Source organism: Miscanthus floridulus, unplaced genomic scaffold, assembly GCF_019320115.1.
Source record: "Miscanthus floridulus cultivar M001 unplaced genomic scaffold, ASM1932011v1 os_1996_1_2, whole genome shotgun sequence".
Lineage (NCBI taxonomy): Eukaryota > Viridiplantae > Streptophyta > Magnoliopsida > Poales > Poaceae > Miscanthus > Miscanthus floridulus.
The window spans coordinates 1-60,000 of NW_027098031.1; the positions used below are offsets into that span (position 1 = coordinate 1).

Below are 60,000 nucleotides of genomic sequence, written 5' to 3' on the forward strand. Positions count from 1 at the left end.
TCATTTTCTTGCGAGGTAGGTTGCCTTGATCCATGCCAGGATTCATGAAGAAACAAGGACATATGGCGAAATGAAACAAGTTCATTTAGAACTTACCCAATGAACGGCTGCACCTCAACAAGGGTGGTCAACACATATAGCATGATACCGCGCCACTCTTTATTTTTCAATTGCTTAGTGGTTGATGCACTTGCACTTCCGAGTTGCCCTTGGAAAAGGCTGAGGTTCGATTTATTTTCGCCAGCATTGTAATAAAGGGGTGGATTATAAATGCTAGGAAGGTTCTTAGTGTAGTATTTCTCTATGAAGTTCGACACCTCCTCTAGAATGTATGCCTCTGCAATGGAAGCCTCAATTTTGGCTTTATTTCTACATTTTTTGTGAAGAGTCTTCAGACATCTCTCGATTGGATAGCACCAATGGTCCTACATGGGCCCCCCATCCGTGCCTCATACGGGAGGTGCACAATCAAATGCTACATCGGCAAGAAGCAGCCGGGTGGAAAGATCTTCTCCAACTTACAGAGCAACACGGGTGCCGCTTTTTCCAAGTCATCAATGATGGTCCGAGAGAGCTCCTTGGCACAAAGTTGGCGGAATAAGTAGCTCAACTCTACCAGCACTTGCCAGACATGCGCCGGGACATAGCCTCGAACCATCGCTGGAAGAAGCCGCTCAATCCATATGTGGTAGTCATGACTCTTCATCCCGCTGACTCGTAGAGTGCCTAAGTTCACTCCCCTCTTTAGATTCACTGCATACCCATCAGGGAACATTAGCATCTGGATCTATTCAAGTACTTTTCTCCTTTGGTCATTTTTCAAGACAAAATCGGCCTTAGGCCTTCTTCAGGTCTTGCCATGACTAGGAGGCTGCATCTCTTGATTTGGTCTATCGCACAACTTTGCCAGGTCCACTCTAGCCTTAGGGTTGTCCTTAGACTTTTCAGTGTCCATGAGTGTTGCCCAAAGTGCCTTGACGACATTCTTTTCAGTGTGCATTACATCAATGTTATGTGGCAGAAGAAGGTCATCGAAATAGGGGAGCCTCATCATGCCTGAGATATGAGTCCACATATGTTGCTCACCATATCCCACAAAACCACCTTCTTCATTGGGCACGAGAGCATCTATCTAAGCATGAACCTTGGCACCAGTCATCATCCACGGTGCAGGGTTTGTCACTTTGACATCTTTCGTAAAGTTCTTAATGTCTTGTCTAAATGGATGGTCAAGAGGTAGGAATTAACGATGTCTGTCGAACGATGAATACTTGCCACCCTTCTGCAACCAAATAAACCTCACACCTTCCTTGCATATTGGGCATGGGAACTTTCCGTGAACACACTAGGCGCAGAATATCCCATACGCCGGGAAGTCATGCAGGGAGTAGTGGTACCAAACATGCATTTTGAAGGTTGTCTTTGTAGCTTGATCATATGTCCATACCCCTTCGTCCCAAGCATGGACCAATTCATCAAACACGGGCTCCATGAACACACCCATATTACTCCCGGGGTGTCCAGGAATTATCAACGACAAGAATACGCTATGTCGTTGAAAGGAGACACCGGGGGGGAGATTAAGGGGGATAACGAAGACGGGCCAACATGTGTATGGGGCAGACATCATTCCAAAAGGATTGAACCCATCTGTTGCTAGCGCGACACGTACATTACGAGCCTCATCTGCTTTGTCATGATGTTTGTCATTAAAGTGGGTTCAAGCTTCACCATCGGATGTATGTACCATCTTGTTAGGATTGTACCGTTTGCCATTTTTGTGCCATGTCATCTGTTTTGTGGATTCCTCAGTCATGTATAGCCATTGGATCCTCGGTAGGAACGGAAGGTACCGTAGGATTTTCATGGGGATCGTAAGTTGCCTCTTCTGGCCATCATCAGAGTCTACCTCCAGGTACCTAGAGGATTTACACTTTGGATAGAACTTTGCATGCTCGTGTTCTTTCCTAAATAGGACGCACCCCTTCGGACAAGCATGTATCTGCTCATACGGCATCTTAAGTGCACGAAGGAGTTTCTGTGACTCATACATGCTCTTTGGTAGAATGTGGCCCTCCGGAAGCAAGGTGCCAATCACGGCCAACATCTTATTGAAGCCTTCTCGACTCAAGTTTAACTCGGACTTCAACCCCATTAAGCGTCTAATGGCATCCAGTTGAGACACCATTGACCAATCGTGAAGGGGTTTCTGTGCCGAGTCCATCATGTCGTAGAACGCCTGTGCGACTGCCTCCATCTCCTCCTTCTCACGTCCCTCATCAAACTGTCCTTGGTGAAAGTCATCTAATATGTCTGCTACCCTGGCATCAGCATCAAAAGCCTCCACCCGTGGTCTCACCACCCCCTCTCTCATACGATGGGCTTCACCATGGTGGACCCACCGGGTGTAGTCCAGTGTAAATCCATTCTTCACAAGATGTTTACCCATTTCCACCTTGTTTACCCTCCTCCTATTTCCACATTTGTTGCAAGGACACAAAACTAGGCAATGTCCTTTAGCAGCCTTGCCAAATACACTGTTCAAGAAAGCATCGGTCTTGTTCATCCATTCTGTGGTGTAATCACTCTGACTTCTCCAGCCCGTGTACATCCACTGATGGTCATCCATCCTCTAACATATGTATCAGCGAGTAATGTAACCATCAATTACATCTACATGGTGTTCCTACTGTCTAATAGGTTAGGATAGGTCCTAATCCCACCCGCGAATGCGTAGATGAGGTTAGTTTTCATGCTCTACTCTTATCCGAGACAGTATTTCGGTAGCACCTCCCCACCGTTCTCCAGATACACGTCCTGCCAAAGAAGAGTGCGTATCCGGAGAACAACAGGGAGGTGATGTTGAAACTCTATCTCGGACCGGAGCAGACTATGGAAACTAACCCATCTACGCATTTGTGGGCCGTCCAAAAAACGTAGACAATCTGAAACAGATACGGTCATAGATATGCAAAGATCTGTATACCTCCAACCGTATCTCTTTTGAACGGGAGACGCCTAACTGGGTTACGCGATCTACGACCATGATACGGAAAGAGGGGTTATACCTAGGGTGGCGGCAGAGTCAGGCTAGCGGGGCCATGGCGGGTCGGTGCAGTGGCGAGGCGACGCGGTGCAGGCAGACCGGCACGGCGATGGGAACTCCGACTCGGCTTCGACGGGCTCTTCTCTACAAAAATGGAACAAACTAATGTCATTTAAAAAAATTCGGCAGAACCTCCCCTGCACGGTGAGGTTTTCAAAACCTGCAAAAAACAACGGCATGATGGCCAACAAGCACATATGTCTCAAGAGAAGCCATATAGTTTGGATATCAATCCATGCAGAAGAATATATCCAAGTAGTACCACTACTTCTACTACTACTTCCACTATTGCTACTACTACTACCACTAGTTCTACTACTACTACTACCACTATTGCTACTACTACTACCACTAGTTCTTCTACTACTACTACCACTAGTTCTACTACTACTACCACTAGTTCTACTACTACTACCACTACTTCTAATACTACTACTACCACTAGCACTACTACTACAACTAATACTACTACAACTATCACTACCAGGACAACAACAAGAGAGAAGGCATACCTGATGGGCGTTGGGGGTAGGGGTGGGCGGCGTCGGGGTCGGGGTCGGGGTCGTCGGAGTCGGGAACAGGGTCGGGCACGGGCGACGTCGGGGCGGGCGGTCCATGGGGTGCGGCCGGGGGCAGGGCCGGCTCCTACTCCTCCTCCTCCCCTCCTCGCCCCTCCTCCTCCTCCTCGCCTCCTCCCCCTCCTCCTCCTCTTCCCCTCCTCCACCCGCTGGCGTTGGTGGGTCGGCGTGGGCGAGCTGGCCACGCTCGGCCACACGCGGGCGCGGGGGCGGGGGCTGGCAGGGGTGGGGGTAGGCGTCGGCACGCGGTGCGGGGAGGGGCTGTGGCGCGCGGCGCGTGGCGTCGGCGGCGGCCCGGTGGCTAGCGGGCATGGGGGCAGCTGCGGGCGCGGCGCACGAGGAGGGTAGGGCGGCGCGCGGCATGGGGGCGGGCCGACGTTGGCGGGCGGCGGCGCGGGGCGGCGTTGGCCGGGAGCGGCGTGCGCGGGGGCTGTCTGTCTGTGTGGCTTGGACTGCCCGGCCGAATTCGCCTAAGTGCCCCCACCCGCCCTTTTGCCGAGCACCGGATCAGAGAGACTCGGCAAAGGAGGCAACTTTGTAGAAATGTCCTGGTTTGTAAGCATCGTACGTGACAACGTACACAGAATCTTCTAAAATTTTTATCATAGCCTCCACATACGATATCACGACATCTCAACAAGTTTCATGATTTTCGGACTTCGTTTGCTTTTTATAGAATTTAAAAACACTTCGCACGCAAGTTCGCGGTCATGTTTCGTGAACAAGATGTCCGAAATTTCGGGTCCGTTCCTGGATATGGCCTCACACTACACTCAGTAACATGACTATCATTTTTTGAATCATTAAATTCCATTATTCGTACCACATGCAGTTCAAATTTATATTTTTCAAAAAAATTCAAGTAAACGAAATAAAGTAACTAAATATATTAAAAAACCACAAAAAATCCCTAAATTCTAACGAGGAGTTCCTGGTACTTTAAAAGGGTTGTACAAAAAATTTGGAGGCAAAAAAAAACTTTGCCGAGCGCCGAGGCATGGCACTCGATAAAGGGGGTCTTTACCGAGTGCGAAGAATAAGGCGCTCGACAAAGAAGATTTTTGAATTTTTTTTAGAAATTTCCTCTTTGGCGAGTGCCTTCACAGGGACCTTCGGCAAAGGTATTTCAAAAAATATATAATTTTTTTAATTTCTCCCTTTGCCGAGTGCCGAAGCTGTTAGGCACTCGGCAAAGGCATTTCAAAAAAAATATTGAATCTTTGCCGAGCATCATGTCAGGGGCACTCGGTAAAGTATTTTCAAAAAAAAAAAATCTTTGCCGGGTGCCTAACAGCAGGCACTCGGCAAAGGACGTGGCCGAACACCGTTACGCGGGGCAGCCTATGCCGAGTGCCGTGCTTTTGCCGAGTGTCTTTTTTGTCGAATGCAATTCTTTACTGAGTGTCCGATTTTTAACACTCGGTAAAGCAGTTTCCGGCAGTGGTTGTTAGGCCTGTTACATCGACGCTATGGCCAACATCTACTTTCCTGCTGGTCAACACGTGCCCATCGCTAGAAGTCCAGAAGATAGAGCCATCCCAAACACTACTGTATATGGATCACCATCGCATGTACAGTAATTCTTCCTTATATTAACTAGATTTCTAATTACAGCTCTCCTACTACTTGTAACTTTAATTTTTTTTATGTCTATCTATGGATTGCTTTATTATGCTTATCACTCAGAAGCCCAACCAGACGATTCCTCCAATAAAATATGCCAAATTCATGAACACAATCTCTCTTTGCGTACATGACGCTCATGTCAAACTGAACACATTCATAAAAAAGAATCTCTACAATCTCCTAGCACATCAACATATCTATTCTTCACCTTTGTTTATGAGAAATCAATTCTTCAATTCCTGCAGTAACACGTGAGAAACCAATCCTTCAGTCCCGTGGCAACGTGCGGGGTTTACTAATCTAGTGATTAAAATAAAAGCACCCGAATTGAAAGAGAGAAAAAAAAAAACAGGAGCAACGTGGACGAACGCGGGCCACCCTTGGCACCTACCTCTCTCTGCCCTGTCCTCATGTTCCAGCTCCTGTGCATGTTCCGTGGCACCAATCCCCGATCCACAACAGGCCAACACCAACAGATGGATGCTCCCGTGCATGCTTCAGCTCCTCTCCTCTGTATCCGTCGCCTGCTCTGCCCTGCTTCCACGTCTACGCAGAGGTTGGTCTCTTTCTCGTGCCGACAAAAGGATTGGATTCGATTACTTGGCGTCTTTGTTGCGTGATAGCTTCTGCTGTTCCACTCTCCATCGACCGTCGATTCTTGGCCTGGGCAGGGTAGGTACCATATGCGGCCCGATTGCATTCCGCGACCCAGCCAGTGGCGGAACCAGCAAAACGAGTATTCGTATATATAATCGTAGTGTTTGCTGTGACAACACATAAAAGTGATCTTTCAGAAAAGAGGACAAAAGAAACTTACTTTTTTTCATTTGAGCCTCACTTTACGCGTCTTCGTAGCATAGAAATCATCTATAATGGCATCCGTTGTGAGTTGTACTTAAAGTTCTTTCTTCTCGATATAGATTACCAAACAGTCTCTCAAAAACACATCTTCCATTTTATTTCGAAGCCTTGTCTTGAAAAGCTTCATTGCAGAAATTTTGCCCGTTCTGATGTTGTAGTTGAAACCGGAAGAGCAAGGAAAAGTCAAATTAACCTAGAAAATAAAAGGAAAGGGAGAATGCATCTTGTTATTTCTACAGTAACAAAATGATAATTTTTTAAGTAACTAAGTCTAAGTGGAAATAATATATATAGTAGGCAATAGACAAATAGTATACCTGTCAATCAAATAGTAGTCCTCCCTTCTTCTTTTTTTGTTTGTTTCTGCAAGTGGACAACAAAGATGGCCTACACTTGTTAAATTCTGAAACTTTGGATTGGTAAGCACATGCATCAAGCTCATAATGTTGTAGTTGACATCTCAATAATTCTTTATTGCTCTGAATAGTCAGCAGGATTGGTAGGCACATCAAGCTCATAATGTTGTAATTGACACCTCAATTCAATTCTTTCCTGCTCTGAAAATTCAGCAGGATAAAACTTTGAAGCTAAAGAACAAACGTCATCAATCTTGAATGAACTGAATGAATCTTTAGCATCCAAACTAGTATACAAAATGAGAAGCTCAGTTGCTTGTTCACTGGACCTAGAATTTATCTCTTGCACTTGCTGATCAATTGCAACTATGAAAACACCATATCTGTAGTGATGCTCAACTGTTGTCTCACTACTAGAATGAGACCGAATAAAATGAGCATAGTACCAATTCATATCTTTCTGCAAAAAAGATCTGTGATTTCCATCAACTCTTTCATCAGATGTAAAATAAATACAAAGTCAAATGACATCATCAATCTAACAGCACAAGCAGCCTTCCCTCATTATATTTGGCATTCAGTGGAGCATTATCTAGCACAACTGCATTGACCCCTTCGTTATATGAAGCTAGAAGTTTCACCATTTCACGAAAATTACTTTGGTTCTTTGAAGTAGCTGATTCATCATGTCCTCGAAAAGGGCAAGCTTGAAATGCTGACAATCGAACTGCATCAATAGATGCCCCAAGACGCAACCTATTCTTCTTGATATCTTCATTTGTTTGTTTCTGCACCACGTGCTCAATATGGCCTGATGTATTCTTCAATTTATCATAACACTTCATATTGTAATTATGAGCAGATTTACTATCACTTCCCATGTGAACCAAGAATGAACAATTTTTTTGGATGGAAGCCATGCGGCGCACTTTATTGATTATCAAACATGATTACATCGTTTACCATAGTTTCAAGGATAGAGCTAGGAGGTTCATCGACCCAAATACAATTATCTTTCAAAGATAAACCTATTCTAGCTAATTCGTGCGCCACCTTATTTGCTTCCCGATCACAGTGTTCACAGGAGACAGCTTCAAAATTTTGCCAGAGAAGGAAACACTCATCATAAATTGGTGCGCCAGCTGTAGACGAGATCCCCAGACTCATGGTTTCAACAACTTCCATGCAGTCTGAATGTATGATGAAACCATTGCAGCCGATACGTTGTGCTAACAGAAATCCCTCCTTTAGCGCCATAACTTCTGCTGTTGGAGTGTCCATCACGTGTTCCATATAATTACATGAACCTGCAATGAACTGTCCGTTTGAATCCCTGATGATCACACCTGTACCTCCATTGCCATCTTCCTCTCTGAAGCTTGCGTCAACATTTATTAGGAGCTTTCCATCCGGCGGTTTCTTCCACCCCTCCCTCTTCTTGACGAACTTCTTCATAGCACTTTTGTGGTTTGTCGTCAAAGTAGCAATTGAGAGCACCGACTGCCTAGGCTGCTGGATGGATTCACCATGGACAAGCTTCCTTCGTTGCCACCAGATATACCACTCGCCCGTCAGAATTAATTCAGCGAGACCAACATGATTCAGTTTCGCCACAGGTTTGGAAATGTTGATGAGATTGGCCACTAAGACCGACCCTGATCTGTCAGTCCCCAGAACTCTCTCAACCAAGAATGAACAATTAGCACCGTCATTCACTTTTTTTTTCCCATTTTTTAAATCCTTTCACTATAAATGTATCTGACCCTACCTTTCTAGATGGCTTCTTAGAAAATAGAAAGCAAGGAAAACACAAGACTCATCTTTTGAGGGTGAATATTCTAACCAGGGAAAAGCATTGAACCAGTGAGATCAAATCCTGCTTGGATGATTTGTTGGACCAGAGGCATGATTTGTGTCCATGTGAAATTAAGATGGACCATGCATAATCCTGCATGGATGATTTGCTGTACTAGAAGCAGGATATATTTGCTGGACCAGAATCCTTCACGAACTTGGTCTCTTTTATTAGCAGGATACTCCCAAATTTGCCGACGTAAGCCCGGATCTCGTTCAACTATCAAAACGCTGGCATCAGCAGCTGTCTTATTGCTTCTTTGGGGTTGGGGGCTTCCTCTTTAGACCACACCAACTTCATCTAATTCTAGAATGAATCAGACAACAAACATCTCAGAGAACACCAAAATTATTGGGAAAAATCATTGGGTGCTTCATCAGCGACGCCTAGTCATCTAGGATTCCAATTCCTAATCCAGTCAATTCTAGCGCACTGTGTAGTACAACATTTGGCCTAACTTAAGCACTATGCATGCCTATATAAGAACATATACATAAAACCAAATACAGATTAGCTGCACTGTACAAGGCTATATACAGATTAATAAATGCAACCAAACGCAACCTAAGTGCTCTGCCTATATTGGTCTTTCCCTTTCCCATTTTGCATTCAAAATCTTATATTCCCTATTAAAAGAAAAAATATAAATCATAAAGACTAGCATTGTGAAACGAATAAATCCAAGGCCATGAATGTACATTACGAAATGGAGGGAGTATATCAAATAAAAAGTCACAATCATGCTTGATGCCACTCGTCTGTCACTTGGACACCAAAGATTCATGTTCACATAAAACAGTAGTTTCAGCAATCTAATAGCCCCCAGTTTCCTTCTAAAACTTACATTTCCAGAACATTGATGAGTGAGAGTCATCCACAGCGTAGCGCAAACCATCATTGTCATGGTCCAGATGGCCACACCTCCGAATTTCCTCTCTCAGCAACGCCAACAAATCCTTGTAACGTGATTGCTTCTTCTGAAGCACTCGAAGGTATGCTGATAGGCCGAGCCACATGGTTTCTTTTCGCCTAAGCTTCAGAACTGGGCGCACATTGTATTGCAGCTCCACATCGTGGATCCGCCTGGCGATAAGGTTATGCATATACCTGCTTCACCAAAAAATTGAAATCACGAGGAAAGACAGTAGCAACTTCCAATACATTTGATACTGAATCTTTGTTAATTAATACAGTCAATAAATAATAAAATCTAGCACCATTTGCACATTACTATAAAAAATTTGAAGATAATTTGGTACCTGAAAGTTCTCTTAATTATATGCAGTAGCTCCAGTTTCCTAATGCTGGCATCAGGCATGCTCTGGAAATAACAATGAAACTTCATTGCGCATAAGAGGAAAGCTTGATATATATTCAGTCTTACTGTGCTTGGTGAGTTGATCGTGGAATCAAAGAAAATGGGATGACACTTCGGACGCATGTAATGACATAGCTTGCTCTCAAGGTACTTTGCTGAGGAATGCGTCTTAACAGTGATGGTGGAGGATATGTCCAGATACCTGTTTTAAAATGGACTCCATTACTTCTTCAACACAGTTTGGTAGACAAAATTAGGTTCTGAAACTTTGTCAAAGAGAACGAAATGACCAGGAACAAAATTAGGAAGTAGTAAGAAATATAATTATGATTTAATGGGAAGAAACAAGTTTCTGTTACAAAGGCAAAAGGTTAAGAAAAATGACCAGGATTCCTTTACCAAAGGGGGCGGGGATGGGAAGAAAACATCCCCCGTGAGTTTTATCGGGAACGGGGATGGGGAATTTTTTGCCTCGTGGGGACGGGGATGGGGAGGCAATACCAGACAGGGAATTCCCCATTGCCATCTCTAACCAGGCTAGATCTTCTGTTAACACTGCCCTAATTCAGATATATATGATGTTTTATGATTTGAGCAGCCAAATTTCCTGAACATTGACTGCTATCTATTGACTAATATGTTAAAATAGTGTTCAAGAAATTTTTCTTGTGTGCAAGTTCCAAAATATAATATATGCAAGTTCAGCAATATAATAGTTTTGTATCTTTATTTTTTTTACCAACACAATACTATGAAAATTAGTTGTCAAAGACACTTGTTTGATACTGTGTTGTCCAAAGATATTATGGATAGACTTTTTGTTCACAAACTGGAAAAAAGGAACAGTCAAATCTGATTTAACCATGAACTAGTCACTGAAAGTTAAGAGGACTATGAAATATTTAGGGGGGTAATCTGTTCAGTGTCGAAAGTTAAGGGGCTTATGTTGGCATTTGAATTCAAGGGTCTTTTTTTAATTCATGGAGGCAAATCAGACTTTACTAAAAAAAATCACGTCAAGGAATGCCAAGATTTCAACAGAAAATATGGCAAAAACCAAACTGTTTTAAGTTGATATTGATTAGAGGAAACAGCCAGTAGTCCACAACTACTCAGTGAGTATCTTGACACAAACTAGATGGACTAGTAAAGTTCATCTCCATATCTTATTATTAATGTATTGAATTCACCAATTAAACCTGACACCGATAGGCATACCTTGTATAATCAGCTTGAATTTCCAAAGTTTCACAATTAATAAGCAAACCACTCCATGGTATGAAAGAGAATCCATCATCAGCCCTGTAGATCCTATTACAACAATGCTCACTATTTGCAACCTCGAAGTTGAAACCATATTTTTTGTCATTCATGTAGCAATTGTAGTCGGAAAACCCTCTTCTTATCCTATTGAAAAAATCTAGAGCATGCTCCTTGGAGAAAGATATGAATATGAAATCATCAATGAACCTCATTAATAAACTTTTAGGTGTTGAAACGTCCTTTTCTGAATCAATCTTGCTATCATGAAGAAATTTCGATAGCTCAGAATTTTCAAGGTGACCAAAGTACAGGGAACAAAGCTTGGGAGATAACTTGTTTCCTTGAATGATGCCTACTTGTTGTGAGTAGAAGTTTTGCCCAATCTTCAAAACATTGCACTCCACTTGCTTGGAAAGGAAACACTGAATCTCTTTCTTCTGTATCTTGCCAAATTTTCCCTGATTTTCGATAGAGAAAAGGTTATTTGCTGATTGACAGTTGATTATACAACTCAAACTATTGTTAGTGAACAAATTGCCAAGCAAAGACACAACTATAGCATGAAAGGTGTCACAGGATCACTATATAGTCAACTTACAGGTAGAGTCATCCTAGCACCATTTTACTGAGAAGCATAGGAAAAGTCTCCTTAGCACTTTGTTAGTGGTTTTATTAGGATTATTGGAGGTCAGTCGAAAAGGAAGTAAAGCTGTAAAATCCTTTTTCAGTCTTTTTGCCATAGCTGCTGCACATTCCTAGAATCCTGATTTGCACAATAGTTCTGTAGTTGTGCCCAAGCCTAGCAATGTTAAAACCATTTAGAAATAAAAGAAAAAGTCTATTAATTTGCACATAGATTGCATGTTTACATGACATGGCTTATCAAAGTTAAGAATCTATGTTGGTTTGCAAACCATGTCATCTGAGGCCACGTATTTACTTACCGAACCTTCTATTCTGTAGATTGTCAGGATGTAACAGACTAACAGGAAGAGGCCTGTTTTACATGGACAAAATTAATTGATGCAAACAAACATGTTTTACATGAAGGCCTTCCTTCCGTAATTTTTAGGAACTTGTTTGCAACCAGCCAATCATCACTAAGCTAACCTAGGGCCCAAAAAGTATCCTGTTTTCCCCTCACTTCTAATACTTTGTGCTTCTTGGGTGATGGTGACCTCCATTATTTCTGGAATTCTACTCAGATAAGAATGAACAGAAACAGTAAGGGCATGAATATTATAATTCCATTTCAGTAGCTGCATGAATATTATAATTCCATTTCAGTAGTTATAAGAATGAATGAACAAAAACAGCAAGGTCACGAATATTATAATTCCATTTCAGTAGTTTCCGATGAAAAGTTTGCATAAAGATTTGTTAGCTATATGTAGCACAGTATGTTCCATAGTCAAACCGTGCACAGAAATTTGAAATGGGTTATGATATAGTACCTGGTCAACAAAAATGCCACCCCTTGATGATAACTGAATCGAGAAATCACATATATCATCACCGTTGCTGATAGAAACATTTGAATCAAAACGGTAGAGGGCATTCTTAGACCAGTTGCAAACTACTTTTTTGCATTTCCTCAGAACATAGTCATCACAATTCAACGCATCATCCACAACTTTCAGTAACATCTCATGCTTAATGCAATTGAATGCCTTTGATACATCGGCAACAACAATATATATCTTGAATTTTTCCTTCAGGTGACTTCTTACTGAAGAAATAAAATGCCAGAGATTTTGATGCACATTATTGTAATCAAAAACAGAAGAACCAAACTTGTCTGGATTCTCATCCCTTACTTTTTTTATAATCAGGTGACAATTATTGAGGAGGACATCTTTTGATTGACCTCTGAGATTTACTAATGGTCTCATATCTTTTGCTTTTGGAACGAACCTCACTCTTGAAGAACAGCATGACTGCCTTGCTTCTTTCCTGGATGTACCACGCAAAATCCTGAAGTTTTGTCTGTTTAGGGAAGAAATAGCAGTACTAGTTAAGTCTCTCCAAACTGTCTTTGGATAATAGAAAACATCATATCGCCTTGATTCCCTTTCTGTAACATAAAAGTATGCCTTGACTAATGGTATCATAATATCAGAAAACATCCAACTAATCCAACAATGTAGAAGATTCTGAAGTTTCTCCTCGTAAGATCCATTTGATAACCAAATTTCTTTCTCCATTAGAGCAGAGCAAAAGCAATCAGATAATCCAATATTTGATATCCAAGAATAATGTGATACTTTCAGCTCACCAATACAATCGCTCAAGCAAAATTTTTCAAACCTGCGCAACTTTATAAACTTCCACATGTTTATCCTTAAAGATCTCTTGCCGCAAGAGTTTCCTAGCAACGGCTCAGGTACAATTCGTCTCAACACTGCCCAGATGAAGGAAACTACTTGTTGATGTGTACTGTAAGCCTCCAACTGAACATAAGCTTGATCATAGTATGCCGATTTTCCTCCAATTAAAAATTGCGCCTTGCCATTATGATTCTTGGCAACATCAGCTGCACGCTGTTAAGAATATTACTTCAATCATTTAGTTTGTCATTATACATGTTTATTATCAATTTTGACCAACATATATGCATGTGTCAAATACTATAGCAACTCAAGGCAGAACACTGCACACTAGGTTGAACAATTTGCTTTGGTTTGTTAAGCAACATAACAGTTGAGAACTAATTTCCGATGCAACAACAACCAACATGCCCTTTCATATTTGTATTGGATAGCCATGATTTTTCTAAGAGTCAGAAATTTAAGAAAACCTACAATTTAGTCTGACACATTCTTTCGCGATCTGTAATCCTATATATAAAGTTCAGATGACATAACAGATTTTTGATAAGGCAAAGAACTTTAGGATGGTAAGTGTTGCAACGAAAACAAATCTTATGGGCAAGGGAAATAATAGATTGATTATTGAGGGTGATGGATTACACATATATAGGCAAGGAAGACCTAGGATTTGGCTTATGGAAACAGAACCAATCGACAGTAATCGTTGCCTATAATATCTCAATGATATATATCCTAATCATGTGCAAGCGCAGGGCCCAAGGAAGGCTGGGAAGTGCAGCCCAATGGGCCTGCACACCCTGCTGTCTAACAAGTGCTTCTTACATAGTTGTAAACAGTTCAATATGTTCATCTGTTCATATGTACCTTGGAATTGACAGAACAATGCTTCAGAAGTAGTTTCTTATACTGGCAGCGCTTAGAATTTCTGATGAGCTTATTCATTAGTTTAGGCAGCGAAAGGCACCTGACAACAAAAACCTTAGAAATTTACATTGATAAAGTCAATAAGAATAAACAATAGACAGAGTGATGAGTAAACATGGATGTGTAGCCTGTAAACATATGATCCTTAATTGGGAGAGAGAAGGATGAGTAAACATGGATGTATAGCCTGTAAACACCAGTAAAATATGTGGGTCCCTCGCTGCCCTGCACAGGTAAGCAGTAAGCTTACCAGTGCACACACTCACTCACTATGGCTAGAGGTAAAAGAAGGGGTGAGCACAGCACATACACACATAGCACAAGCACCAGCGTTGGCTAGGCTCTGCCCTTTGGTTTGTGGCAACTGAACTACCTTTTATCATTGCATAGTGGTAGAGTATATACAACTCATGTACCAACTATAAGGTACACATGAGCATGGCTGAGTACAACCCCAACTACTCCTAGTACTAGCAGTACAATTCCTACCTCAGCCCACTACCAAGACATGGCTGATGTATTAGCTACCAACTAATATACCAGTGATGGCCTATTGCCCTACTGCTACATCAACTAGGGCAGCAGAGAATGACCTATTGCCAAATCTGTTGTACAGCAAACAAAGAGAGAGAGATCAGTGGCAGATTATGTCTTATATGTCTTACAATTCTTCCCCTAATCCTGCTGCTAACTCAAAGCCTTGACCTCATCCATGCCAATCATCTTCCTTAGCTCCATGAACCGCAGGCGCCCGAGCGACTTGGTGAGGATGTCAGCGAGCTGTCTAACGGTCTCGACAAACTCGATGACGATCTGCCCTCCATCGACACAGTCCCGAAGGAAGTGGAACTTGATGTCGATGTGCTTGCTCCGGTCGTGGAGGACAGGATTCTTGGCGAGGGCGATGGCGGGCTGGTTGTCAACCATCAGAGCTGGCGGGTGAGCTTCCTCGCCGGTCAGCTCGCCCAGCAGCCGGCGCAACCAGACAGCCTGGCACGCCGCCGTGGCCGCTACGACGTACTCCGCCTCACACGTCGACAGCGCCACAATCTTCTGCTTCAGCGATTGCCAGGTGATGGGGGCTGCTCCAAGGAAGACAAGCACACCAGAGGCGCTCGCCCGTCAATGTCGCCTGACATGTCTGCGTCGCTGAAAACAGTGAGCTCCAGCTCACCTTCCTTTGCCTTGGGGGGTGCCTCACTGAAGACCGTGAGTCGCAGCCCACCCTTGCCGCCACTCTTGGGGAAGACGATCGCTTGATCAAGGGTCCCCTTGACGTAGCGCACAACCTTTTCACCGTCGTCCAGTGATCCTCACGTGGTTCCTTCATGAACCGACTAACATGCCCGACCGCGAACGCGATGTCCGGCCGAGTATGCGTGAGGTAGCGTAGCCCGCTGACGATGCTCCGGTAGCGCGTCGCGTCCACCTTCGTCGTCGTGCTGTGCTTGGACAGCTTTAGCCGCTCCTCAATTGGAGTTGCGCACGGCTTGCACTCCGCTATGCCGCTGCGCTCCAGCAGCTTCTCCGCATAGGTGCGCTGGCCCGGGAGATGCTCTCCTTCCCTTGCCTCACCTCATTGACGAGGTAGTAGGAGAGCGCGCCGAGACTGCTCATCTTGAACTGAGCCGCCATCTGGCGCTTGAATGCTTCAATGTCTTCCACTCGCGCTCCCGTGACGATCAGATCGTCCACATACACGCCGACGACAAGCTCCTCCTTCCCCCGTCGCCGTGTGTCGAGCGCGTGCTCTGTGGCGCAGTGAGTGAACTCAAGCTCGCCCAAACTGGCGTCGAGCTTGGCATTCCACGCCCTTGGAGCTTGCCGAAGCCCGTAGAGCGCCTTGCGCAGCTTGAGCACCTTGTGCTCAGCGCCGTTGACGACGAAGCCCGAAGCTTGCTTGACGAAGACCGTCTCCGCGAGCTCGCCGTTTAGGAACGCAGACTTGACGTCGAGGTGGTGGACATGCCAATCCTTCGCTGCTGCCATGGCCAACAACAAGCGAACGGACTCCATGCGCGCCACTGGAGTGAAGACTTCCTCGAAGTCGATGCCCTCGCGCTAGACGAAGCCGCGGGCGACGAGCCGAGCCTTGTACTTGACAATGGTGCCGCGCTCGTCCCGCTTCACCTTGTAGACCCACTTCAACCCGATCAGCCTACAGCCCATGTCCCATTGTCCTCGATCGCTCTCATCTCCTCCAACATCGCCCGGCGCCAATTGACGTCACGTTCAGCCACTGTGAACGCCGACGGCTCCTCTGCACTGACAAGGAGTAGCTCTAGGTCATCCAGAAGCCAGCTAGCCAGCCCAGGAGCTCCCCCTTCGCTGACAATGTTGTCCACCTACCTGAACCGAACCTCCTCGCCGTCATGGAAAGCATCCATGAACTCATCGATGTCGGTGGGTGGTGATGCGAACTCCAGTGGGGGGGTCCCTGTGCTGCCGTCGCAGGGGACTGTGGTGGAGGTGAATGAGCCACTGCTGATGGAGACTGCTCTCCAGTAGCAGCCTGCTCTCGAGCGCCATCATCTCCTCCTCCTTAGATCACCAAGTGCTCGACAGCAAATGTGCTGCTGAAACTAGCAGCTTCCCCGGCGCCTTGATCCTCCCAATCCTAAGCAGCCATCTTGTCGAACACTACATCCCTAGAGACCACCACCTTGCCTCCCTTGGGATCATATGGCCGATAGGCCTTGCTGCCCTCCTCATAGCCCAACAACACCATGGACGTGCTTCTGTCCTCCAGCTTGCCGAGGTGGGGCTTTGTGTTCTTGACATGGCCAACGCAGCCAAATGTCCTGAGGAAGGACACATTCGGCTTGCGTCCATGCCAAGCCTCGAACGGCGTCTAGCCCTTCAGGGCCTTGGTGGGCGCACGGTTGAGGATGAACACCGTCGTGGTCACCGCCTCTCCCCAGAACTCCGTCGGCATCTTCTTAGCCTTCATCATCGACCTCGCCATGCCGACCACCGTCTGGTTGAGCCTCTCCACCACGCCATTCTGCTGCGGCGTGTACGGCGTGGTGTGGTGGCGCACCACACCTTGATCCACATAGTACGCTGCAAACTCTACAGAGGTGAATTCGCCGCCGCGATCAGTCCGCAGCACGCGCAACTTCTTGCCGCTCTCCGCCTCCGCGCGCGTCTTGAACTTCTTGACCACCTCCGTTGCCTCGGTCTTGCTGGTCAGAAGCTGCAGCCACATGAAACGGCTGCAGTCATCCACCAGCAAGATGAAGTACTTGCGGCTTCCATACGTCGCCGGCGTGATCGGCCCACAGAGATCACCATGGACCAACTCGAGGGCCCTCGCCGCGCGATACTTCGCCGACTTCGGGAACAACAACCTCCTTTGCTTCCCAGCCAAGCAGCTGTCACACAGCTCGCCGGCGTGCTAGATGTGAGGCAGCCCAGTCACCATCTTCTCCAGTCGACCAAGAGCGTCGAAGCTGAGATGGCCATACCAGGCGTGCCAAAGCCACGGCTACTCCGTGCGCCGTGCAACCAAGCAGATGGGCTACTCCACCTTCAAGTTGAGCAGGTACAGCCGATTCTGAGATGTCTTCACCTTGGCGAGAAGGCGCTGCTCCCGATCCCTGATCCTGAGGATGCCATCCTTGATCAACACCTCACTGCCACGCTCGTCCAGATGCCCGATGCTGATGATACTCAAGCGCAGCTGGGGATGTAGTAGACGTCCGTCAGCGCGCGGCGCTCGCCGTTCTGGCACCGAAAAATGGTGCCGCGCCCTCGGATCGCCACCCTTGAGCCGTCACTAAACCTCACTATCCCGGTCACGTTGCCGTCGAGCTCGGAGAAGGCCGCCTTGGAACCCGTCATGTGGTTGCTGGCGCCGAAGTCCAGATACCACCGTTGCTCCTGCTCGCCGCCCACACATCCGAAGTGGACTTGGGCGCGTGGCTCGTCGAGGTTGAGCCTTCCCGTGCTCCTGTACCGCCATCACCTCTCCCTTCTCCTTGGCCTCAACGTCGTGCAGTGCACAGAACGTCGCCATCAGGAGAGTGGCCTCATCATCATCATCAGCCTGCGCCAAATGAGCCTCGGCCTTCTTCTCCTGCTTGCGATTTGGGCACTCCTTTGCCCAATGGCCTGTCTTCCCGCAGCGCCGGCGGGCGTTGGGGTCGATCTTCTTCTCCGAAGAAGCCTTGCCGCGGCGCTTGCCGTCGCCACCGCGGCTGGAGGAGGCTTCCCCGGACTTCTTCTCCTTCATCCGGGCAGCCCACTCCTCTGTCAGCAGCAATTTGCCGCTGTCCGTCGTTGCTGTGGCCTGCTTCATGCGCTCATCCACCGCCCGCAGACCGCCGGTCACATCCTCAATGGTGAGGGTGAAGGGGTCTAGCATCGTCTCTATGGAGAGCGATCTGGATGTATTTCACCGGCACGGAGTGGTGGTACTTGGAGACCGTCTCTTCTTCGTCGATGGTGACGCCGTGGCTCCCCAGCTTGCTGATGAGCGACTGCAGGCGGAGGGAGAAGTCCTCCACTGACTCACCATCTTGAACTTGAGGTTGACGTACTCCTGCTTCAGTAGCTGAGCCGTCGCCTTCTTTGCGCGATCGAAGCCGACGCACATCGCTGCAATGGCCTCCCACGCCTCCTTATCAGTCTTCTTCGCCCCCAACGGCTCCCGGTACTCCGCAGGAACAGCAGCGAGGATGGCCTCCAGCGCTGACATGTCATCTTCTTCCACGTCGGTGCCCTTGTCGATGGCGTTCCAGAGCCGTCAGGCTCTGAGCGTGACCTTCATGGTCACCGCCCACTTGCCATGGTGCGAGTCAGCTGTGGCCAAGTAGTGCCGCCGACCTCCCGCACCGTGCGCACGACGATCTCCTGTCGTGGCTAGGCCGCCCCAGCAGCATCGCCGCCTCCCGCTGCTCCGCTGCTGTTGCCCATCTCCGAGCCAAGTGCCATCACCGGCGGTTAGTCTGACGACGCAGCTGTACGGCTCCGATACCACTTGTGGGTCCCTCGCTGCCCTGCACAGGTAAGCAGTAAGCTTACCAGTGCACACACGCACTCACTATGGCTAGAGGTAGAAGAAGGGGTGAGCACAGCACAAGCACCAGCGTTGGCCAGGTTCTACCCTTTGGTTTATGGCAATTGAACTACCTTTTTTCATTGCATAGTGGTAGAGTATATACAACTCATGTACCAACTATAAGGTACACATGAGGATGGCTGAGTACAGCCCCAACTACTCCTACTACTAGCAGTACAATTTCTACCTCAGCCCACTACTAAGACATAGCTGATGTATTAGCTACCAACTAATATACCAGTGGTGGCCTATTGCCCTACTGCTACAGCAACTAGGACAGCAGAGAATGACCTATTGCCAAATCTACTGTGCTGCAAACAAAGAGAGAGAGATCAGCAGCAGATTATGTCTTACAGCTTCTAGAGTTCTAGTAGGTATGTGAACATGTGTTATTAGAAAAAAGTTGAAGCTTGAAAACATAAGTGGAAAAAACTATTGATTTATGCATTCCACCAATGGCTGTATCAACATCTAGAATGTGATGTTTTAATCACCTGGCAGTAATTACACATATATACATTTGGATCTGAAGGTTCAGTAAAAAAATTTACTGCCTTCAAAGGATATTATAAGTTATATCTGCTTTTGATAGAAAAAGACTATAGCAATCAAAATGATGAAACAAACGTTACCCTGCAGTCATCATCTGTTTTCATGATCTGGATCAGTACTCAACCTACATTACATGTCCATAGAGCGGCATATGGTGATGAGTGTAATCCATTATGGACCTTGTACTGGACCCACCTTTGCCAATCACATGGAAATGTTCCATTGAATGGATTTTTGCTTAAAGATGAAATATCCAAGTTTAGTCTAAAGCTTGTTTATGTTAAATTTTAGGAAGCTTCTTCACTCAATAAACCTTACTAACAATATACTCGGTTACATATTTGACTCACGAGGAATTCGAATTTGTTGTAGTAGACAAATGGCAGTCGCATTTCAATAACTTTGCGCAGCATCCCTTGATTCCAAATATATGTATTATAAGAGATAATGCATCTGGTCTTTTCCTTTTGTTTAATATGTCTAACAGCATTAAGGAAAACTAACATAAAATACTCTATGAAAAATCATAAAAGCAGCTATTGCCAGAAAGTTAATTGGTGGAAGTAAAAAAAATTATTATTGTAACATGATTAGTGCTTCTATACTCCTAGAGGTATTGCACAAATCCTAAATCTACATTGCAAGAATCAGCGAATTGGGCAGAAGAAAATCATATACCGAACAAACACAAACAAAAATTCATATACCCCTCACAAGCTTTAAGATAAAACCTCAATCCTTGGCAGAACCATCCCCAGAGCATTGCCACTAAGAGTGCAGAAAGGTGCCGAATGCCAGAAACCCACAACATGATCCCATATAACTCTGAAAGCATTTACAGGGTGACCTGGCCGGCTGGCACCACAACTGGGTGTCCAACAACTGCATTACTCGTGTTCTATCTTTACACGCTTTAAGATTGAGTAAGGAAACTACACTTATCACAAAACTGTACTCCCTCCGTACTAAAAAATGAAGTCATTTTGGACAAGGTTTGGGTCAAACATTGGGAATATAAATCATGAATAACTTTTAAGTTGTTGAGTTTGGAAATGTGAAAACCATACGAATAGATTTGTCTTGAAAAATACTTTCATAAAAATATACATATATCACTTTTCGATAAATATTTTTTATAAAAATAAGAAGTCAAAGTTATACTTTGGAGACCGTGTCGCTGTCCAAAACGACTTTATTTTTTAGTATGGAGGGAGCACTTTTTTTAACCCATATCACAATGCTACAAATGTTCCATTATCATAACTCATAAGAGTACACTTTTGTTAGAAGTCCTACTTTAGTTTGGACATTAGCTAGGAATTCAGGTCATATGTAAGATACAGGAGCTTCTCACCATTATGATGCGATCACATACCTTAGCTCTTGAGTTTGCCTAACATTTCTGCCCAAGTTGTTATAAGTTACAACACCTTGTTTCCTGAAATTGAATCACTGGTGTCGCTTCGTATTTAACTCTATGTGTTGCTAAAACCTATCTAAACTAATACTACCTGCAAGGCTGCAACTAATGTGCACATGAGCCAGGTATTTTTTTATCCTTGACCAAATTTATTTTGCAGCAAGAGTGCTTGTGTGCTTACAGTGTCACTTTATTTTTTTCGATCCATGCACTGTTTTGTTTATCTAGCAATTGAAGGGACAAGGAGTGTTTTGCGCTTGCTCAAACTAGAAATATGGGCTCTGGTTATTAAGCTTGCATTCAAGCAAATGTGATAATTAAAAAACTTCTGCTGATATGCATCAAGTTTTTGTAATTCTGTGAAACCGTTAAAACTTCGGCCATATGAAATTTGACCATATGTGTAGTTACAAAAAAATTGCTCTTTCAATCCATTACCTGGATTAACTTCTTTTCAGTACGAAAGGCATTATAGATATTAAATAGAAAAGGAATTCGCAGCTACACTGTTTATTGAGTTGTCTTTCACTCTGAATGTCAGACTTCACACAACTATGTGGTCAAAGTTGTAGTTATGTGGTCACAAAAATCTAGTTTGCGAATGTCTCATCTATGTACAAAGCAAAGCAATAGCTCTAATGAATGTGTAACTATGTTTGGAGCTATAAGGATTATAATCCAAGGTGGTACTAAACCACCAGACACCAATACAAGTATACAACCTGGGCCATGTGGGCCAACAACACCAATGCTAACAGGGATATTACAGAATGCAACCTAAAAAGTAGTGGAACCATATCACAGATTCTCCTTGCATCGTGCTCCAACATCCCATCCGTTTTGTATGAGTAACTTGGCTTTTTTTTCATTTTAAAGCTATTCAAATGATTACCAGCAAAGAGACCCTATCAACATACGCTACATGTGTAAGCCAGCGCATAAAGTAGATAAGGATACGGTTGCCATGGAAGATGTTATAGGAAGTCCTTCTGCTGTAGAAGATAGCATGTCTTGATATAAGCAAATCTACTGATACACATTTGGAAGAATTCAACATTAAGCAATTGAAGCAGATGGGACCATTCTGTAAGTCAAAGATATAACACAAACATTAGTTGTTTTATTGATTCATGATATCATGAATAAGACATTAAATTGCTCAGTTCTCTTAATTTTCAAGAATACTCAAAGCAAAGATGCAACACTGAAAAAACTGATATGGACAAGCAATATATGCAAAAAGAATTAGTTGCAGAAATACTGTACGCATTCACCAAAAGATTGAATGGTGATTTGTATGCTGCAAGCTACCAACCAAAGAACCAAAACATGTATGTGTTAGAATGTGGCCAACCAAACTGTATTACAAGGCCCAAAGGGCTAGATGTACAGGTGTATACACATGTATAAAACCCCTCCAAGTAGAGGGAAAATACAATACATATACATCTAACAGTATGAACGTTAACAGTTATTCATTTGTGGATTCTAAGAAAACATAGCAACCACCATGTGCTGAGGAAGGTGGCTACAGAAAAACAGGAAACAGATACATAGTGCTCCCTAGAATATGATTCCATATCCTCAGGTAAAGTAAAAGGTACAAGTAAAACCAGGAAACAAGTATGTACTGCTTCGTAGAATATGTTGCCGTATCCTCAGGTTAGTGTAAAAGGTACAAATAAACGGATCCAATCATCCAAATAGGAAAAATTAACATAAGTAATCCCCAATTTGTGGATGAGTAACTCAAACACTCAAGCAAGATATGTTTTTGGGACACGGTTTAAACGTGCTAGTCACAAGGCATGGGCCTGTTTCTTGCATACTCTTGTAGTCTTGTTCACTCCCACATGACAACCAAGTATGCATCAAGCTAATACTTCTAATAAAAAACATAGTCATTTGTACATAAACAAACTAGGTTGTAGAAATAATTGTCAAAGAGCTAATTGTTGAATGAAATAATAATTTATGACGAGATTGGGAAATTACTGACATTGAGATGCATGAAATTGGGAAGTCCAACTTGCGGGAATGTAGATTGAATTCTTGATTTACTGTTACACTGGGAAGGTCCAATATCAAACACAGAACTTGGTGACTTTTCATAGGACAATACACCATATGGCTCTTTAGTATGTGAATGAGTCACATCACTGCTCATTGCTAAAGAATCATTATATACCGTTGGTTCCAAAAACTGCGCTTTATCATTCACTGTAGCACACAAGTTCTCCAATAAAACATCATGGACACCAAATCGACTGATGTTTATTTTACTCCACCCAGTTGACAACCTGTCCTCAGAACAAATCTGCTTCTGTTTGTTGTGGCGTTGCCAACTGTACAGCCTTTTTCTTTTCCTAGGATTCTGATTATCTAAACTAGAACACTTCATTGATCCATTAGTCAAAGGAAGTTCTGAGTGATTGCATCCTTCAATTAAACAATTGGGTTCTCTAAATTTTGCAGAACCATAACTTCCAGAGCTTTTTGGATTATCAAATTTCCATGTACTGGTATCTGGAGAAGAGAATGCAACTTTTGAATTATTGACACGGCCTCCAGATATGTTTTGTGACATCTTTGGGTTATGGCACAGATAGCACTGAGGTCAGAAAGACAAGGAATCAGCTAAAACAACAATAACAGTCCAAGGACTTTACAAGAGAAACATAGGATTTCCTACAACAAAGTCAGAGCTACTGAGGCATAAATTCATTAATTTATTTTGGAAGTGTTACAAAAGATTTGAATGGGCTCTTTAGAACAGCTCAACATAATTTCTTACCAAGTATTTTCCTTTCGTCGATTGGGGTTGTTGATTTTTTGACATACTCGCAAACATAGGCTTTTGATTGAGTGGGAGGCCAGTTACTTGAAAAAAACCGTTCTTCTTAACAGGCAAAAATATTGATGAATGCCTTAGAATATAGCACATGAGTAAATCCCCAATCTGAAAACAATAATTGATGTCAAGAAAATGCAACGCAGACATCATTCATCATAAAAAACTTCCTTTATACTGAGTTACTGACCCTATGCAAGAGAATGTCCCAAGATGAAGAAGAAACAAGCTCACTAACACACGTAGTTTGGCCACCCTGGTATAAATAAGGATTTCAAGTAAATAAAAGGAGCAACAGATAGCAATACAGACATATCAAAGAGTCAGGTTAAGCGATAACAGTTAACTGAAGTAGAAAGAACTGATTTATGTTTATCTAAAACATTACCATGTGCACATGAACAATCTAATGAAGCATTGTTTTAGACAATGGAAGAATGTCTCTCGACATCTGCATCATGGCATTAACAAATAACTAATGAAACATAAATTTTGCCCTTCAAATATTCACGACCAGCTTGGATAAGCTTAAATAAAAGCCTGGTATCCAACTTTTATCTTGTTCTCATCTAACAACACTGAGCTGCCTTAGCATTTAGTGGTTTGTCAGGATTTACGGCCTGTCTTTAGCGCACCCTTTAAAGATGTCAGCGATATTCGGTAATGCAGACAGGTTTGGTTGCCTGGCTCATGCTTATTTTAGTAGGCAAAATAAAAAGGAAAAGTTATGTAGTATTGCTACTCAGATGTATGTGTATGGATAAACATATGGAGAAGGCAATGGAAGACATAGATATTAATAGAACTGCGAGAGTCATTCTGTAGGATTTAGAAGCCATCAATACCGCACGGCAACCGCTGGAGAGGACGTTCGTTGTCGTCCACGCCCGGCCCGCCATCATCGACTTGATCATCTCCCGAACGAGCTAAACGTCGAGCAACATGCAGGCAGACAACCGGCAATCTCAAATACGGAGTAGGCAATAAGAACAATCGAGATCTATGCACGGTAGGCACAAAACAAGAAAGGCAAGAAAAAAGACGAGACGTGGAGAAGCGCAATCGCACGGAACCTTGGCCTGTGAGTGCCCGGCATTCCCCGGCGTGTACCGCGGCGGCGCGGGTGCGGACCCGGCCGGCGCGAAGGCGCAGACAGCGCGGGTGATGAGGTTGCGGTACGCGACCGGGTCCCCATCGCGGAGGAGGTACCCCCAGCGGCGGCACGCGAGGCAACCGTCGCCTCCGCGCCCCCGGCAGGCGGCGGAGCAGGGTGTGTCCGCCGGCGGCGGCGGCGGCGGGAGGAGCGAAAGGACGGCGTGGCCGAGAGTGCGCGCGAGTGCGCCGTAGGCCTGCTGGAGCTCCCGGGGCACCCTCCCCCGAGCGCCACCGTGGCGGCGGCGGCGCGTCATCTTGGAACCTGAAAGGCGAGCGTCGCGGCGGAGAAAGCGAGTAGGTGCGGGAGGGAAAATGAAAGAGAGTTTTAAATGTGTACGATTAAGGCCCGGCCAAAAATTTTCACCCCCAACTATCGTACCGAATCTTACGGCACATATATGAAATATTAAATATAGAAAAAAAAACTAATTGTACAGTTTGATTGAAAATCGTGAGACGAATGTTTTAAGACTAATTAGTCCATGATTAGCCATAAGTGCTACAGTAACTACATGCGCTAACGATGGATTAATTACGCTTAATAAATTCGTCTCGCGGTTTCCAGGCTAGCTATGTAATTAGTTTTTTTATTAGTATCCGAAAACCCCTCCCGACATTCCCGAAACATCTGATGTGACATCCAAAGATTTTCATTTCGTGAACTAAACACACCCTAAAAAAGATGATCCAATCTTACGGACCACTAAAAAGTTTGGACACATCTAGGTGCTATAACACTTACTTTTTTTTCTCCAAAACTATACTGTTCATGTTCTGTCTGACATGTAGGCCTGGCCGATGATGATGTCCAAAATATCCTTGTCTCAACCATGTCCTTTCATCTCTTTTTCTTTGCCCAGTGAGGCCAAGGTGTTAGTGACCCGGACACCTTCTTCCTCAATCTGTCACCCGAGCTGGATGCTGCCCGCACGTAGCTCGGAGACAAGGATGACGGCGTCGCTGTGGAGAAAGAGGGTGAAATGGCTGGTGAGGTTGAAAGGCCCCGTGAGCCACTTCCCCACGGGCACGTACAGCAACGAGGTGGAGCGTTCGCATCGCCATTGCTGCTCTGTTGTGCACCTCTACAGGGGCAGGGCTAGAGACGAGGAGCCACACGTGGCCGGAGCCCACTGCCCCTGGGCGCCGCACCGCCACTAGATGCGCGCTCCCTGCCGGCCGCACACCCTGCCGCCGGTCGCGTGGCCCGCCGCCATGTTTTCCTTTTTTTTACCTGACGCATGGTGCCGCTGAACACTGCAGCTCCCTTGCTTGCTTGTTTGCATAGAAAGAGTTGCGGCTCGACCTTGCTGGCTTGCAGCCGCTGCCGCTGAGATAAGTGCGTGTCGCTGCCTGAACTGGGGCAAATAGACGAGTCCGGCTGCCGCGCACGGCCTCAGAGATGCGCGTGCCGCCGCCCGAGTTAGAGCAGAGCAGCAACAGTCATTGCACCCGACTACCCGAGCTACATCAGATGTCGCTGCTGCAGCAGCTGCCCACATGCTGCCGGCCGTGCGCCCCCCTAAGGCCGCGCACCGTCTGGACCACCGCACCGCCGTGCGGAACCTCGCGCACGCGCTGTCCACCCACCTCTGCAGCCCCTCCAGCCCCGGCCCGAACCTCGAGAGCTTCCTCAGCCGCGCTTTCCATGCCGACTTTGAGCTGGACACCGACGCCAAGATGAGGTCTTGCTCGAGCCGCTATTGCAGGCCTTCTTCCTTGCCGCCAAGGCCGTGTGGGGCGTCCGCCTCCTGGCGCGCTCCGTGCACCCGCCGCTCCCTGTTGTGCGCGCGGAGCGAGGCGCGCACTTCGACCCACGGTTCATGGAGGATGCCGCAACCAGCCGGGCGGTGAGGCTGGAGGCGGCCAGCGTGGAGCTCGTGCGTGGCGGGGGCGGCGCTCGCTTGCACCCGCGGCGGTTGGAGGATATGGGGGCGGAGGCGCCCGAGCACGCGCAGTTGGGGAATCGCGGGGATGGAGCTCGTACCGGCGTCTCCCCGACGGCCGGACATGGAGCTCGCGTCTACACTTCGGCACAACACCGCGTTCAGACCCGAGGGCATCTGGGACTTTTTCCCGCATAGATTGACACCGTTACTAATCAAAGTGGACGGAATGGCTTAAAAGACAAAAAGGTAAAGTGTCATGGCATATAAACATATTCGAATTTTTTAGTTGCACGTAGGAAAACGTCATCTATTTTTAATGGTACAGGTAAAACTCTCGAAATCAAAGCCGCGCCCGACTCGGCGACTCCCGAGGGGGAATCCGGGGCGATGGGCGGGATTTTGAATGAAGCGGCGCCCGAATGGGAGGGAAAAATTGTTTGCAGCGGCGCCGCACGCAGCTACCGCGTAGACCGACGACGCGTGTCCTGCTGGCCCACCAGGCGAGATGGCTACTTGGCTAGCAGCGCCGGGTGACCGAGCCGAGAGTCTGTAGCTTGTTGGCCCGCCATCAGCAGCGTGCAGGTTCAGCCGAGGCGTCATCCTTTGGAGCCAGTTCCGTGGAAGTTCTGCACCAGGGATTCCAGCTCCTCGTCGACGCCACCTTCACAATTCACAAGCTCGCCTCCTCGCGTTGCTCGGCCCCGCCGCTCCGGTGGACAGTGGTGGTGCCCGGACGATGGGGCAATTCCCTAACTTCCATGGAGCCGACTCGTACTGGAGCGGACCGCACGGCTCGGTCTGAACACGCGAGCCGCCACGGAACACCGAACGCGCAACAACTGGTGGGCCCAGCGGGACACGTGTCGCATAATATCGCCATGTCGCACGCGCTCCTTCGTGCAACGCCGCTGCGTATAATTTTCCCGCTGGGGAGTGGTAAATTTTTCTTAACAATTTGCTCTGAGCCTCTCCAGCAGTTTCAAATAAAACTATTCGTCCCCATAAAACTATCAAATAATTTGAAGAGATAGAGTTAATTTGTTACTCAACATTTCTCAATAGACTGTTTTTTTTCTACCAAAATAGCTTCTCTTCTCCCCTCAAATAGAGGAGTTGCATCTCTTCCAATAAGTTATTGTCCCAACTGTCACGGTCCTCCTCCCTCCTGCCTCTCTCTGCCTCCATTGCAGCCATGGCTTCGAACATGCTCAGGAGGTGGGCATCGACTAGCGCGTCTGTTCACTTGGCTTATAAGCCGTACTTTTTCAGCCAACAAACAATATTTTTCTCTCACAACAAATCAGCCAACAGTATTTTTAGCCATAACTTATTAGCGAAGCGAACAGGGCATAGGCCCATGCGGCGCTGCGCCTTGGCCTGCCACGCTAGAGCCGGCCGAGCCCTGCACTCCTCGTCGTGCTCGACACCAGGGCGGCAGGGTCAGAGGTTGAGGCTAGGGACAATCGCCATGTTCGCTTGAACTTATCAGCACGACTTATCACTTTATCAGTCATGTTACAATGTTTTCTCTCACAACAAAACAACATCAACCGGCTAATCAGCTGCAAAAACCATTAGTCGGACAGCTTCAATGACGATAGGATGTCCTCTTGCTAGGTCGTGGCGACGGCCGAAGGATGTGTTCGCAAAGTTGTGGCGCAGGAGAAGATGAATCGAGGGGAGAGAAAAGAAAAGGGGAAAAAGAAAATAAATGTAATTAACATGTAGGTCCCACATATTAGCGGAGATTTTTGGTGATCTATTGTAGTATCTCTCCTAATAATTAAAAAATAATTTCAACGACCTCAATACTATTTTATTGGGGGAGTTGTACGAAGGAAATGCTCTTATTAGGAGTAAATACAACCAAGGAAACAATTTGTGACGTACTCCCTCCTATATGAATAAATCAAATCCTAAATTGTCCTAAGTCAAACTTTTTAGATTAATTCATTAACTAATTATATATAAAAGAATATTAACATCTATGCCAAAAAAAGTATATCATAAAAATATATTTTATATTGCACTCCATTCTTTTCTAAACTATAAGTTGTTTTGGCTTTTTAAAATTCATACGTTTCACTACATTTAGACATAGTCTATATCTAGATAAATATAAAAGCTATGCACCTAGAAAAAGTCAAAATGACTTGCGATTTGGAACATACGGAGTATCTAACTATATTAATTTTGTGTCATGAATATTGACCTTATTTTTTTATAAAATTCGGTCATTTAAAAAAGTTTGACTTAAAACAATTTTAGAAGTTGATTTGTTCATAAATAGAGAGAGTAGTGTCAGTATCCTGTATATGAGGCCGAGCGCTAGCTCGGGCGTCTTCGCAGTGGGAGAACGGCCGAACGCAGGTTCGATCCTGGGATTGACCATGCAGTGTTTCCTCACCGGGGTTTTCTCCGTGATAAAATTTCAGTGCAACCTCTCAACACGTGGGGCCACAGAGGTACTGTGACGCGTCTGTTGTCTACCTAGCCTTGTTGTCTCTGGTGATCTCTTCAAGGACGCGTCTTTGTATCTATGTATAATTGATTAATTGTAGGTCCGATTGTGTATAAGGTGTGTGAGTGTGGTGTGCGTGTGCATGGTGTAGGTGTGTGTCTATATACGAACAGATGATGTATTTGTATCCAGATGAGAGGTGTCAAAAAAAAAAAAACTATTTTGTATATGATAAAGGAACCCTCTATAGTCACTATAATGGTATATCAAAAGTTAAATATTTATCCAGTAGTATGTAAGGAATCATTTCTTCTTTAGGCCTAGGTGAAAGCAGATTCTTGCCTCATTTCAGATATTGTATATTGGTGTAATGTACCGGTAATTGTTCTATAACAATATATATGACAAAATGCATTGGCCGCTATCTCAGACGAGCCCGAGGCCTAATCATCGGCCAAATTGGGCGCAGCCTGCAAACTCGACGTCCCAGTCACCTCCTCGCGTGACCTCTAGCTGCCGCTTCGGCCCGGTTCGCTTGAAGTAATTTTGGAAAAATTTGAAGGAATCTAAATAAATTTGAAGGAATCTATGAGAGAAAAGCACTGTTCTAAATAAAAAAAAATAAACGAATCAAGCCGAGTTTAAGGACACGCGAACGGGCCGAAGGCTGCCACAATTATTTGGGCTGTTCCGACTGAACCCATTGCTGCACTGCACGGGCTCCTAGCAGTTGTCGTTCCTCCTGTGGCTCTCATCTGTTGCTCTTGAACACTCAGAAAGAGAGACGAGGGAGACTTTTGTGGGGAGGCATGCCTTGGCGTGGCAGTGGCGGATGCTCGATGGTATTCGCCGCCTCGCACAAGTTTTTCTTTGGAGCTCGGTTTTTAGCGAGTTTGGATGCTTTCCCTGTCCAGTCCGGCCCGCATCCGGGATGCAGGCCTTGGCTAGCTGGTTAGGCTGCGGGCATGCAGGGATGCTAAAAAAAAAAATGGTTGTGGGCATGCAAGTAGTCAGTGTTTTGATGACTGCATCCTGGTAACATTTAGTATTTGTATGTTTAATCTTCATTGCATAGGCATTGCAATTGGATTAGTTTAAGGGTTGGTTTTAGAAGATGGTCCTTTTATTTTGTCATTCGGTTGGGCTGGAAGCTATATAATACTCTCTCTGCCCCTGAATAAATAGATTTCTGGAGTTTTTTTAAGTCAAACTTTTTAAACTTTTGATCCATTTGTAGAAAAAATCAAAATTTATGATATTAAACTAGTATCATTAGATGTACCATATAATATATTTTCATAATTTACTAATTTTATATCATAGATGTTGTTACTCTTTTCTATAAAGTTAGTTAAACTTAAAAAAGTTTGACCAGCACAGATTATCGGAATTAATTTATTTGGGGACAGAGGAAGTATGTCAATGCTTATGACATTATTTTATCCTTGTTAAAGATTTTGTAGGCTTAGATGTCTAATTTGATGAGGAGATTCCGCTGAAATTTTCAATAATCTCGAAACTTAGCAGAAAATAGATGTTCACTACGTAAAAAAATGTTTTTTAGCAATAGGACGAATTTTTTGTACAAATGGTTGCGAAATGAGCCGTCCTTACAAATGAATTTGTAGGGGCGGCCGGTGTTATCAGCCGCCCCTACAAATTGATTTGTAGGGGCGGCTCAATATTGAAGTGCCTCTACAAATGGACGCCGAATATTAAAAAATAAGCACTAAAATTTAAATTTTGTAAACGACCTCGGATGAAGAAACCACCAAAATAAAAGTTGTAGATCTCGAAAAGTTATGAAACTTTATAGTTGACAACTTTTTCAGTTGAAATCATTTACTACTTAAAAATACTGTTATACATTATTGTTTCCGTTTTGTCCTCTAATTCGGAGCCAATTCTTAAAACTAGTCTAGTTTTCGCATACGAACTCCGATTTCGACGTTCCATATATCAAAATCGATTAGAAAAAAATTTCGGATCCGTCCATCCCCTGCTTTGCTGGGGTCGGAGAATTTTAAATTGGTCAAAAACTGGTCACGAGATCATCTTTTTGTGGTCACAAGCTTTTTGTCGATTTTGAGCACGTCTTCTAAAATTTCCACAGGTCACGTCTTTCACTTGTTTGAGCTCATATTTTCTGTGGTTACTTCTTTTGTGCTCCTAAGTGAAGAAAAAATATCAAAAAAATAAAAAGAAAAAGCCAAAATTTTCCAAAAAAACAACGACGGTCCAAAAAATAGAAAAAAAGAGAGGGGCAAAAGAGGAACAATATCTAGAGGAGCACATAGAGAAGGCCAAAAGTTATTTTGGAACACTAATTGATTTCAGATGAAAAAATCATGAACATAGAAGTTGCAGAACTTATCAAGATCTACAAGTTTTATTTTGGTCATTTCTTCATCCGATAAAGTGGTAATAACATTGTTCACAAAATTTATATATCTCTCTTATAGTTTCATAAACAATAAGAGGGATATGTAACATTTGTGAACAATGTTACTACCACTATGTCGGATGAATAAATGATCAAAATAGAAGTTGTAGATCTCGGAAAGTTATGAAACTCTATAGTTGACAACTTTTAAATTTGAAATCATCTTGTGAAGGAAAATTACGTTTGAATTTGTAAAATTTGAAATTTAAATTTTATAAACGACCTCGGATGGAGAAACAACCAAAATAAAAGTTGTAGATCTCGAAAAGTTATAAAACTTTGTAGTTGACAACTTTTTTATTTGAAATCATCTTGTCAAGAAAAACTACGTTTGAATTTCCAAAAATTTGACATTTGAATTTTTTAAACGACCTCGGATGGACAAATAGTAAAAATAAAAGTTCTAGATCTTGAAAAGTTATGAAACTTTGTAGTTGATAACTTTCTCATTTGAAACCACCTTGTCATGGAAAACTACGTTCGCATTTCTCAAATTTAAAATTCAAATTTTATAAGTGACCTCGGGTGGAGAAACTACCAAAATAAAAGTTGTAGATCTCGAAAAGTTATAAAACTTTATAGTTGACAACTTTTTTATTTGAATTAATTTAGGGCCTCAAACAATCAATTTATGCTCAGTTTTGTATAATACATGGGGAATCAAAATGAATTATGGACACAAGTGAATATGAGGTGTAGTGGTAGAGGAGATGGAGCGCGAGGGAGAGGTCGCCGGTTCGAATCCCGGCCAGCACAAAGTGTGCAAAAATCGCGAAAAAATGCTGCAACCATAGAGTGAGGGTGTGTGTGGCTGACAGTGGGGACCTTTTTTCGTGGTTTCTGGAAATTGTTTTGTAAGAGCGGCTCAATATCCAGCCGCCCCTACAAATCGATTTGTAGGGGCAGCCTGAGAACCGCCCCTACAAATCAGTGATTTTTAACCACCCTTTCATAGGGGCGGCTGGCAAAACAGCCCCTACAGAGAGTTACCAGCCGCCCCTAAAAACCTTTTTCTACGTAGTGTGTTGTCTTGTAGCCTCCGGTTAGGTGTGTATAGCCGTCCTGTTACAAGTGCCATCAATTTTTAGTTTTTATGCTTACCACTTTTGTTGCGTCTTTCGCGTAGTAGGATACATTGAACAAATGCAAAAAAAAACTAAGGAGAAAAGTGGTCTCTCAAAAACATTCATAAATTTGAAACTTTATTGATTAACTGCTTTGAGTTAGGAGTGCCGTTTCGTTGAATGCATACATGGAACATACATCATTTTTTTGGCAACATGGAATATACATCATTAACTCACACAGAAGTAATTCGCGAGTAGTACTTCATTTTTACAGTATAAGTGTTGCAGACACATCTTGTATAGAACTCGAAATAGTTAGTGTAGTTGATAGATGTTGCCCTTCATTTTGAATCAACCTTTGACTTGTGCTTTAAACGTTGTTGATGCTGCATTTCTTATTCTTTCCAGGGATTCGGCAAAATCATCCAGGAGGTCGTGAGAATCTAGAAACTGTGCGTCATCCACAGCAAGTATAATCTTTATAGTATCCATGTAACTTTGCCAATGTATAGTCAGCGCCTGCATACATAGTAAAAATGCTATTATTATGCATTATATTACTACAATTTTCTGATTTATTAACGAAGGGTTTTGCAGGACAGAGACAATATTCACGTCTCTTGATCTCTAGTAAATCGTGCCTAATAATTTCTTGTCATATATATAGGTCCACATATATATTCAGAAAGACTTTTTACCGATGGATGCCCAAAGTTGCTTGGTGCAATGTAGGTAACTGGGTTCCCGTAGAACTCAATTCGTTCGGCAGGACCAATCAAGTTGGAGAACAGCACGGTGGTACTAGATATCATACGGTGGAAGAGACCAGTTGATACCTACAATTAATTGAATGCTCAAACGAATATAAAATATGCATGAGAAAAGTATATTGAATAACTGGTAATTAAAGTCTATCATAGTAGAAATATAGAATATATAACAATGCTAAGAAAGTACCACATGGGTATTGTTACATAATATGAGTAAAGTGAAGGAAGGAAAGATAAATAATTTTGACTAGTCATATTCATAAATTTACACATAAATTTTCAACACTTTTCCCAGCAATTAATTTCATTAAACTCTGGTCCATGCATCAGGACGATGTATGCATGGGCCAGAGTTTAATTAATGAATTTACTGGGGGAAGATAATGTATATATGTAACCTGTGGCTACTATATTATTGTAACCCAAGCAACACCTAAGAAAGATAATGTATAGAATTGGATTGGACGACAGGTAGGTGTAGGTTACTACCTCGATGCCGAAAAGTTTGGCGACAGTTTCAGCAATCATGTGAGTGGCGATCGCTTCGAACGAATGTTTCTTCCTATCCACAGTCTTCTTTGCGTTGCGGACGTAGTCGAGAGGGTCATCGTGCCTCACAATCTCGAACGGGAGCACGATGTAGCCAAGCCTGTTTCCCCATTTCAAGTCATTGTGCTTACCAGACTCCATCATCTTAGCCAGTTCCTGCATGCATGCATGTGCAATTAATATATATACATACAGAAAGAAATTTAATTAATATTAATAACAATGACTAATACGTACAGCAGTACATATATAGGTACTTACTTGTATTCCGGATGTTGGCCTTAGATTGACAAAAAGGACCGATCTAAAGCATGTGCTTCTGCTTGTGTTTTGCTCAGCACCTAGCTTCCGGAAGTGATACCGTGACAGAGCAGCAGACGTCACCCCCACTAGCACGTCATTTACCGTCTGTGCAGTGCGTCGATGTCAAGGGCAGGCAGGCAGGCAGGCATGGAAACAAACAGATCAAGTCAAAACAACATGCATGCATGCACGTCGTGTCTATACAGCTAGCAGTACTTAGGTCTCGTTTGGTAGGGCTTTACTTTATTAGTGAAGCTATTTTTTTTTACTTTAGCTCCACAAACAGTTCCACCGGTGGAGCTGAAGCGGTTTTGGTAAACCGTTTGACAAAATAGCTTCCCTGTGAGAGCATGTTTTTAGGGGCCTGGAAGAGTAGCCGCGAGAAGCCACTTTTTTTTTTTGCTCCATCCTATCCAAAATCACTATGAGAGCATGTTTTTAGAGGCTTCACAAGTGAAGCTATTTTACTTTACCCCGTTTGGTAAAAAACGGCTCCAAACAGCTTCTGAAGTCGGTAGAGAAGCCCTACCAAACGAGACGTAGAACGGTACAAGAATAAAAATGCGCATGCATGGTGTGTTACGACGACTACTCACACAGCCGAGAGCCTGCTTGACGAGCTTGACGTCGTCGAGGCTGAGGGTGCGCATGACGAACCGCTTGCGCCTGAACTCGACGCCCTCGACGCCCGCAAACACGGTGGACGGGTCGCGCACCAGCTGCAGCGCCATGGCGACGAAGCGCGCCACGTCCACCACGGTGTTCCACGCGAGCACGGCGCACGCCAGGACCCACGCGGCGAGGGCCAGGGCGCCCGCCGACCACGCGGGCCGCGGCGGGGCGCCGTAGACGCGCCGGCCCTGCTTGCGCCACGCACTGGGCGGAGGCGGCGGCTGCGCGGATGGCATGGCCGGCAGGGCCCTGGGGTCGGCAGCGCTCCGCGTGCACGCCAGGAGGAGCGACACCAGCGACGTGCCGTCGCCGAGCGCGTGGTGGATGCGGAGCGCCACGGCGCACGCCGCCTCGGAGGTCGGGAAGTCCAGCACGTGGACCTCCCACAGCGGCCGCGACTGGTCCATGGGGAGCGTCGACAGCGACGCCACGTAGTCCTCCAGCGCCTTGTCGGGGTCGGCCGTGATGGCGGCGCGGTCCAGGTCCGGGACGATGATGTGGTCGTCCAGGTTCACCGTCGTGCGGACCCACCGCGGCTCTGCCCCGTCCATCACCTGCATGCTCCAACGTGCATGCAAAGTTCTAATTCTAAAGTAACACCAACTTGTATATTGCAAAAGAAAAAAAGGAAGAAAAACGTATATACTCGGATGCTGCAGAAGCGGGGGTGGCGCGCGAGGGTGGCCCCGACGCCGGCGCGGGCAGGTTCCAAGTCGATGGGCTTGCCGAGGCCGAGGACAGCGACGATGTAGAAATCGTGGAACATGCGTGCTGTAGGGCTCAGAGGCTCCTCCGCCGCCTCGCCGCTTGCCGCAGCTCCGCACAAAGTGTCTATCGAAAGCGGCGGCGGCGGCGGCGGAGCCATGAGGGCCGGCGGCCGGCCGGCTATTGCACCAAACGCAATAAGCTAGCTGTATGTTAGTGTACTCGGGTGTGCGTGCAGTGTGTGTGCGTGGAGAGCAGCTGAGATCGGCGATCTTGTTTATATAGAGCAGTTGCAACATACTACGTACACGGTTACACGCATTGGATTAATTGGGGTCAAGAAGGAAGCATGCATCGGCGCGAGCTCAGGGACTCGGTGTAGTACGTTAGTTTGCTAGCTTGGTCTGCATGCACAGAGCTTTTCCGTCGAAGGGGGATCGCCAATTCGCTACACGTTCCGGCCCCAGGGAGACTAATTAGCGAAAGTTCATTAGAATCGAATCAGGCGAACAAAATTCCGACACGCTGCTACTTCTTTTTTTGGAAAAAAAATTTCCACCCCTTCCACATATTTGGTTGGTGATAGCGCGTGTGGACACACTGGTCTCAACCACGGAACAATATGATTCTCTTTTGGCTGTAGTGACACCTGACGTAACTAAGAAACAGTGAGACACTTATTTAAAATTGCTATAACTTCTGAACGGTGTATCTATTTTTAATTTTATCTACACCGGTGTGTTCTACATGACGAGACGAATAAAACTAGACCCCACTTGCATATGTTTTGAAGAATTTTATTATAGTGACAATTTATATGTACTAACTTAATCATAAAATATGAAGCACAACTTATGTAAAAAAATTATTAAACACAAAAGAACGAATTAACTTATAACTTATGCCAACAACTTGGAAACACAAAAAGTTATTAAACACAAAGGAATGCATTAACTTATAACTTATGCTAAAACTTGAAAACAAAAAAGTTATGAAAACACAACTTATGTACAAAAGTTATTAAACACAACTTATACTCATAAGTTATTCTACAATTTATATACATAAGTTATTCTATATAACTTGCCAATGTCGCCCAACAAAAGTTCTGATAAAAAAACTCATGTTAATAAGTTCTGCTCTGCAAAATATTATATTGTAAAAGTTGTGATATATAAGTTGTGGTAATAATTGATGCATAAAAGTTATGTGTATAACTTAGTAATTTCCAAAAAAAGAAAAGTTATGTGTATAACTTGCTTGTATAACTTAGATATATAACTTGATGAATGACTTATATGTAAAATTGGACGTATAAGTTATATTCAAGAACTTAGACGTATAAATTAATATTATAATATATTAGCAGAAATATCAAACTGTGTATAAAATAACTTGTATAAAAAAATAAATAGGTAAAAGAAAAAATAGAAAATAAAAAAAAGATTGATGCACCTGCAGTTAGTAGTTGTCCGAGACATGCGTACATGCATGCATGGTGGTTACAGTTTCTTTTGTTTATGGCCAATTCACGCCATGCAATGCAGCCACAGTAGCACGGCGTACGGTGAAGACATGGGGCTGGTTCGGTTAGATCATTCGCTGGAACAGAAACTAGTGAATGACCGTGGAATGGAACTGGGTTCCTGTCCCTCTCAGGCGTCTGGATCTAAGCCGTCGCCGCCGCTCACCCCCGCTGGTCCCCTCCTTTTTCCTATGGCGCCTCGCTGGAGGCCGACGGAGTGGGAATCTATCGTTTTTTTAAGTTTTTCTAGTGGATAAGTTTTTAGGATTATGGTTTCTCTATGTTAAATTTGTTGGTATTGAAGATTTATCTCCTCCTCCTCTTCGGCGACGGTGAAGGGGAAGGATGAAATTGTATTCTCCATGGCGGCTCTGCTAAACACGAGGACGACAACTCCAGCGTCAGCAACTTCACCGGCTTGACGACATGGAGACCTTTCTTTCCGGACGGCGACATCAAGGTGGAGATGATGTCGTCGTCGTAGAATAATTTTCTCCGGTCTCTCCTTCGTTTTGTCGTGGTTAGATCTAGCCACGATGAAGGACTAGGGAGAATAATTTTTAGATCAATCTTCCTCATTCTTCGGTGGTAGAAAAAAGAAGAAGGAAGACACCAGAAAGAAGAAGTTTCTCAACTCCGCCTATATAAAAGTTGGCCGTCGTTCGTTGGACATTTGTTCTCATGTCTTTTGCCGAGTGTTTGCCTGTGCGGTCATCCATACAGCAAAGCGTCGTACATGTTTGGTTTTGAGATATGGAGCTATTCACAGTGTGGGTACAATATAGATGAAAAATCAGTTTATGGATATTTATATAATCTAGAGTGCTTGTAACATGTTGATGTACCCTGCTATTATCTAATATAATTCTTCTTTCGTCGAAAAAAGAAGAAGAAGAAGGAAGCATGCATCAGGTAGAGTAGTTGGCAAGCTGCACAACAATAATATCAACGGCATTTGATGCATGCGTGTTTGCTATCTCGCCCCAGAAACCACGCCATGCATCCTTTGAAATCAAAAAGAAAACGAAAAGAAACCACGCCACCAATGCAAACAAAAAGGTCCAAGTCCTTGTCATTAACTCATTCATGATCATGTTTGCTGTAGCTTCGATCAATCATAACACGAGGGCCCGTTTGGATGCGTACTCTATATCTGGCAGTCTGGCTTCAAGAGTTCCAGTAGCTAGCAAGGGAACTTGCAAGAGAAACTGGGGTTTAGCTCAACTTTTTGCAAGGGAACAGAGGACTAAATAAAATCTGTCATTCATTCATTTTGGTGGTTATTAGGTTGCTTGCATGGTTACAGGCTGTATGAGTGGAATTGCTACAGGAGGTGCCTTCAATTTTACATGCTTGCATCCCATGTGCACATCTGTCTATTTGTCATGCCAAGGCTGGGACAGCTACAGACTTCTCTACCATTTCCTGATTTCCCCCAGTTAATCATCTACATACAATTATTATGTGTGTGATACGTCCTGTCTCTGCAGTACCCCACTCCACCTCACTCCATTTTATTTCTAATTTTGAACAGAGCATAGTGGTCAGAGAATTGAAATCTGCCATGTCAAACCACCCAGTATGTGGCCCTACTGCAACGGCTATATACACACAGCATTGGCCATATCAGAAACTATATATTAAGGAAACTGAAATTCACTGACATAGAGGAATGTAGGGTGGTATAAACAATTATTGTATACAATGCATCTACTTCTCAACCATATGACATGGCTTCTAAAATCAGTCGCCTCTGTTCATTAAGCTATATCTCTCAGCCAAAGTACAGACAGCAGCATGCATGTCTAAAAGATTTTGTAAGCCAGTTCATTCAGAATTCAATGTGGCATTTCTTATGACAGCTGATGTTACATCATTGATCTAAACATATAGGAACTTTTGAAGAAAGGAAAGCCGGAAATACCCAATATATTGTTCCAACAGGATATTGGGTATTTCTTTGTTTATTCTGAATTCAATTAATGACAAGATTTAGTATCCTTTCGTGTAGTTTCATAACTCGTGAAATGCCGAGTAGGCACAAATTCCCCCAATTTGCGACCTACCATACGATGGATTTGTTATGTAAATAGGTATATGTTCTTTTCCATTATAAATCGCGATTGTATGGCCAACCATTACGGCTACAATGCTAGATGCCTGGGACCACGTTACTATTATTTCTTTCTCCTTCATATTGACTTTTTCGATTTTATGCGTGAAATCCGTTCGATCTTTCCTATATATGCATATAAATGCTTATCTAAGTTCATCCGATATAAATGTGTCATAATCTTTTCTAATCGTTTTAACTACTCTACTGAAAAATTTGCAACCTAGTACTACATTCAAAACCTACCATGATAATTCTAAGAAAAGCTATTCCAGTAATGCATTATATATATGATTGTAGAATGTAATGGGTAGTAGGCAGAAACCCTAGATTCTGACACAACTCCAAGGTATAGTAAAGGCGACACTCTACCCTAGTTCTCATTGGGCTGTACGTTTTTTCAAAGAGCCAACAACAAGAGCATGCCCATATATATTAATAGAGAAGAAGCGTTTTACAATAATAATAATAAAAAAAACAACATTCTATGAAAGAGACGACAACAAAACTACCACCGCAAGAAACACAACAACAACGAACTTTAGAAGCAACGGCCAACAAACGTCACCCTGCATGCTACAAAGGACAAGCAATGTAAACTAGGAAGGACAAGTAGTATTTTTTTATTGTGACGCCTCTAAGGAGGGAAACGACATCCACAAATATTGTCAACACCAACTAGAAAACTAAGGATCTTCAATAGACTCCTAGAGAATATAAAGGAGCTTCACAACAATGTCTCCAACGAGGGACGTGCCGCCAAATGTGTCACCATTGCGGGCCATAGCCAAAGGCCTGGCATGGCTTTCGCTCGACAACCCACACGGCAAAGCCCAAATTAGCCCCACTATGTATTGGCATACCACAACAAACCGTCGCTAGCAGGAAATCGTTGTGGCACCGACAAGGTCACAGGCAAGCGTGACCAGTCACCACCACGCTAGCCAACAAGGGCCACCTCCGTCTTACATGGCACCAACCACCGCGGGAAGCCACATCTCTTGTTCCTACACCATACAAAGAGTGCCACTGACACTATTGCACATCATCATCCCTCAAGCTTCTAGTAAAATGGACACAATCATCCCCGCGGAAGCAGCCACCCGATGGTTGTGGACATGGCCAGTTGCAACCACACGGGTGAACACAAATTGTAGCCAACCCAATAGATGGTAGTCCACTGAAGATCGCCCTAGGAGAAAGCTTGCTACATCACTGTCCACTTGCACCGTACACCACAACTAAAACCTTCCCTTAAACTTCATAGTTGGTAGTAGTCGTGCAGTGTTGCCACCAATAACGTAACCTATCTGCCTCACCAATCGTCGGAGCCACCTTGACCCCGCAAAAACTGACCACCGCTAAGCGAGACTAGTCGCCGTGGCTACGACCATAGTGAGCCACCATGAACAACCTACCGCTGCCGCACCAAAGAAGCACCAAAATAACCAAATCTGATGTAGCGCTAGTTGTTGAGGACCGCCGTCAACTTGACCAACGCCAGCCAACGTGGAAGAATGCCCTAGGATGAATGAGGCATTCCTAGCCCAGTTGCCCACCAATGAGCGCGCATCAGCCACTGAATGTCGAGGCACCCCTCCACGCCGCAACAACATTCTCTTCCACCCACAGAGCCTCATGGACCGACCCCGACGATGGCGCGATTAGAGAGAAGCTGTCATAGAGCTGCACCACCTTCGTCTCCACACCAGGCCACTGCCGCTCAAGCCGCATTAGCATCACCTGAGACCACTTCCCTTCCACCCTGTCGACCACATGCATCCCAGCACAACGACCAGGGCCAAGGTCACGGATCCATCATGGATCCATGTGATGAAACGACATATTTGGTAGTCAAAGCATCAGACCAGCCCCGCTGTAGGAGGCACGTCGCGCCATGCTACTCGCCAGCCGGCCAGGACGCCGCGCCGCCGCAACCACGTAGGTGGTGCTTTGCGACTGTCCTACCGCTCGAGCGAGGAGGCGGCCCTAGACGACGATGCACCCACGACGTCTATGAGAGCGGAGCCAGTGACCTCAATCTGTGAACCCTTGATCTGTAAACCCGAAGCACTAGTGCCCTGTCGCCACCATCCTTGCCCCTAGCCAGGAATCCCATGACTAGCTTAGGCGAAGGCAGAGCAGATGACACGGCTAGAGGGCGCTCAACGACGACAGCACTGGGTGCCACCCGAGTTGCCCTATGGAGCGATGCGAGGGTTGAACAATCCCAACTATATAAGCTTCCATGTTGTGTCGGTGCAGAAAGTGACCAACAAGTAAATATTTGTAGTTTTGCCGTATGTTATGATCAGAGGTGGCCTAGCACTCAATGACACGGGGTTTATACTGGTTCAGACAATGTGCCCTACGTCTAGTTTGAGTCGGTCGGTGACTTTATTCCTGAGCCTAGGTGTTTGAAGTTTGCAGTGGGGTTACAAACGAGGAGAAAGATGGGGGTACAAGAGGTCCGGTTGGCTCCGGTCGGAAGGGCCGAGAGCGATAGGAGCTCCGCTATGAGCTAAGTGTTCAAGCATGTGCTTGAGGTCCGAACCTGGCAGTTCTATGGTTGTGAACTAGTGAATTTGATCGATCTAATGAATCTAGAAGCACTTGAATCGACCTGAATTAACTTCTTTTTCTTGGGAGAGAGCGCATCCCCTTTTATAGATGAAGGGGATGGCCTTATAAGTGAGAGGGAGAGAGTATGTAAGCTTCTAAACCTTGTTGCCCACGCCGATGGGTACAGGATGATGGCAGGCGCCCACAATACTGTTGGATGTCGAATGCACGTAGGAGGCTGCGTCGTTTTGTTCGGATATGGCAGATGTCGGTACCTGCTATACTGTTGATGCCCAGAGGCATGTGAGAGGTTTTGCCATGTTCACTCGGTATGGTAAATGCCGGCGCCCACAACACTGTTGATGCCCAGAGGCATGTGGGGGGAGCCTTACCGTATGGGAGTTAATGACGCCCATAATACTATAGGGAAAAATGTCGGTGCCTACAATACTGTTTGTATCAGGGCGATTGCAGAGTACTATTTCTACAGGTGTACAGGGTACGGTCCCTGGTATCGTGGTTTGACTTGTGCGCCTTGCCTTGCTTTCTCTGTTCGTTCCCTAGTCCTTTCCGGATGGGCGTCCCCGGTCGGTCGTTCCCAGTCGGCTCTTGTTGCGCCAATCGAAGAAGAGCGGTGAGCAGGGTTTTTACGTACCCTGGTCTGAGACATGGGGTCAGAGTCAGAAGTAGTGTTTCGTCTAGGCCTTCCGGTCGAAGAGGCCGTCCGGAGGTGGGCTGGAGATCGAAGTGAGCGCTCTGGTCAGAGAGGAGGGCCGGAGTCAGAAAACAGGCGTCGTTCCTCCTCGGCGAGGCCGTCCGGTCGGTGATTGGATCACCCTTCTGGCCTGTTGTTCCGATACTTAGGCCGGCCCATGAGTTGCGCATTGTCTGCTTGGGCCGAGCCTTTGTAGGGAAGCCAGTCCGCGAGGGACCCTGGGTTTACAAACCCGACACGTTGTCTAACTAGTATCGCTTGGCTGTGTGTGTCTCTCTCTATACTCTTTGTATAGCCTAACAGAATAACTTATTCTATAGCTAATCTGAGTTACCATATAATTTTTTTGTAACAAAAGAAGAATTATATTAGATAATAGCTGGGTACGTCAACACGTTACAAGCACTCTAAAATACACTACATATATCCACAAACTGAATTTCATCTAAATTGCACCCACGCTGTGAATAGCCCTAAATCTCAAAACCAAACCTGTATGACACTTCGTATGAATGACTTTATAGACAAATACTCGACAAAAGGCCTGAGAACAGATGCCCAACGAACAACGGCCAACATTCCTACAGGCGAAGTTCTTCTTTCTTGTGTCTTTCTTCTTCTTTCTGCCACCGAAGAATGAGAAAGACTGATCTGAAACTTATTCTCCCTAGTCCTTTATCGTGGCCAGATCTAACCACAACAAAACAGAGAAGAGACCAGAGAAAATTATTCCATGGCGGTGACATCATCTCTGCCTTGATGTCGTCGTTCAGAAAGAAAAGTCTCTATGTCGTCATGCCGATGAAGTTGCTGACGTCGTAGTTGTTGCCTCATCATCAACTGATCCACCATGGAGAAAACGATTCCACCCTACCCCTCACCCTCGCCGGAGAGGAGAAGGAGGAGATAAATCTCCAATACCAAGAAACTTAGCATGAAGAAACCCTAACCCTAAGAAGTTGATCTACTAGAAAATTTATTAAAATCGATGGATCCCCACTCCCTCTGGCCTCCGGCGAGATGCTGGAGGGGGAAGGGATGGGGACTAGCTATGGTGGAAGGCAGGGGCGGCAGCAGCGCTAGGGCAGTCTCTAGGGAGAGACCCTAATAATATATACCTATTAATAAAGAGCCAAATTTCAGCCACAAAAGTTTTTGTCCAACTAAGACATAGACTCGGATACCGTTTACGTATTTCTGCCATAAAAAACTCCGCTAACCACTCGTCCAAGTGGGTTTCCGTGTCCGTTAAACAAACGTTCAACCAACGATGGAAACGCCAGCGTAGCCACCCATGAAAACACTTTTCTTTTCTCTTTTATCGTCGGTTCTGTCCTTGTCCTTTTTCTTTCTCCTATTTTTCTATATATAAACATCTAAAATAAAAAATAAATGTAATATTATAGCTCTTCCAACTCTAAACTTTTCTATAAATAAAATAAAACAATGAATATAATATTATTGCTCTTTGAACTCTAGATGCTTTCCTATAAATAATTACTTCCATCACTAAATTGTTCATGTAGCTTTGATTAGGAATAAAATTAATTTATGGGTAAGGCTAGCGCCCGGACATCCGGCCCTAGGTCTGTGTCCGGATGTAGCTCCCGTGCCCTATGCCCGCATCGCATCCCACGCGCTCCGTCCCATTCCCAACCAGCGGCAGAGTCTGGAACCACGACCCATGCCCATCCTACGCCCCACGGTAGACCCGCGCCCATCCCACACCCCGCAGGGCAGAATCGTGCCCCGCGCCTAGCTGCCCTGCTTGTGGCTGCGCGCTATGGAGGCGTCTACAGGCCTCAGGCGCCGACACGTGAACCACAAGGCACACCAGTAACAGCAGGCGAACAGCGGCCTGCAGCACAAGATCTACTTTTGAAACACCAGATAAAACATTTGCAATATACGTTTGAAAATAGATGAAACACTTGAAACATGCGAGTATAGCCATTGCAATATGTGCAACACCAGATCAACTTTTGAAACATCCAGATGAAACATTTGAAATAAACGTCTGAAACACCTGAAACACTTGAAACATACGCTTGCAACATGCGTGTATTACCATTGCAACATATGCAACATCCTATATCGACATTTGCAACATTCAGATTAAACACTTGAAACATAAGTTGGAAACGCCTGAAACACTTCAAACACAGTGTCGCCCGTAGCCATGGCCCACCTGGTTGGGGACTGTGGTAACCAGCAAGCTCAGGTCCAGAGGGAACATCGAGGACAAACAACCAGTGTGCGCAGGCCTCCCCTTCCTGCCACGGGAGATGAAGTACGGACCAGCGACGACCTCCTTCTGGTGGTGCCGAGGTGGTGGTGGCGTGGTGCCTGCCATGGCCGCGACGGGCGAGGTGGACAGGAGCGCGCTGGTGGATAGGGTAGAGTCACAGGATGGTGGCGTGGCGCGGCCGGCGATGTGGTGTGGCGCGGCAGGCAGAAGGGCGTTGCGTGCACAGGGGACGGGCGCGCGGTGGGGGAAGGTGGCGGTGCGGCGGCGGATGCTTGACAGATACCATCTAAGTCCTCACCGACTATAATCATATATTAAAATTACATATTTTTACTGATCCTTAGAGAAAGTCGAGGAACTCAATATTTAACAACATCAATATGTGGGTATTATAAAAATTAAAGTTATAATATATTTATGAGTAAATATTTTTGTACCTTACAATATAGGGAAAAAAGATGTCAAAGTTATATTTAATTTGATACAACCTTAATTGGATATTGTCCTATTAGTACCGTCGATATTAATTTATGTTGTGGATGTCATGGTCACCATAAAGTAAATTATAGATTTTAAATTTTATAGAATGATATAATATAAAAGATAAATAGATATGCAACGTTTTCGTCCCTGCTTCCTATTAGCATTGACAACTTTTTTCTTGGTTGCAATGCACGGGCAGTGATACTAATTTACAAGATTACTACAACTCCTCCTAAGTAATTTACCAAAATATTATAGTAAATATCATCATGAGTTATAATAAACTTATAGCATAAATATAGCCACAGAATAACTTATATATGATCTCAGTGGGCCCCTAGTTATTGAATTGATAAGGTGCAACATAAAAACAATTAATAGCAAGGATCAGACAGTTGCTGCCTTGCTGGTAAGCTGCACGTCAACCTCAATGCCATTTGATGCATGTTTCTTTCAGGGAACACTCAGATCAATGGTTATGAGATTCTCATTCATCTAACGCGGGCCAGGAAATAAATGAGGGGCCTTCTCGATTATATCTAAATGCTTCTTTTGCATCAACCGAACTTGCAAAGAAAACACAAAAAAAAAAACATTATGTCAAGATTTTGACCAGACAATGTCTACAGTGCCTCGATCACTCTCGACCTGTATGTGGTCCTCACCTCCCCCTAATTCTGACGTTTACACTCAACCTCCCCCACCTCACCGACTTGATAATACCTTCTACACTAGTCGAACCCACTGTTCACTACTATAGATCTGACTTTCAGTGCTGGCCCATCAGTGCCGGTCTCTATCGAACCGGCAGTGATGAATATTCACCGAATGTTCATAGCTTCAAAAACAAAACACTACTATAGAAACTTCTTTGGAACGCAACTGAGGCGGGCATTTGAACCGCCTCTGACTAAAGGTCACGGTTAATTGATCTTTTCCGAGGTGGTTCAAAGTTCTGCCTCGGTAAATCAAATAAAAAACAAATAAAAAAAAGAAAACCCGTGGACAAGCCCATCGAGCCCATCCTTGCCGAATCGGGTTCCTCCTTATCGGATCCGGGCACCTCGCCGGACCAGGTTCCTCCTTGCCAGATCTGGTGGTGGCCCCTCGCTCTGTGCTCCTACGGCCGCCGGGATCCGCCATGCGCGCTGGAGGAGAGATATGCCGCCGCCCTGTGCTCCTCGCGGCCTCCAGCAATGCGGGAGGAGAGGAGAGGGAGAGGACCCGCTGAGGGTGGCTGAGGGCGCGAGATATAGAGAGGGAGAGGGAGGTGCCACGTGCCGCACGGGGGAGAGGGAGAGGCGCCGCACGGGGCTGATGGTGGCTGACACTAAGCTTGGGTATGAGTGTTGTTTATATAGTCGAGATGGTGGTGGACTTCCGTGGGTTAGCAGGCTAAAATGACCGCCTATGTCAATGCATTTTGCGAGACGGTTAATTGTGACCTCCTCCGTAAATATGAACGTCCGCCTCGAAAAATCCTCAGGCATTTTACGAGGCGGTTGGATTTTGTGACTGCCTCGGTTAATTAAAGGGCATCGCCTCGCAAAATCATTTTTTTAGTAGTGGAACATGATTGGGGGTCGCCAAAAACCAACAGTGAAGGTCTACATTGCTGCCGTTCGTGGCTGGAACCGGCAGTGATTCATGGCTTGAACCGGCAGTGGCGTTGTTCTATCATTGTCGGTTTTCACTGAACTGACAATGGAGTTGTGGTGTCACTGCCAGTTTTTGGCTTGAACCGGCAATAATAGACCATAGTACAAAAACATCGAGCTCCTCTCTCCTCTGTCCCATCCCGAGCACACTCATCCAACAGATCACGGCTCATATATATAGCACTGTGAGCCAGGGGGCCACACCCTAGATGACTTAGGGTCGCCGCCGATCATGGCAAAGCTTATTTAGTTGGATATAGAGACCTGATAGGTGGACCAAAACATAGGCATAGAGTTAATCTCGTGATTAATCTCGGATTAGCCGAGATCACCTTCCAACACTAGCATAGTGGGTTGGAGGAGTAGGAAATAGAAAATAACCATAGCAATGAATGTCATCTCCATGGGCTCCATAGAGACGGAGGAGACCACTCCAAGTTTGAGAAAAGAAATGGAAAGGCTAGGTAACTTTGACAATCAAAATGAGGTCGACACTCTCTTCTAGTTTTCTTCCTGAAGAGAGAAGGCCCAGTCTGGTGGCTTTAGAGTATGTTTTAGTTATTTTCTAGGGAAAGTGCTTTGTTGACGCCAAACTAATTGATTGCAATTTCCATGGCTTGGAGTAGCGACAATTTTTTTTAGAAAACAAGAGGTGTTGGTTGCATTAAAAGGAATAAGAACCAAAGTACACATTTAACTAAAGAAAGAAAATAAAGACAGGAAAACATAGCAAGCGAATTGAAAGGCATATCAACACTTCTTACCAAGAAATGTTTAGTATCAATTCAAACATAAATACATGGAAGTTCATCAGCTTTCCATACACATGGAGTTGCTAAGAAATCACTTGGAACAAACTTTAAAAGTGGTAGCTTAAATGTGCATAAAAACTAGGAATGATATATGTAAACACACACTTCGAAATTAAAAGATGTCAATTCAAGTAAAACTACTTGACATGCAAAGGCCAGTAACACACTAAGATACATATTGATACCAGGCTAGTACCACCTCCATGCCAATTGCATCAGACACAATATGCATATAACAGACTAACTAAACAAATAAAGTAATACTCAACTATAGCAAAGATCATCACTTATAGCATTGCAAGGAACACTATTTCTTCATAACAAAATTAGTTTGAATTCCAGACTGGCTGAATGCAGCTATAGTGTTGACATTGAAAACATAACAAGTTTGAAGCATTATTTATGCAAATTGCAAAGGGGATTACAAGGATGTTTCTAAAAAGGAATGCAATGCGGTTTTAAGCAAAGTAACAATCAAGATTATTTATGGTACGACAATTTTCATATGAATGTCAGAATCAACAGTTACAGTCAAACGGATCAGCTGCTGACAGATCACTGGCCCGCAAAACATGTATCATATTGTGGTGGCATTGATTGTATGTGAAAGTAAATGTAGCACCTTTGGAAGAGCTCTTGTCCAACTTGAGCTGTCTATGCTGCCTTCTTATCCACTTCTTGTCACAATAGAAACAACTTGGGACCACAAACTACTTGGACTCAAGCATTCTTCCATTCTCCACAAAGAATGTCACAAATTCCAATTGTCTTGCTGCGCCCCAATAATTTGACATCACTATTATTTTCAGGCGAAGGTCAAGGGATTTGATTAGATTCCTATGTTTATGGCGCAACCGGTTCATGTGCCCTTGTGCACAAGACTAGAAGTTAAAATGAGTGTGAAATATTAGTTCAGACCGAGAAATCAGAACAACAATGATGGATGCAGCATTATGGACACCAAATTAACTTTGCATATGTGGACCGTATATTGAAGTAAGAAACATTACCAGCTGGATGTACAGTCCAGACACAGAAAGCAGCTAATGAAATTGAGAACATCATCTAGATAGAGAGACAAAGGGAACACGGATAAGACCTTGATGTTATGCATCGGCACCATTGCTCTCATGTCAACCGAATGTATTCCCTTGGTCAAATAAAACATTATGTTAGGGAATCATAACAACAAGTTATAAAATAAAATTCTCTGAATGAAGAACAATGGGGGAGCTCAAATGTGTCCAATGGAATTTATGTCCCTAAAACAGACCATAATTCACAATGACTTGGAATACGCAATACAACACGTAAGTGTGAAGATTGGGACTTGGGAGAGGGCTCTAGTTACCAGAAAAGTCATAGATCCAAGAGTGAGTATTGTCTTGGAACTATTCTAAAAAATGCAGCCCAAGGTTTCTTGCTTTGGTGCTGAGATCACCGATATGAGCAACCTACTATATCGCTCAAAACTGATAAGCCTCAAGGAATGGGGCGTCCTCAATAATGAGCTCCTCTAGAGTGGGACATTGTCGAAAAGAATCAGTATGAACACCTATGCTCTTAAGGGATCAGAAATTGATCCAAACACAATGAAAACCTTCATTGCATTTCATCAGCAAGATCTCAAGTGCAGGGCAACTATCAAGCATGGCATGCAGGGTCTCCTCAGAGATAATAGCATCAAATAGTGTAAGCTACTGGAGGTTGGGGAATCGGAGCTGATTGACCATGATATCTGGGAGGCGACATCCACCAAAGGAGACAATACAGAGTGTGGATGAGAAGCGAAAGATAGACGCTGGTGGTGGGGGATATAGTGACAATGTAAAGCCAACTTTTGGGATGTGGAATTCAAGCCCATTAAGGGTGGGGGACTGAAGCCAAGTAACAACCTTGTCAATGTTCATGCAGAGATAGTGTGCAAGGATGCAAAAGTGTCGGATAGATCCATGGTGAGCATAAAAATGCTAGAAATGAGGTTCACAAGGTCTTTATCATCATTGGGATCTTGGAGATCACAATAGTCAAAATTAAGAGGGGCAGAGAGCCAAAGGAGGCTCCACTTGGAGGATAGACACTTTGTACGCGCATCGTCCGTGGTAGGAAGGAGGGAGATAATTTCACCTAGGACGTCACTAGGGAGGCAGCTTATATTGCTATGGTCGGCAACGTGTACGAGAGGAGGAAGCGTCACCGTGGCTAAGAGCCATGCATGCTAGCGCCATGCGCGATCAATCGTGACCAAGCTAGCAGTGTGCGGTCACCACAGGCCAGCGCCATGCGTGGTCAGCTGTGACCAAGCCTACGGCCACTAGGGATCTCAAGGATTAGTTCCATTCTAAAATTAGTATGTGTGAGCTTTGAACTTGTAATTGTTAGCTCAACCTTTGGCTATTTGTACTGGATGATTGACGAATAAGAGAATCAGCTAGAGATTGAGTTATCTCTCTCGCTCCTTGGCTCTCTAGCGCTCTCACTACTCACTGTCCCCGACGCTGGCCAGCAAGACGGCATCCCAGCCTCACCGCTGCTGGGAAATCAAACCCCGTCCACCCACATTCCATGACTACTGCCATGACCAACAATCTGGTATCGATGTCAGGATCGATGCCTACGATCACCACCTCCGCCCCAATCCCTGCCATGACCATCATCGCCCTCCCCACCACCACCCTTCCTCCAGTCACCTCCGTGCCCGCTAGCTCCTTGGAGAACATCACCTCAATCCTCCACACCATGCAGTGCCAGATGGGCAACATTGTGACACGCCTCTCAGCTGTCGAAGAGCATCCATCCCCAACCACCAGTGGCCCGCCTCTGCTGCCATATGGTCTCCCTAGCTATGGCAGTATTCCTCTGACATATGGCCTCCTTGGCTATGGCAGCATTCCTCCGACGTATGGCCTCCTTGGCTATGGCGGCATTCCTCTGTCCCCATCCTCCACCTCAGCCATCGTCCACATGATGGTAGCCGGTCAAGGGGTGCCCATCACCCAGATCTCCTTCCCACATTCACCATCGCCCCTCCCCCCGCCTCTGCTGCCGTGGCTATGGCGGAATTCCTCCAAAGTATGGCCTCCTTGGCTATGGCGGCATTCCTCTAGCCCCATCCTCCGCCTCGGCCATCGTCCACACGACGACAACCGATCAAGGGGTGCCCATCACCCAGATCTCCTTCCCACATTCACCATCGCCCCTTTCCATTTGTAAGTGCATCTGGCCCTTTAGTGGGTTTTGGTGAACTGAATGACAACACCATTAACAGTCTAACAAGTTTGCTAAGTGTTGAACAGGAAATTGAGTTTATTGCATATACTTGTGGATTGTGGAATGAGAAGTGTATATAGGTTCAACAAGAAGGCAAACTTGATGATATGCCACATAGTATTGTAATGAAGGCCAATTTATATATTGTTGTATTGAAAGATTACAGAAATAATCTAGTTCAAGCAAAAAACAACAATGCAAATGGAATCAGTGAAATGACTTTTATGTTGTGGGATATCATAGCATCATGTGAAAGCAAGCATATTTAGCAAATGGTAAATAAGACATGAGTTGATGATTTTGGATTGGTCTCTATAATGGCTTGCTTTGCAATAGCAGACTAGCTTTGATCAAGGATTGAAGAATGAATCAAGACTGTATAAGTGAGGAAATGTTAAGCAAAGGTGAAATGGCAAAGGAGACAATGTATAATGGATATAAGATGTTCTCTATATTAGTTTGCTTGTATGGATAAAGATTTAAAAAATCACTTTGCATTGACTTGATCAAGTTAGAAGTATGAAGATAGATATTGAAGTAAGTATTAGGAGTGTCAAGCCAAAATGAAGAGGATATAAGGAATCGTGAATTGGCTTGACCATATTGATGTTGATTCATATATGTCTTTATGTGAGTCAAACTAAAGCTTGATTGATCTCAACATTCATATCTAGAAGATATTCAAGCAAGGATCACAATTTTGAAGAAATGGTTTTTCAATGGATACTTAATATGATGTGACTTGAGTATGGCTTGATAAGGTGAGGATAGCAAGTAAAGGGCTTCGAGGGACTAAGCAAAGGTGAAGGGCGAGCGATGGCTTGATGACCGAGGTACCATGGCTAAGGTAAAGAAGAGAGTACTTGCATTGATTCGAGGAACTAATCGAGTTATGAGGAGTCATATTGTGTTGAAGATCAAATCATTATTGGAACTGACTTGAAGCCATGGATTGAACTCACATGTGTTGAAATGGTTCAAGTCACATGCTCAAAGTATAATGGGAATGAGGACAATACATTCGATGGTGGAGCCCCCAATTATAAAAGGATGCGGTGACCAACTTAAAGGTGTTTAAATTCTTTGATATTTTGAATTTAAGTTTAGGAAAAACCGTACTATAAAGGGGGATACAATGCACAAGCTTTAATGTGCAACCAAGTGCTCATTTAACCACCAAATATCCTTAAAGCCTTAGCCAAGACAACCAGCTTTGTAATCCTATCTTTTGTGCTGCCTGGCAGGTGAGGCACTAGCGTGCTAAAGTGAGGCACTGCTGCACTGAGGCACTGCTGCACTGCGGCACTACCGCAATTTAGCCCTGGTACTGCCGCGACTGAACTGACCGTTGGGAGCAGGGGGTATTTATACCCCTTCTCTTCCTCCCCAATGGCTCTCTTGAACCTCCTGCTCATTTCGGCTCGTCCAAAGCAGAAAAGAGCTGCTCTCTCTCTCTCCCTCACTCACCATTAGAGATCCTCAAGCTTCTCCCTTTGATTTCCTTCCAAATCCAAGAGAGTTAGAGCCTCCAAATTGCACTAGAGAGCAGCCCCAACTGTTCTTCATCTCCTAGAGCACTTGGTTCGCGTTCAAACTGGTGGATTGTGTTTGTTATTCTTGGAGCTTGCTCCTAGCTGGCAAGAGCGTCACCTGTGGAGCTTGCCAAATTGTGTGGTAGCCCCAAAAAATTTGTAATCACCCCAATCATCTAGTGAAATCACCCCTCATCTCAAGAGTTCATTCTCTTGACTTGAGAACGAGGATAAGGTTGAAAGAGACCAATGCCTTTGTGGCTACCTCAACAACGTGGACATAGGCAAGCCTTAGTGGCAAGCTGAACCATGGGATAAATCGGCGTGTCACTTGTGTTCTTGTGATTTGCATTGCTATACTTGTATTTGTGGTGATTCTAGGGTTTGGTCCCGATCTACTTGCTCGTGCACTTTCGCCAACATCTTGGTGGTGGAATAGGCCCTACACTATCTCAGGAACATTAGTAATTTTCTCGATCTACTTTTTCTTGGGCAGTTTATGAATTATAGTTCGAGCTTGTCTGCAGGAGCAGCAATGCCGCAATTTTAGTGAGGCAGTGACGCAGTGCGACAGTGCTGCACCTTGGGAGCAGCAGTGCCGCACCTACAATTTAACTTCCGCTGCGAGTTTGTTTTAAACAGGCCTATTCACACCCTCTCTAGGCGACATCAAGGTCCTTTCACCGTCTTCAGCGGACCAGCACCCGCGCTGCCCGTTCCCAACCCGAGCGCGCTAGCGCCCGTGCTGCCCAGCGTGCTGCCCACCCACTATGAAGATCAATCCGACACGATCGGCGCGCCCCGATTCCGCAAGCTCACTTTCCTCACGTTTGATGGCAAAAGCAATCCCTTGGGATGGCTCAACAAGTGCGACCACTTCTTCAGGGCGCAACGAACACCCGAGCACGACAAGGTATGGCTGGCCTCGTTCCACATGACTGACGTCGCTCAGGACTAGTATTACATGCTGGAGCGCGACGCTAGTGACGTCACCGCCATCAGCTGGTCCCAGTTCAAGACGTTGTGCTAGTAGCGCTTCGGGCCAGCCCTCGGCACCAACCATCTCTCTGATTTGGCTCGGCTGCCATTCCGCAGATCGGTCGAGGAGTACACGAAGACGTTCCTGGCCCGCATGGCGCACGCGGGCCACCCGAGCACGCATGGTTCTGAATTCCAGGAAGCAGTGTTGTACGTAGTTAATCATCCCATGTGTCTTAGTTACAAAATCCCCAATTAGATGTTTCTTCTTAGAGTTTCAGGGAGAAATCCCGGACCCTTGCATTGCTACCAAGACTAAAAATTCTGGTTCAAACATTTTACAGTATCAGGGCTCCTTTGTAATGCAGCCCCTCCTCGCCACTCGCATGGCGCACGCAGATCTACGGAGGTTGCTGATATTCAGAATTCGAAATAAAAAATGTCTACTGCAGCCATCTTGCACATGCCTCTCAGATTTACTATTTCTACTATAGTCAGTTTATTGCATATACCATAAACTAAGAATGGGCATCTTTTGTTTAGATATCCCATGTTCCAGGTAGTAGATACTCAAAACACTAAAATCATGAGAAATAATTGTTCCAACAAATACCAAATGAGAGTGGCAAGACCAAGGCCAAAGACCTAGACCAATTCTACCATCTACACTCGAAGGGGTCTGCTACAGACAAATCACGGACATGATTAACATGTATACCATGGGTACATATTTTGTTTGTAAAATGTAACCGTGCACCTCTTGAGGCCCTTTTCTCCATCTGAAGCATCCCATATTGTTCTGCAAAAAAAGCCTCATTGTAATCACTGGCTCCAACTTCGAGCCTCATTAACTCTAACTCTCGCATTCAGTAGAAAGAATGAGACAAAATTGACTTGTGATCTGATGCCTCGGTACTGCTCCAACACTATTGTCTTGAGATGGATATCAAAGCTTTTAATGAAATACCTGTGTTTGCGACACCATCGATTCATTTTCCTTGAAATACAAGACTGAAGAACAAAACAGATCAAAATGGGAAACTCAAGCCACATGGGTACAAGGATTAACACCAAGTCAATAAAAAGAATATATGAACGTTGTGATCCAAAAACTGTAGCCGAAGAACTATCAGCTTTATGTACAACTTCTCCAGACATGGAAAGCATTTCATCAACTCAATGACCGTATCGATATTAATATGATCTGATGCGACAGCTAGAATCTTGGCATTGCTCAACGCCGTTGTCAAGCTTACAACGTTTAATCCCTGAATCAAGCATCGAACAGAACATCAAGCCATGTGATGTGAAAATCTCTGCAACTGAAAACAAATATCAGCAGCCTATTCATGGGAAGAAAAAGAATATCATGCCTACCTGAATAGCTGTGGTGCCAATAACGAGCCTGCGATGATCAAACCCATCATCTTTAAGACAGACTAAGGTCTCCAGTTTAGGTGCGGAGATTACAGTTAAATTCATTGGCTTGCCAAGATAGAGAAATCTTTCAAGACAAGGGGCATCGACAATTATGACTTCCTGTAATAACTGGAGATTGCCCCTACGACGACCAGCACCCACACCGATGCTTGTAAGACTATTGGAACTAATCCGGAGGCAGCCAACCCCAAAGCAGTCTTTAAGCAGCAGGCACTCCAGCCTCCAGGACAGGGCAGCTGGAAATGATGGTATGCAGTGAGCCCTCTGAGATGCTGACATCTTCAAGGCCGAGCTGCTTGAGGTAGGGAAAGTGAATCCCAAGGTGGCAACTCGGAGGGTAGCTGAGAACCGGAAAGCAGAGGCAGGTGGCGATGCTAACGGAGACGGTGGTTGCATATACCAATATTTCATCTCTTTCCGTTCCCAGAAATCAAGCTCCTGGAGGTTGACAAGCGCCGGGGAGCTGAGCCAGGCGTCCACGGTGGCCGGACGGTCCTGGAGAAAGTACGGCGGGACGCAGAAGCGGCGGCCGGGGCCCGGGTGGGCGGAGAGGATGAGGGAGACCGCGCTGGCGATGGCCTCGTTGGCGGCGTTAAACTTCTGGAGGCCTTGGGCGGAAAGGATGAGTAAGACCATGCGCTTGGTGTAGAGGTCCATTGCGCCGAGGACGAGAGGGGAGGCGAGCCAGACGTGGCGCCACCGGGAGGCGAGGATTTGGGTGCGACCGGCTTCCTTGGTGGAGAGAAGCGAAACTATCTCACCGAGGACGGCGTCGGGGAGGCCGCTGATGCGGTCGACGTCGTCGCCGCCGCCAGCACCAGGCGGCGGCGGTTCTTTGCTGTGGGTTGTAGGTCCGGGATTGCCCGCCTCCATGGTTTCCGTTGCCCACGGCGGGGGCTCACCGGCTGCGAGGTCCTCCGATCTCATCCTCTTGGCACTGGGACCCTGCAGCTCCATCTCCGCGACCGGCGCCGGCGGCTTGTTGGGGAGGCTGCGCCGCCGCACCGAGCACAAGGGCGGCTCCGGAGTCTGGACTCGGGTGTTTGTGAGATTGGGCCACGCTGGGGTTTACGGCCCAAACAGAATGCTCGTCTCTCGTTGAGCTGCCCGTATCGTCACCGTTTGTCAGGTTCCTTCTACGAAATCTCTGTTTAGCGACCAGTCGCGCTACGTGCTCTGCGCGCGACTCCGCTCCACGAGTCCACGACGGGCCAGCCCAATAGTGGCCGTTTCTCGTCCGCGGTCCGGCTAGTAGCTGATGTTTTAAGCGTTGATTTACACCATTCTTTAAATGTTAGGTGTAGACTTGAAGAGAGATTGTGTTTATAATGTCTTTCCGCAATAAACATCTTTTTATGCTCATTGCTTTTTGTTTGACATGATTTTTACATTATTTACATAAGTTGAAGTTGATCTAATGATTTCAAATTAATCTTTGCGGTGACGGTTCATGCACACAGATAACAATTGATAGAAAGCTACTTAAGTTTACATGTGCAATTATCTTTCGGTAATGACAACACTGTATTATCTGAGTCCATTGAGGGAGCAGAAATGTTTTTAAGAGAGATTAGAATTGACTTTCAACATTTTCTATTGTTCCCTCATAAAGATTTTTTTATAGACACGTGCGTGTCCACTAGTATCTATAAACATATCGATTATTTAGCCGCATTGTTATCTCTTATTTCTATTGGATTGCTCTGTCACACAAATTAGTATTACAAAGTTCGCCATATGATCAGTGACAAAATCAGCCCATCCTGTACCATGGCATATATATGTCACGGAGGGCTAAGCACGTGCATGCGTGTGGCTTGTCTTTCGTCTCTCTTAATTTCTTAATAAACATATACAATAGTCATTTATTTAAGCTGAGTAAATATTTAGTCAAAATCCTATATGAAATTGAACTAAACCTTTTTTTCATCACCTAGTATTAGTAGGCCTTAGATTTAATTTATTTTAATAGAATAAAATGACGTCAAATCTAGTTAAAATCCAACAGCTAATCCTCCCAATCAACCATCCTAACTGGTGATGCTCGTGCCAGTGGCGGATCTAGGATAAAAGTTTAGGGGGGGAGGGGGCTAAGTTCAAACTATTCAGAAGACACAAAGCCATGGTTTTAGCAAAATAAGGCCTAAAACCCCTCTTCCTGCCATCGTCTTCGACCTCAAGCTCCTCCTAACCTTCTCCCTTAGCTAAAATTTCAAGGGGGGTCTGAGAGGGAGCTCCATGGGCACGGCCACGGTAGGGGGCGCTCGAGCCCCCCTAGCCTCGGTGGCAGATCCGCCCCTAGCCCGTGCCATGTCATCACACTAGCACCGCCCTGGAACTCCGCTACTAATAAGCATGCTTACCACCCTCCCCTTCACTCAAAGCACCACTAGACTTTGGTTGTCATCTCTCAATTAGAGCTATGCCCTTAACTTGGAGTTCTAATAACCTCAACAGAATATTTGCCAATGTAGAAGAAAAGGAAGAGGAACAAATTAAAACATAGTGTGAAGTAGAAGATAAACACCCCCCTATCAAATACTCATATATTTGATCTTAACTAGTAGATATGCATGTGCGACAAACACATATTGATGAAAAAATATCAATATAGATCAAAGTTTTAAATCGTGAGCTATCAATTTTAGCGTGAGGCTGTCCTGGGCGCTATTGGCGCTATAGCGAATGCTATAGTGGCGCTATGGCTCCGTTATAGCGGCAGCTAAATGCAGTAGCGCCAACTGACTGCTCACGCTATAGCGCCGCTATTTGCACGCTATAGCGCGCTATTTGTTTACAATTCCAGAAAACATAAAAATCTGTCAATCACTCAATCCTCAATCACTCAATGTCTCAATCTGATAACTCATAACTCATAAGTCATAAGTGATAACGGATAACATCCACCATAATAATCATAAGAGCAAAGTAGCAGATAGCCAAACAGGCAACATAACCACATGAGGTTCATACATGCAAAGCCGTTAAGCTGAATGCTAGGGTTCAAGGGGTCAAGCCAAATTGGACCGGGCCGGGCTGTTCTTTTTTTTTGGTAATAACCGGGCCGGGCTGTTCAATTTGGCAATTTTGGGACATCCAGCAATAGCGGCTGGTTAGCGGTGCTATGGCGCTAAACGCACTTAGCGGCGCTTTAGCGCGCAATAGCGGCAATAGCGTGCATAGTGCAAAAATGAGCAATTGCGTCGCGCCAGTTCCTGTGGGCCGCTATAGCGTCGAAATAGCGCGCTATTTTTTCGTGGATATAGATGAGTACTCCCTCCATTCCAAATTATAAGGCGCTTTGACTTTTTTGTTCATCCATTTTGCTATGTATCTAGACATATTATTATATCTAGATGCACAGCAAAATAGATGTACCAAAAAAGTCAAGGCGTCTTATAATTTGGAATAGAGGGAGTAACAATTAATTCGAAGTTCTTCGCATTGTTCTGAAGGCCTAATTTTTGCAGCATACTTCTTCCACAAGAATAGTAGGTATCATCCCTTTGTGGCTGTGAAAACTTTTGACCATTCTACAAAACAGGTCAAATCAGCAATGGTTAGAATGATCTGCTTGAGTTGGGTGACAGTTTGTAAAGCAGAACAAAAGCCAACTCAACGTCTTAGTTAGTCCAAATCACACTAACCCAACTCAAACAAAGTTCCATCAACTCACCTTAACAATCACTCATCATGCATGACATGAGCACGCACATATCCATCATGTCATTCTCACGTTTGTCATCCACGAATCTCTCTTAGCCTCTCAATTACTATCCTTATGTGTTCTTTATTTTCTTTATAAGCGTTATTTTGCTGTTGTGGGGTGGAGTGTATAGCAGGCCCATTTAACAGGCCTCAAGGAATTAGTGGACTGGAGTGTATAGCAGGCCCATTTAATACTTTTTTTTAGACGAACAGGCTCATTTAATTTGGGATGCAATCTTTGGCTGGATTATATCAGTCTTTAGGATTTACTATTACTACTAGAAATGTGAACTAAGTCCTCAAAATTGCTACTAGAACATTCTCCCTCTCCCAAAATGGCCCGTAGGTGGATATCCAATTCATCCATTAACATAGATTCATAGACAATAATATACTTATATCACTCGATACATATGCCGGGAACATCGTGTGCATGAGATAGCCGAACAGGCTGATCGAGTAGATATATATATACCACTCCAACTTCAACCTCTCTAAGCGCTCCCTTCCATCAAGCTTTGCTGCAAAATAATGCTTCAAGAAATCCTCGTAGCTCGTCGATCTATACCGCACTTTCTCGCCTTTCTTCACGAACTCCGGCAGAGGACAAAGCTTCAGATTCAGGCTAGGACAGTGAAACATCGCCACCGAAATCCGCTCCTTGTTTGGGTGTATCACGGCCCTATGCTCAACGCTTCTGAACTCTCCGTTGCTCATTATCTGTGTAATAAATAAAGGAAAGGGCAACATGCAACATGGTGTTCACAATACAATTTTGGAGTATTTTTCTCTTTCCCGGCCGTCACGTAACGTACGACTAGCGATCATCAGCTGTACGTACCT

At 44.9% G+C, this 60,000-nt stretch overlaps 2 protein-coding genes and 2 pseudogenes across 10 annotated transcripts; all 4 read right to left on the minus strand.

Annotated features, from left to right (window-relative positions):
- Positions 1-6,968: 6,968 nt before the first annotated feature.
- LOC136534490 (telomerase reverse transcriptase-like) lies at positions 6,969-25,543 on the minus strand. 9 transcript variants are annotated; one of them, XM_066526916.1, is made up of 13 exons: positions 25,176-25,543; positions 24,948-25,028; positions 24,293-24,358; positions 24,046-24,210; positions 23,251-23,862; positions 22,209-22,335; positions 20,182-20,311; positions 14,158-14,257; positions 12,418-13,503; positions 10,919-11,421; positions 9,642-9,902; positions 9,227-9,492; positions 6,969-6,987 (listed from the first exon to the last, which is right to left on the minus strand). In XM_066526916.1, coding segments are annotated over exons 1-13 (3,735 nt in total). In that variant the 5' UTR covers positions 25,512-25,543; the 3' UTR covers positions 6,969-6,985. The 9 variants fall into 9 exon arrangements, with proteins under 9 accessions (XP_066383013.1, XP_066383012.1, XP_066383018.1 ...); XM_066526915.1 differs by lacking the exon at positions 6,969-6,987 and adding an exon at positions 7,445-8,688; XM_066526921.1 differs by lacking the exon at positions 6,969-6,987 and having other exon boundaries at positions 9,066-9,489; positions 9,642-9,703; positions 9,767-9,902.
- A 7,922-nt stretch (positions 25,544-33,465) lies between these two features.
- On the minus strand, positions 33,466-36,273 carry LOC136534492 (wax ester synthase/diacylglycerol acyltransferase 5-like). The gene is made up of 6 exons (XM_066526923.1): positions 36,055-36,273; positions 35,333-35,962; positions 34,695-34,841; positions 34,374-34,589; positions 33,813-33,950; positions 33,466-33,633 (listed from the first exon to the last, which is right to left on the minus strand). Exons 1-6 carry the CDS (start codon positions 36,271-36,273, stop codon positions 33,466-33,468), a joined length of 1,518 nt encoding a protein of 505 aa, XP_066383020.1.
- A 12,474-nt stretch (positions 36,274-48,747) lies between these two features.
- LOC136534493 (F-box/FBD/LRR-repeat protein At5g56420-like) lies at positions 48,748-50,991 on the minus strand (annotated as a pseudogene).
- Positions 50,992-54,582: 3,591 nt separating this feature from the next.
- Positions 54,583-56,692, minus strand: LOC136534494 (putative F-box/FBD/LRR-repeat protein At5g22610; annotated as a pseudogene).
- Between the last annotated feature and the right edge of the window lie 3,308 nt (positions 56,693-60,000).

Coding starts and splice junctions, on each gene's coding strand:
- LOC136534490 (XM_066526913.1), bottom strand. CDS start 25,511: ATGACGCGCCGCCGCCGCCACGGTGGCGCTCGGGGGAGGGTGCCCCGG. Junction 11,422..12,417: donor GTGGCATTTTTGTTGACCAG/GTACTATATCAT, acceptor ATCGAAAATCAG/GGAAAATTTGGCAAGATACA. Junction 9,493..9,641: donor ATAATTAAGAGAACTTTCAG/GTACCAAATTAT, acceptor TTTTTGGTGAAG/CAGGTATATGCATAACCTTA.
- LOC136534492 (XM_066526923.1), bottom strand. CDS start 36,273: ATGGCTCCGCCGCCGCCGCCGCCGCTTTCGATAGACACTTTGTGCGGA. Junction 34,842..35,332: donor TCAAGCAGGCTCTCGGCTGT/GTGAGTAGTCGT, acceptor CGCACTGCACAG/ACGGTAAATGACGTGCTAGT. Junction 33,951..34,373: donor CCAAACTTTTCGGCATCGAG/GTAGTAACCTAC, acceptor AATTAATTGTAG/GTATCAACTGGTCTCTTCCA.